The sequence below is a fragment of the Capricornis sumatraensis genome, chromosome 9, assembly GCF_032405125.1.
Source record: "Capricornis sumatraensis isolate serow.1 chromosome 9, serow.2, whole genome shotgun sequence".
NCBI lineage: Eukaryota > Metazoa > Chordata > Mammalia > Artiodactyla > Bovidae > Capricornis > Capricornis sumatraensis.
Window position 1 is genome coordinate 8,004,222 of NC_091077.1, and position 59,398 is coordinate 8,063,619.

The window sequence follows — 59,398 nt, forward strand, 5'->3', positions numbered from 1 at the left end:
GGCCAAAGTATGTGAGCGTGTGTGCCAAGGCGCTTCAGTCGTGTCTGGTTCTTTGTGTCCCCATGGCCTGTAGCCTACCAGGCTCCTTTCTGTCCGTGGGATTTCCCAGGCAAGAACACTCGAGTGGGTTACCGAGCCCTCCTCCAGGGGATCTTCCCGAGCCAGGGATCAAACCTGCATCTCTTAGGTCTCCTGCACTGGCAGGCGGGTTCTTTACTAGTGCCACCTGGGAAGCCTGGCCAAAGTGTCTGATTCCACTTATCTGAAGCCCTTAGTGCCACATTCATAGAGACAGACAGAAGTCAAATAGTTGGGTGCCAGGGCTGGGAGAGGGTGGATGGGGAGTGATTGTGTAATCGAAGACAGAATTTCAGTTTGGGAAGATGAGAAAATTCTGGAGATGGATGGTGGGCACGGCTATACAGCCACGTGGATGTACTTTCTTCCCTCCCTCCCTCGGTTCCTTTCTTCCTTGCCAAGCCACAGGGCTTACAGGATCTTAGTTCCCCAGCCAGGGATCAAAACTGCACCCTTAGTGAAAGGGTGGCGTCCTAACCACTGGACTCCAGGGAATTCCCAGTGTGTGTAGACTTTTCACTGAACTGTACACTTAAAATGGTCATGATAAACATCGTGCCACATGTATTTTACCACAATTTAAAACAGGGAGAAAAATAGCAAAGACCTAAGCCAGCAGCTAGTCCTGGGATTCCTTGCCCTTCAGCCCCACCTCCCCTCAGCAGAAGGGGTCGTGGGGATGTTTCGGGGACGCAGGGGTGGTGGACAGGTGAGTGAGAGGAAGGGTGGGGCGGGGGGAAGCTGGGGTAGAAGCAGGGAGGGTGGCTTTGAAGGGCCTGAGCAGGGGGAGGCCTGCAGCCCCTCCCACCTGGGGCTTCTTCCGACTTGGCGTCCCAAGTGGGTGGGTGGGTGCAGAAGGCTCGCAGCCAACACTGCAGTCTTCAAATTATGTTCTGCAGGTACAACACTCAGAAGAAACACCATTCCTACCATGTGAAAACTGAGTTGGGAATGACTGTTTTAGAAAACACTTCGCAGACAGGGCTACACCCTAAGGGACACACCTTGCTGGGCAGGGGCAGGCACGCCGTGGGGGGTGGGGAGGGGGTCTTCCCCATCAAGGTTTGAGAATTCTGAGGCACACGCCCTGTGGTCAGATCAGCTCCCCTGGCAGCAAGAGGTCACCCCAAGATCTGCTCACAGGAAATGACTGACTGAACCTCACAGCTTTAGGTATTTAATTTTTAACTTTAATGTGCAAATAAATAGAAAAGGAAAACTACATTCAAAACAGCTGCAAAGGAAGTACACGCCCCAGAACAGAAATTTCTCCAAAAACGGAAGAGATGCTCCCTAGAAGCATGCAGGGTGGGGGCTCGGTGGGGTCTGGCCTGCACCCCAGGCCTGGGCGCAGCCACAGGTGGGGGGCTGCGGGCTCCTGAGGAGGACGGCTGCTGGGAGGGTCTGGGTCAGGAATTCTGGTGGGTGTCCTTCTTATAAAACAAGGATGCGTACAAAGTGCGTGAATTACACTTGAGAAAACACGGGCGAGGAGACACCCGGGCAGGACAGGTTGGCCTGGAAATTGCCCGGGCCTGGAGTCTAAGGCTTCGCAAACCTAGAGTTCCACAGGTAACTTCTAGAATTTCCGGAACCTTGGGTCTGGCACAGCTCAGCTGCAGGAAGGCGAGCGCTGCAGCTGGAGGCGGCGGCTGCACAGGGGCACTACCAGGCTCGTGTGTCAGGGGAGCCCACCGCGTCTGATGGTGCCAGGGGCCTGGCCAGAGCCATCTCATGGTTCAAAGGGCTGGTCCCTGGCCCAAACTACTTGGCACTCTTGGCACATAAAGCCCTCCGCCCCTCACACCCGTGCCCACTCCGGGGTGGCGGCTGCAGGAATGGAGGCGCTGGGGTGGGTGGGCAGAATTCCACAAGGAAGGCAGTTACCCCCAGAGAAGCTGTGGCACTTGGCCGCTGCAGAAGTTACAACCACTATGAGCAGAGAGGAATAAATAGGTGTGTGCATATATATACTTCTAGAATGTCCATCTTAGGTACACAAGTGCACCCCAGGCCCTCCCAGGGATGGGGTACTCGAGCTCAGCGGATGCGCCAGGAGGGCCCCTCCCCTCAGGGCACAGAGCACAGCTGTTGGATCAACACAGGGTTTGAGCCTCTCTTTCCCAGAGCAGGGTCTTCTGGGCAGTCCAGGTGCCGCCCACCCAACTCCACATCTGGACATCCAAGGCGGACCCCAAGAGCTGAGAGGGCTTGTCTCATTTTCAAAGTGGTGGAGTAGGCCCAGCGCCGGCTGGGCCAAGCTGTCAGTGCAGGCGTCCAGCTCGGGGAATGTTTCTAGAAGCTCTCACAGCCCCTCGGGATGGACACGCTTTTCAAGCAAGTCCACCCAGGCCCGACTCCTCAGGTGCCCAGGGGTTCGCAAAGGCTGCTCCCCGTCAAACGTGAGACCCGGGGCGGCTCTTGCCAACTTTCACCATGTGCAGAAAAGGACTGCGGCCCCAGGCCTGGGGGCTTGGCACGCATGACACGAGTGGCCCTGCAGGCGTGTGAGCGTGCTCACTTGTGCCTTGGCCAACGCACTGATCCTCCCCGCGCCAGTGGGGACCAAACCCCTAGAGTTCAAGTGCGAGGGGGGTCAGGTTTGGCACAGGACGGGCCCAAAGGAAGTGGGGAAGCCAAGAGGGATGACAGCGTGGGGCCGAGAGCCGCCGCCACCCGCCCTTCTCTGGGGCTCAGCCCATAGCAGCAAGGCTGGGGGTCGCTCTGCGCCCCTCACGTTGTTCATGAAAACGCCCGACGGGCGCACAGGCCGAGGAAGCGCGCACTCTGCGGTGCGCTGTGGAGTGCCCGCGCGGGGGCGTCAGGGCGAGGCCGGGCGGCGGCTGTACTGCACGCGGTAGCGGTTCACGGGCAGGCCGTGCACACGCACTGTCTCGCAGAGCGTCTTGCAGGGCACCATGTCCTCTTCATCCTCCCCCATCAGCCAGTCCTGCACCAGACTGGCTGCCTCCACCGTCACGTTGTCCTCCAGCCAGCGGCTGTGCCACTCCGCAAAGTGCTGGTGGTGGCGCAGAAGGACCAGGGGCTGCACCTGCCGGGGTGGGGGAGCAGCGATGAGGACGGCCCAGGTGCCCCAGGGCCAAGCACACCCCCCAGAGGGCCATGGTCAGACCTCAGGGGCCCACACCCCCCAGAGGGTCATGATCAGACCTCAGGGGCCCAGACACCCCAGAGGGCCATGGGTCAGCCTCAGGGGCCCACACCCCCCAGAGGGCCATGATCAGACCTCAGGGGCCCACACCCCCCAGAGAGCCATGATCAGACCTCAGGGGCCCACACCCCCCAGAGGGCCCACACCCCCCAGAGGGCCATGGTCAGACCTCAGGGGCCCACACCCCCCAGAGGGCCACCATGATCAGACCTCAGGGGCCCAGACACCCCAGAGGGTCATGGGTCAGCCTCAGGGGCCCACACCCCCTAGAGGGCCATGGGTCAGCCTCAGGGGCCCACACCCCCCAGAGGGCCATGGGTCAGCCTCAGGGGCCCACACCCCCAAGGGCCATGATCAGACCTCAGCAGCCCACACTCCCCCAGAGGTCCATGGTCAGACCTCAGGGGCCCACACACCCCAGAGGGCCATGGCTTAGACCTCAGGGGCCCACACCCCCCAGAGGGCCATGGGTTAGACCTCAGGGGCCCACATACCCCAGAGGGCCATGGCTTAGACCTCAGGGGCCCACACCCCCCAGAGGGCCATGGGTCAGACCTCAGGGGCCCACACACCCCAGAGGGCCATGGGTCAGACCTCAGGGGCCCAGGCACCCCAAAGGGCCATGGGCTGGATCTCAGGGGCCCAGATACCCCCAAACAGCTGTGGGCTGGCCCACAGTTCGGGCAGGGAAGGACACCTGCTTGGCCCGGCAGAGTGTCCCTCGGCGGTACATGTAGTCCTCGGAGTTCACGATGAACAGCATCTTGTGGGTGCTGAGCTTGAAGCGGCAGTCCACGTTGCAGGCACTTTCCACCCCGACCAGCCGCCTCCAGGAGCTCTTGGCCTCGCCACGGAGTGCGCGTACCTGCTCACACTGCCAGCGGCGGAACTTCTTGAGGTTCCTGGGGGTAAGAGGAGGATCCGCAGGCTAGGAGGTCCCCACAGCCCAGAGGCAGTGGGAGGACGCCTGACCTCCAGAGTTGGAGAAATGCAAACCGGGGCCACAGAAACCACCGACCCCTTGGCTCCCGTGTGAATTCAAACCCAGGCCCGCTGGGCGCTGGTGACAGTGGGAGAGGCCCCCCGGGGCCCAGGGCCCTCTCACCTCTGCAGGAACACGGGCTTCAGGAGGAAGCCGTCGGTGGGCGAGCTGGAGGCGCCCTCTGTTCCCACGTACTGCTCCACGTACCGAGCCAGGTGCTGGGGGGACAGAGGGAGAGAGGGCCCATGGTGTCAAGTGGCTCCAGGAGCCTTCATCTGCATCCTTCCCGAAGCTCCAGGCGGACCCAGATGTGTGCTGGAGGCCAGCAGATGGCAGCGCCCAGGGCTCAGCTGGGGTGGGGCAGGCACACCCAGGCCGAGGCTCAGGTGGTTCTGGAGCTTCCTTGCTGTGTGACTGCTTCACTGCATCCGCCGTGTGATAAGCTCACACGGGGAACGGGAGGCCCCCGCCATGGAGAGAGCGGGGCCCGGGGGATGGGTGGACGGGAGGGGAGACTGGGACACAAGCGGCAGGTAGAAGAGGGAGAGACAGGGAGGAGTTGGGGGTGAGCGGATGGCAGGGCTCAGGGGGGCCACCAGGTCCAGGACGGGCACAGCCTGCAGCGTCCAAGGGACGCTTCCTCTGCTCACCACCCTGTTAGAGCAGGAGGCTCTTCCAGACTCAAGCTTAACGAACACACATTTGCTGGAAACGTCTGGAAGGGACAGAGTGTGCAGGCCCTCACTCTTGCTTGTTACGGAAAGTGAGTGCTGTGAAGGACACTGTGAGGGGCACTTGGGTGGCTGTGGGGGGCGGCGTCCCCAGCTCTGTGAAGGCAGCTGGAGGCTTCCAGGCCCTGCTTCCTGGCTCAAGGGCCCCAAGGGGAAGGTGCATGTCCGTGTGGGCCAGGAGCGTGCTCGGCTGGTGATGCGCGACGCCCAGAGCTCTGAGCCTTAGGCACCAGGTGCGCAGCGGCCATACACCATGGGGTCTGAGTGACCAGGCTGACACGGGTACCGTGGAGATGGCCCGGCACCAGCCGGAGGCGGAAGGAGCCAGGGTTTGGGTAGGGGCCAGACTGGCTCCCACGTGGCCCTCCTGCCCTGGGACACAGCCCTGGTCTCTGAGGGAACACCTAGAGAGCCCGCCGCCTCTTGGGGCTCCGTGGCCAGTGTTCAGCCAGCAGAGGCTCCCTCGTGGACGTTCGTGCATGGCCCGTGTGCGCACAGGCTGCTGGGGTGGGAGCCACACGACGGGTGCTGCCTGCAGCTGCCCTTGGCCCCAAGGTGTGCACGGGGCTGCGAGTGCGGTCCCCAGTCCTCACCTGAACCTCCACAGGGTCCTCGGTCTGGGCTTCCTCGGTGTCCAGGAGCTCAATGGTCATGATCACTTGCCCTTTGCGCTGGAGGAACATCACCTGGGGGAGGGCGGCGGACAAACAGCCTGAAGCTGCGAGAACAGCCCAGGCTGGCACAGGATGAGGTCGAAAGGTCATCAATGCCCCTCGCTTCCCCAGCCTCCAAGCCTCAACCTTCCCTGAGGGACCACTGCTGGGTGCCCATCTCACCAGCCCGGTGGTGCCTCTGGGGCTGGGGCCACATCCAGAGGTCCCGGGAAAGCCGTGCAGGGCACTGGGCTCCTGTGGTGGGCAGCCCCCTCCCCCGGCCGGCCTCGTGCGGGGCTGAGCCAGGCTGGCCCCTCACCTTGAAGCAGTTCTCGTCGGCCATGCACCGCTCAGCCTTCCACTGGTAGCTGGTCTCCCGGGCGGCCCGGGCACAGCGGGAGGACAGGCTCCCGCCCGCGGCGCCCCGCCTCTTCTCGCTCAGGTAGAGCTCCACCACCTTCAGACAGACGTCGTCGCTCACGAGGTGGTGCAGCTGCGGGCAGAAGAGCTGGCTGGTGCCGGGCACGAGCCCCCCAGGAGCAGGGAGGCACAGCCCCCACCGCGCCCACAGGGGTCGTGGCCAAGTCCACGAGCGAGGGGGTGAAGGTCACTGTCCAACAGGCTGTGCAGGGCGACCTCCAGGCTGGGTGCGGACCAGACTAAACGAGCCCAGGCTACACAAACCAGACCAGACCAGAGCAAACCAAGTCAGAGCAAGCCAGACGAGACCAGGGCAAGCCAGACCAGAGAATAGCAAAGCTAACCAAAGCAGACCAGGTCACAGCAGACCAGCAAACTCTGCCTGGGTATGAGACATGTACAGCAAAAACGTGCCCAAATGGGTGTGGTCATCATTGAAAATCACCGTGACGACAAATGATTCTCTTTCCCCAACATTCAGTTACAGGGCTTCCCTGGCGGCTCAGTGCCAAAGAGGCCGCCTGCCAACGCAGGAGACGCAGGCTTGATGCCTGGGTCGGAAGGATCACCTGGAGGAGATGGCAACCCACTCCAGCACTCTTGTCTGGGAAATCCCATGGACAGAGGAGCCTGGCAGGCTACAGCCCACGGGGTCACAGAGAGTTGAACACGACTTAGCGACTAAACAACAGCAACAGTGTTCAGTTACAAACATAATTCCTTTAAAACCTACAAACATACTTAAAACCTTTAAGTTTATGAAGAGTCAAGTACTGGCAACAGCCGAGGCTGAAAGGTCAGACTGGCCTGCAGGGTCAGGCGGAGCTGAGCCGTCTCTCTGTGCACTGAGCTGCAGCCCAGACAGGCCAAAGACATTAACACACCCTTTGCGATTCAAATGTTACTGCCTGGAAAAGTTCCGTATCTCTTACATAGCAGACTGCCAGCCACAGGTGTTGATCCTGCAAAAATCCCCTGGTCAATAACGAGTTAAAAACGTTTCTAGCGACTGCATCTGAGTGGAGGAAGAATGCCATGATTCCTTCCTCCACTTCTTTCCTACTTTACAATGAACAGCCTCACTTGACAACCAGGAAACCACAGTCACGGGAAACAAGAGTGCTCCCCAAGCAGGACCCACGGTCCAGGAGCACACTGGACTCGCCTGGGCTTTGCTGTTTATATTACGTGACCAATTTCCTCTTGCTGACGTTCAGCTGTGGGCGATGCTGAGGCACATCATGGCCAGGCCCCTAAGAAGTGAGCTAAGGCTCTTTACAGGTTGCTAAACTCCCCTCACGGAAGGTTTGTCAACAGGAGCACTGACATCTCCTAGCACACATGCCTGTCCACGGCAGCACTGGTCGCCACCACCAAAAGGTAGACGCCACCCGAGTGTCCACCGATGGACGAATGGAAGCACAGAATGCACTCCATCCACACTATGAAATGCCCTTTGGGCATAAAAACAAAGCGCGCACTGGGACCTCCCTGGCGGCCCAGTGGTTAGCAACCTGCCTTGCAATGCAGGGGACGTGGGTTTGATCCCTTGTCAGGGAACTAAGATCACACGTGCCTCAGAGCAACTGAGCCCACGCACCACAACTCGGGAGACCAGGAGGCCCAGTGAAGACCCTGTGTGCCACAACTACAACCCGAAGCAGCCAAGGTAATGAACATTCAAAACAAAGGACTGCCATGTGCTGCAACGTGGATGGACCTGAAAACACAACGCTGAGAGTGAGCAGCTAGACGCCAAAGGCCACCGTGGTGCCTGAGTCCGTCTGTGTGAAATGTCCGAACAGGCACATCCGCAGAGACAGAAAAGGGCTGGGAGAGGAAGGACGGGGACTGACTGCTTGTGGGGAGGGATTTCCTTGGGGGGTGACGGGAATGTTCTAGAATTAGGCAGATAACAATTGCACATTATAAATGTACTAAGTTCTATTGAAAGAGTCACTTAAGAATGGTGAATTTTACATTACACGAATTCTACCTCAACTGAAAATGAAGAAAGGCTGCCAACCACAGGGCCAACCACAGCACAGGAGGGAAGGGAAGGGCCAGCGGGGCGGAGCCGCCCGCTCACCTGCCGGGCGATGCTCTGCACCAGCTTGTCCATGGTGAAGCCCACGTAGGCGTGGATGGTGAACATCTCGCGCAGCGTGTCCTCATACTGCGTGGGGTCGATGCTGCCCTCCAGCAGGCTCCGCACCATGTCCAGGAAGGCGGGGTAGTACTCTTCCAGCTCCACTTCACCTGCGGGCGGCACCCCGTCACTCGGGTGCGGCTCACACAGCTGCCGCGGGGAAGGCCGTGGGGTGTACACGCGTGGCTCCCGCTCCCCACCTCCCGCCCCAGGCTTCAGCAGGGCGCCTCCCCTCCTGGCGCCCAGAGGGCAGGCCCTGGGGCTCACTCGGCTGCTTCAGCCGCAGCTCCATGGCGGGGTCGTTGCCCTTCTCACGGCGGCCCTCGCACAGCAGCTTCTCCCTCTCCTTCTCCGTGCGGTACTCCAGGAGCTGCTTCTGCGCCTGGCGGTAGATCTTCAGCAGCCTGGAGCACAGGGTCTGATGGAGGCGCAGGAAGAAGTACCAGTTGTTGTTGGCAAAGAAGAGGCTGTAGACGTCGTCTAGGGGCTTGTGCTGCGGCGGCTGCGGCTCCGGGGCCGGCGCCTCGCCCGCGGCCCCCTTCTCCTCTGGGGGGCTGCTCTGCGGCCCGGGCGCTGGCTTCTTCCGGTCGCCGCCAGGGTCTGCAGCCTGCCCCTGGGGGCTGGCCCGGCCCTCGTCGGCAGAGTCCTCGGATGCGCCCAGGTCCAGCTGCTGGGAGAAGAAGAGGCTGGGCACGAACTGGTGCACCAGCTGGTGGATGGTGCCCTGGTCCTCCTTCTGGATGGCTGGCTGTCGCTTCACGTAGTAGCTGATGAGGGCAGCCGCGTCCTCCAGGATCTGCCTGTCCTCGTACACGAAGATGAGGTGCGGCTCGCTGGAGGGGGCGCTGCGGCCCTCTGAGTGCTGCTCCTGGTGCTGGGGAGACAGGGCAGTCACTGGAACAGGAGTGATCCACGTGGAGAAGCCCCGTCGGGGACCAGAAGGAGGCCAATCTCCTTCCACCAAGGCCTCCAATGGTGCTGAGAGACCGGGGGCATGAGGGCAGCACTATCTGGTGACTCAGTTCCGGCTGCCCCAGGCTGCCCCGGGGGTGAGGGAGGCTCAGTGCAGCACAGGCCTCTGCCACTGACATTCACTCACACTCAGCCAGACCCTGCAAGGCCTGCGACTGCTCCCGCTCCAGTTCCGCCCCCTCCAGCCTTGCCCGCCTGGCTGACACCACCCTCACGTCTCCCGCGGCCGTCCATTCCCCACCTGCCACGAGCCCTCCACGGTGCTCCCGTTACCTGGCGCCAGCACAGGCCACCCACCTGCTTGTCCCCGTCTACCAGCCCACTCTACAACTCCCCACACGGAGTCTAGAGCCACACAGGAGCTCCATCAGCCCGAGTTGCCCCCTTCCCCGCCCTAGGCCCTCGCACATGACTCAGGAGAGGACCCTGGCCCTGGCACGCCACCCTGCACTCCTCTGATGCTGTGAGGGTGCTGAGCTTGTCCTACTGTGCACAAGACCTTCACACGCGCCTTGGCTCTTTCTCCCTGGAAAACCTCATCCTTGGGCTCACGCTTCGCTGCTATCTTTATCCAGTCAACAACTCTCCTCCCAGCAAGCCCAAACACAACCTCAGTACTGCACAGCCTTGCGCAGGCTGCCCCACATCCTACTCTCTCCTGGTGATGCTGGTCCCCTGCATGAGTCAACAGAGGCAGCACACCAGGTTCCGGGAAGAAGTGAGCGTGTGCACTGTCCCTGTGAGCGGGGAGCTCCCGAGGTCAGGACGAGCCCTCCCTGGCGCTCTCAACAGTGGCCCTGAGGGGTTCCCCAGACTCCCCTGGAACGAGGGCCCAAAGGGAAAGAGGGGCAGGGCCTCTCAGGCTGCCGCCTGGCCAGGGGCTTCACTTTCTGGGAGGGCAACTCGTGCGCTCCCGTACCCACTGTGGAATCGCAGCATCCACAGGCCTCCTTCCCTCCTCGCTGGCAGGACGGGCAGCGTCTGAGTGGGTCCCGGCAGGCAGAAGCGGGCTGCAGGCGCTGCAGCTCAGCCCTGCCCCTGGCTCTTTAGCGTGGCCTTCATCCTACTGCTTCCTGAGCCCCCACCTTGTGTATGTCACAAACGCCCTTCAGAATCTTCCGGGCAAGTTTTGGAGCTCGTGATGCAGACTGTCCTCTGTGAGCCACATGATGGGAGAAGGGTCTCCTGCCCTAAGCAGCAAGGCACAGCACAGGCAAGCGCACCAGGCCCCGGTCCTTCTCCCTCAGCCCCCAGGGAAGGCCTGCGGGTCTCCGCTGACGGCAGCAGGGCAGGAGCAGCTGCGCCTCCGATTCTGGGGTGGTGGGGGGAGTCTCAGGCCTCAAGCATCTGCAGCCTGAAGTGCAGAGGCCAGATCACAGGGTGGACCTTGGGGCTGAGCGGCGGGCGCTGAGCGGGGCAGGGAGGCAGGAGGGAAGGTGGTCTGGGCCAGCACCCTCGGTGGTCTCCACAGCCGTGTGGAGGAACATGAGGTCTGGGTAGGATGAGCCTCCCAGCGGGGCCACTCGAGAGCCTGGAGGTAAGACAAGCCCCACTGCTCGCTGCTTGGGACTATGTGGGGCAGAGAGGGGAGGAAGTGACCTGGCCGGGGGGGCACTCGGTCAGTGGCGCTGCTCCCTGACCCGGGCTCCGTCACCGAGCAGTGGCCCCCCTTCCCCGACAGCCAACGCCCAGTGAGCCGCCCCCCACCAGGATTCCTGCCTCGGGCTCCTGCTAGTAACTCTCTCCCCACAGGCAATGTTCAAAGCCCAGCTCCTCGAGCCCAGGGCCGGGCTGGCCTCACTTCAGGCCCCGTGAGCCGGACCACAGCGAAGCCGGGCAGGGCACTAAGAGGGCAGTGTGGTGGCAGCAGGTGGAGCCCTCGTCTGCTGCGGCCAGCCTGGGCAAGGGGCCAGCTCCAGTGCCTCAGCTTCCCCACTGCTAAACCTGGGACAATAACAGTACTATACAGTAAGACCTGCAAGTACGGGTTAGAAGGGACATTCCTCCCAAAGGCTGTAGCCCTCCGAGGCCCAGGGCGAGGAGCTGCAGAGGAAAGCTGCCAGCCCCAGTCACCTGAAGGAAGGTCCGGCGAGGCGCGGGGAACGGAGTCGTCAGCCCTCTGCTGACAACAGCAGGGTACCTTCCCGGGTTGGCCCGGAGCCGAGGGGACACCCCTCCCATCCCCACGTGCCCCGGAGAGGGCACCGGAGGCCGGGAGGGCCAGAGCCCGGCTGGGGGCCTCACCTCGTCGTAGACGCTCTCGATCTCGTTGAGCAGGCTCTTGGAGCGGAGCGCCTTCGTGTCGTTCTGCTTGAAGTTGACAGCCTGGTGGTCCAGGGATTTGAGGTACGCCTTCTCATACTGCTCCCGCCAGATCTTGTTGAAGCCCTGCTGGGCCTCCCGCCACTCCTCCTCCTTGGCCTTCAGCCTGTGGGAGCGAGCAGGCTCATTCCACCCCAGGCCCACGGACCCATTCCAGGCCCGGATGGCCTGCTGCAGGCACGGGGGTGTGCTCTGTGCTGGATGGAGGGTGGTGGGAGCGGCTGGGGGCCTCGCCGCAGCCGGCTTTACGGCTGCTCAAACGCCACTGTCCTGCAGCGCCCCCGTCCTGGCCTGCGGCACTGCCTGTGCTGCATGCAGCTGCTGGCTCAGCCGCTGCGCTCCCCGTGGATGGGACTGTCGGGCCGCTCACAACTGCGGCCCCAGCACTGGGTGTGCAACCAGCCCAGGGCAGCCACTTAACCAGTAACTGTTCACAGCACAGGGAGGGCCCCAAAATGTATGATTAAATAAAAGGCAAGCCATAATACAGCACAGTCCCGTTTGTGCTTTAAGATAATTACTCTTCACATTTAGGGATGATCACGTGCAGAGCGGAATGTTTGAGAAGGACACGAATAATCACTAACAGCTGTACTTTCCTCTTGGGGGTGGAACAGGGAGAGAAAGGAAGACCAAAAACCACAATCAACCAGCCTGAGTCCCCAAGGGCCCCCTCACGATTACACCTGGGACAAGCAGCAGTAATAAGCCCCTGGGCGGTGCGGTCAGAAGCGTGAGGGCACCTTTTCAGGACGACGGGGACGGCGGTGACGGGGTTCTTCTTGAGGCTCTCGATGATCTCTGGGGCTTTGTCGCCGTAAATGCGGTGGATGGCGCGGCGCTGAATCACTTCCGACGTGCCCCCCAGACAGTCGTCCAGCCGGAGCTCCTCCTGGGCTTCCGGCGCCATGCGGGACAGCTTCTTCTGGACGCTCTCCAGCACCCGGATTGTGGCCAGGTTGGTCTCCAGGACAACGTCTAACTATGGACAGGAAGGCAGAAAGAGGTCAGCGGGTCAGCTCATCCCCCAGGGATGAGCCCGGGGCAGCAGAAGGGATGCTGGGACAGAGGTGGGGAAGACGTGATGGACGCAGGCCCGGGGGACAAGCAAGGCTGGTTATACATCCGGGCCCTGGTGCTGCCTGGACCTCCCCACTGGTAGACCCATCTGAGGAGGGGGACAGACCCTGGCCTGGCCCTCTTGACAGGCGTCGAACGCACGTTACCCTCATCAGGGAGGAAGGGGTGCACAGTACACACAGCCGCAGGCGACTCCCCAGAACACGTGCGGGGGAGGGGAGCCAATCCCCACAGTTACGGCCGCGTGACTGCTTCCATTTAGGACAGAGTGAACCAGGTGGAGCACAGGCTGGCGGCTGCTGAGATTTGGAAGGGGCTATACAGGAACAGCGTGACAGATCCGACTGGTGGGGGACCTGTTTGGGGTCTTGGCTGGTGGTGGGTACACGGACCTCCACAGGGGAGAGAATCCACAGAGCTAGACACATGCACAAGACAAACACTTAGGCACAAGATCCTCCCCGCGCCCCCCCACCCCACATGCACATGGATACAACTGCAACTAGGCAGGTGCGAGTAAGATCATGGGCTGGGTCAAGGTCCACACCCCGGCTGTGACACCGCCTCAGAGATTTACAAGCCGCTCCCACTGGGGCAAAGGCACCTGGAGCACTCTGTTATTTTTTAAGCTGCATGTCAATCTACAAAGGTCTCAGTAAAAAATTTCTGTTACAAAAATTAACTTAAGTGACCCTAACTGTAGTTAATGAAATACACGCACACTTTGAAAAAAGGAAAATAAAGCAGCATCGCGGAGCCAGCCTGGAGGCCAGCAAGGCAGAGAAGGGAGGCTCTTGGGAGCTGCCCACTGCTGGAAGGCACTGGAATCGCCGACACCCCAGAGGAGACTGGATGGCTTCAGGAGCATCAGGATGCATCCCGTGGGGTGGAGGGCATACAGCGGGGGCCGGAGGGAAGGCAGGGCCGAGCAGGGGGGCCCCGGGGGCGGCCGAGCCGCACGCACCTCGAAGCGCTCGTCCTCACAGCGGTGCAGCTGCTCCTCATAGGGCGTCTTCTTGGAGCTGACGAAGGTGGAGTCCTCGGACCAGGAGGGGAAGGACACCCAGGTGTCATTCAGCACCTGTGCCAAGAGGAAACGCCATGACTGGAGAGACAGGGCCCCGTGGCCAGAGGGCTTTACTGTGTGGTCCAGTGCAGACGAGCCATGGATAAGGAACAATCCTGATTCTACAGGAAATTACGTTGATCCCTGGGCTGGGAAGATCCCCTGGGAAAGGGAAAGGCTACCCACTCCAGTATTCTGGCCTGGAGAATTCCATGCACTATATAGCCCATGGGATCGCAAAGAGTGGGACACGACTGAGCGACTTTCCCTTCACTTCAGTTCACTAATTTTGTTGCTGTTTTAGTTGCTAAGTTGTGTCTGACTCTTTTGTGACCCCACAGGCTGTAGCCCACCAGGACCCTCTCTGTCCATGGGATTTGCTGGGCAAGAATACTGGAGTGGACTTCCATTTCCTCCTCCAGGGGGTCTTCCTGGCCCAGGGATCAAACTCACGTCTCCTGCATTGGCAGGCGGATTCTTTACCATCAAGCCACCAGGAAGAGCAAATCATGCTAATGGTAACATAAATTTAAAAGTGGTTTTAAAAGAAAATGTGACTTTGATCACATGAACAGATCTTGCTACTTCGGGGCTGGGAAACTTTCTCTATAAAGAGCTAGGTAGCAAGTATTTCAGGTTGTGCAGGTCACTGGGTCTGCTGGGTCTACAGGGGAATAGCCTTTTATCATGCTTCACAGATGGCACCTTTTTTTAAAGACACCGTGAAGGTCGGACCCTGCCCCGAAGTGCGTCCATCAGGGCCACTTTCCAGAGTGTCTGCTCACTTTGTGTCCCCGTGCCACATCTTAGTAACTCGCACTGCACTGCAGACTTTTCTCATGGTTACTGCACTTGTCATAGGGGTCAGTGATCAGCAACTCACTGAAGGCTTGGAGGGTCAGCGTGTTTAGTGACATAAAGTATTTCAAATCAAGGTATATACTGTTGTTGTTTTTCTTTTTCAATATAACACTATGCTTTTGAACTGTGGTGTTGGAGAAGACTCTTGAGAGTCCCTTGGACTGCAAGGAGATCCAACCAGTCCATCCTAAAGGAGATCAGTCCTGGGTGTTCACTGGAAGGACTGATGCTAAAGCTGAAACTCCAATACTTTGGCCACCTAATGTGGAGGGCTGACTCATTTGAAAAGACCCTGACGCTGGGAAAGATTGAGGGCAGGAGGAGAAGGGGATGACAGAGGATGAGATGGCTGGATGGCATCACCGAGTCAATGGACATGAGTTTGGGCAAACTCCGGGAGTTGGTGATGGACAGGGAGGCCTGGTGTGCTGCGGTTCAGAGTCGGACACGGCTGAGCGACTGAACTGAACTGACAGCACGCTTAATGTTACAAACCGCAGTATAGCATAGGCATAGCTTCCACACGCGCTGGGAAACCAAAAAGCTTATGTGACTGGCTTTGTCGTGGTATTTGCTTTATTGCAGTGGTCTGGAACCAAACCCACAATATCTGCAAGGTAATGGGACTTCCCTGATGGCTCAGTGAATCTGCCTGCAAGGCAGGAGGTGTGTATTCAATCTTTGGGTCAGGAAGCTCCCTTGGAAAAGGAAACAGCAACCCTCTGCAGTACTCTTGCCTGGAAAATCCCATGGACAGAGGAGCCTGGCGGGCTACGGTCCACAGGGTCGCAGAGAGTCGGACACGACTGAGGGACTGAGCATACGTGTGTGTACCCACGCACGCCTGTACTCCACTCTGCCTGTGTTCCGGTCAAGCAGCTGCAGGCAGTATGTAAACACATGGGCCCATTTGCATGCCAATAAAGCTTTACTTACAAACACAGGCTGTGAACCAGATGTGGTTCATGGGCCATGCTCTGCTCAGACTACATATCCTGGAATCGAGCAGCCACTCTTGAATTCTAGAAATGCAGTAAGACTGTCTACTAACTTCAAAAAAAGCGTCCAGTGGTCAAGCTGAACAGAAACTTGCTGAGGGCAGTGAGCCTGGAACAGAGCGGACTCACGGCAGAGATGAATCTGTCTGAAGGATGGAGGAGGAAGCCAAAACCTGTGTGCTGGCAGAGTGTGCTCTGCGGCTTGCCAGAGCCACCAGCAGGGCAAGAAACCATCTTCTCTGCCTAGGCATTCCGTTTGGCTACATCCCAGGACCATCTAGCACCCAGTCCCCGGGGGGATCAACACCCTTCCATCCATCCGGAACAGGTGACAGGGGTTCTGTGGAGGGGTAGGGCACAGGCGCCACATAAGCTGATGGAGCCCCCGGGGACACTACCTCTTTGCAGATGGCTGTCCTCCCGCTGCACTTGGGCTGCTGGTAGGTTTTGGGGAGCGCACGGTAGCTGGATCCGATGCGCTTGCACGAGGCATAGTCGATTTCCCGGCTTATTCCGTCCCCGGATCTGTCATTCATGGGTGGGGCGAAGGACAGCTCTTTCACCCCCAGGAAGGACTTGAACTGTGCAAAGAGTTCTGGAAATTTCCTTCAGAAACAAAGACAAATGGGATCGGGGGAGGGAGGGATCAATCAGGAGTGTGGGATTAGCAGATACACACTGCTATACATCAAACAGATGGACGACACGGTCCTACTATACGGCACAGGGACCCACATTCAGTAATCTGTAATAATCTACGATAGAAAAGAATCTGAGAAAAAAATATAGATGTATAACTGAATCACTTTGCTGTACACCAGAAACTAACATAAGACTGTAAATCAACTTCACTTCAACTGAAAAAGAGTCTAAGGACTTTCCTGGTGGTCCCGCGGCTGGGGGTGCACCTGCCAAAGCAGGGCACGTGGGCTTGATCCCTGCTCCGGGAAGACCCCACACACTGCAGAGCAGCTGCTGAGCTCCTGAGCCCTAGATCCCGTGCCCCGCAGTAAGAGAAGCCCGAGCACCACAGCCAGAGGGGAGCCCCACTTGCTGCGACTAGAGAAAGCCTGTGCTCCGCAGCGAGGGCCCAGCACAGGCCCTAAAAACTAAGGAAAAAGAGACAAATGGAAAGCCAGCCTCCTGAGGCCTTTTGAGAATGATCCGGAGACAATGGCTTCGTGTTGATGCAGGTTGTTAACAACGGTCAGAATCGACTTCAGAAAGGAGGGGTGAGAGGCAGAACTAGCGTCCAACATGGTCAAGTCATCGTGTGTGTGACTGTCCCCCCACCATCCCTCTGTCACCAACCAGGCCCCCCCACTCGCGGGAGGCCCTTCAAACACCCAAGATAAGACTGACCCAGTCTGGCAGAAGCTGCAGTCGGCGATGTTCCTGGACCGGAAGGGGCTGAGCACCAGGCCAGGGGCTGGCACACTGGTCAACCTGCCAGGCCTATCTGTAGACAGTTTCACCAGTGGACAGCCACATCCATTCGCTGAGTATGTCCTTGTGCGTATTTGCTTCTGGATGATGGTGTCAGAAGCTGGGTGGCCGTGACCCTTGGTCCTTGCCAGAAAAAGTCTGCTTCCCCGCTCCCTCCTGAGAAAGACCCTCTCCCTGGCAAACTCTCAGGAATCCTAACAGAACGGTCGTGCATGTCGACAGGAAGATTTTAAGGCAACTGACCCCCAGCGTCATCTGGCTTGTTTCAATGAGTATCAAATTCTACAGAAAGGGTGCAGGCATGCTGACAGCCGGCGTGGTGACTCTGCCCCGTGACTAAGTCAGGCAGTCTCCCTTCCTTGGCTGTGTGCTCCGAGACGGCCATCTGCTGTAGCCCACCTTTAAGGACCGCCTCCCCAACCCTCAACTCGGCTCACAAGCAAAGCCCACAGGCCAGTGGAAGTGCAGGCAAGGAAACGACACGGGAGCACAGGATGTCCAAGGTGACGGCGGGGCAAACCACCCTGAAGGGCGGCGACCCTGCACCTCCAGCTGCAGCCCTACTCACTAGGGGGCAGCTCTCTGGACCGCTGCCCACGGCTGCCCGCGATGCGCAAACCCAGAGAGCAGCTCACACGTGCAGAGAGGCCGCCTGGGGGAGGGACGCAGCACAAGCAGCACCTCAGCTGGGCGCCAGATCCAGGTGGGCGAGCAGGGGGCCTCCTGGGTGGCTCAGTGTGTACAGACCTGCCTGCCAACGCAGGAGACATGGCTTCGGTCCCTGAAGCTAGGAAGAGCCCGCTGCGCGGAGCATGCCAGCCGTAACTGCTGTGGCCACGCACCGCAACGCCCGAAGCCTGCCAGCCCTAGAGCCTGTGCCCTGCAGGGAGAGCAGGCACTGTAACGAGAAGCTTCAGCACCACAACCGGAGAGCAGCCCTGTGCCCTGCAAGCAGAGAAAGGCCCGCCCGGCGACAAAGAGCCAGCACGGCCAGAAAGAGACGGGTAAAACTGGACCAGCACCCGAGAGGACCAGCCACACTTTAGCTGAGACTTCTGTGATGCGGCCATTCCGTTCTGGGCGGCTTTCCAGAGTGTTCACAGATCTTCAGCAGGCCCAGAAAGTTAACCCGACGGAAAGGACCAGCCTGATGTGTGCACTCTCAGAACCTCCAGAGAAGCACCTCCTGATGATTCGAACTAGACCTCTGAGTATCCCAGTCCCAGAGCGTGACCTCGGCACTGACCACAGGGAGAAACCGAGACAAATGCCCATCAAAACAGACCCTGCGGAGAAACTCACGATACATACAAGTGAAGGAACACTATGCAGTCACTAAAAATGATTGTGTGGGTCTAAGAATTGCTGAGTTTTCAAAAAGGAGAAGGCTGCAGCCCAGCCTGACAGTGTGGTGCCACTGACGTGAAACTCAGCAGCCACACTCAGGTCTAGAGAACAGAGGGTGAGTGACGGGCTGGCTGCCAGGTCTAGAGAACAGAGGGTGATGAGTGAAGGGCCGGCTTCCAGGTCTAGAGAACAGAGGGGGAGTGACGAGCTGGCTGCCAGGTCTAGAGAACAGAGGGTGATGAGTGAAGGGCCGGCTTCCAGGTCTAGAGAACAGAGGGTGATGAGTGAAGGGCCGGCTTCCAGGTCTAGAGAACAGAGGGTGAGTGAGGGGCTGGCTTCCAAGTCTAGAGAACAGAGGGGGAGTGACGGGCTGGCTTCCAAGTCTAGAGAACAGAGGGGGAGTGAAGGGCCGGCTTCCAGGCCTGATCCCCCTGAGCTCGCCCACCACCACACAGTGCCTCTTATGAGAGCTTGCCCCGGGGAAAGAGAGCTATCCATTCAGGCGTCAGTTTCCTCAGCTGTAAAATGTACTGAGACGCAGTGAATGCTCTTACATTCTTGAGTTCACAGAAGGCTGTAAAAAACTGCTCCCCTTTTCCGTTTCTAACTGGTCCTGATGCGAAAGGAAAGCAACTCATGACCCTGACACTCTAACAGATGTTGCTGATATGCTCTCTTCTGCAGCTTGCGGTGAGTGAATAAACCACAGGAGAGAGGAAACCTCTGCCTCCTGACGGACAGAGGGATGTGGGGGCCGTGAAGATGCATTTGGCAAAGTGCACCCATGCCACGGGGATGCCAGTGCAGACGTGGTAAAGAATAAACCCGGAGGGAGAACCCAGACGTGAAGAAAGGCCTATAGACAGACCAGAAACAAAACCCAGACCAGCTTCGTGTTCCGAGTCTGAGCCTGAGCTGTGTGTCTGGTGGTGTCGGCCTGGGTTGGCTGCATCGTAATCAGTGCAGAGAGGCGGCCACCCCTCAGCCGAGGGAGGGAGCATGACTGACATGGCGCGTGGAGGGCTCCTGGAGGTTGGCAAAGTTCCATTTGTGACGCTGGTTATGGGTACAAGGGAACTGGCCTAAAAATGATTTTACCAAGCCATTCTTCAGGTACGTAGTTTCCTGGACCTGGGTTCTATCTTACGTTGAAAACAAAAAAAGTTTAAAAAGCTTTTTAAATTATTAGGAAGGCTCAGGTAGCTGCCCCCAGAGCCCAGGGGCCCCTGCAGTTGTCTTGGGGCCTAAATAGGCAGGCTTCCCTGGTGATTCAGACGGTAAAGAATCCACCTGCAATGCAGGTGGTGACCTGGGTTCAATTCCTGGGTCGGGAAGATTCCCCTGGAGAAGGGAATGGCTACCCACTCCAGTACTCTTGCCTGGAGCATTCCATGGAGAGAGGAACCTAGTGGCTACAGTTCATGGGGTCACAAAGAGTCAGACACAACTTAGCGACTAACTCATACACATTGTGACAAAAGAAGCTCGTCATGTGTAGTGAGAACTCACCAGGTTTGAGATGTTGACAGTCTTCATGCAAAGCCCACTTGGAGCTTTTCGAAAAACTGCATAGGTGTATTTATAATCCCTTTGACAGCACAGAAACAGGCTCAGATGCGGCTCAGACCCAGGCTGGGCATGACCACGCCGGTGAGCAGGAAGCACAATGGCAGCCAACACACTCCCCTCCCCACACACGGCGCCCCCAGACCCGCGCCATCCCCTCAGAAGCTGCCGGGCCCTGGGGCGGCTCACGCAGGGCAGCGGCATGGGATGGAAGTGGGTCGTGATCTGCTAACAGCACTTCTCCTGGGGCACCAGGGATGCTGACCAGTCATTTCATCCTTCCTGGGAATTTCTGATAGAATTTTAAAGATCATAATGAATCTCTAGGGAATAATGCTCAGTGAAAAAAGTTGACCCTGAAAGGTTACACAACACAGTATGACTCTACGTGGTTCTCTCGCCACGTACGCGTTAGAGAAGAAGCGCCGGTTTGAGGGGTTGCCAGGGGCCTGGGGCACAGGAGGGATACGGATCTGCGTATCAGAGGCCAACACCAGCTTCCTTGTGGTTCTGAAGCTGCTCCGTAGCTGGGCAGTGGCAGTGGACACACCAGCCTTCACGGGTGATACGACTGTACATATACACACACATAACATGGGAACATGGAAAGATGGGTGGGTTGTCTGAAAGCCAGCCTCCTGGTTATGACACTGACTGTTCCCGTTGGGGAACACTCCCCAGAAGTTCCCTGTGTTCTTTCTTTACAACTGCTGGTGAATCTGTCGTGATGTCCGTAACAATTCCAACTTAAAACAATCGGAAAAAACCGGATATACCGTTTTCCAAATGCAACAGCCAAAAGATGGGTGAAAGGCATTTACAGAACAAAACGCAAGAGGGGAGCAGCGCCACTCACCCTAGGAACGGGCCGACCAGCTGGAGGAGCTCAGAGCCGGACACCAGCTCCTGGTTGAAGAGGGCGATGCAGCGGAGGAAGTTCTCGTAGACCTCCTGGCTCTTCAGCACCCGGCGCACCTGCAGCGAGAGGGGTCAGGGCCCCGCCGGCTGCACCCGCTCCCGAGCCCACCGGGCCTGACCCCACCAGGCGCACACGGAGCCACAAGCACAGGCCCTGGCGGGCGGCTGTGGCCTGCAGGGCACTGCTCTCCACTCAGACAGCACGTGCCCAGAGCCAGCTCCCTGGTCTGCCCACTGACTCTGGGCAGGAAGCCCCTGGACCGCCCCTGCTTCAGAGAAGCCATGCAGCTTCTGACCGGCAGACTGTCCCCAGATGCAGCACAGGCTCTGAGCTCAGGCTTTCCCGCGTGTTTCGCCACCTCCTGCCCCCTGCCCGCCACCGGCCCCCTGCCACCCCCTCCTCACTTTGACTGCTCAGATCTGAGCTGGGAGAGGCCAGCCCGGACCAGCAAAGCCCCAGAGGTCACTGGTCTCGCCGCTTACCTTGTCAAAGAAAGAGAACTCCTGCAGAGTCCCGTATTTGCCCACGGTGGCGATGGACAGGTCTTTGGTACCACGGAGTTTCATCTTCTTCTGCGGAGAGAGAGTCCGTGCCACGGACGCTCTGTGCATCTCACAGGTGGCCCGTGTCCATCTCTGTGAGAGTCACAACATCGCCAACACGGAGCTTTCCCGGCAGGAACCGTCATCAGGTGCTGGCTGGCGGTCTGCCCAGCACCCCCATGGAAGCACTTCTCAGGACCACCCACCTTGGCCTCCAGGACCAAGTGCAGAGTGGAAGTCACACAACCGCCCTGCCCACAATCTGGGATCTAAATCTCAGCGGTTGAGCGCTTTTGCTATCAGGCAGGGGCATCAGAGTAGGAATAGCAAGGGAGTCATGCCCTTAGATATAGCATCAGAAACGTCTTCTCCTGCCTGCTCCTCCCATGGGCTGTGACTGTGTCTGGGGGCGCGGGGGGATGGCGATGAGAAGATCCTGGGGAAATCTGGGTTTCAAATCGCTGTGAAGATCGTTCTCTTTAGGCTGGACTTGGACCTGAACTTGGCCACATTCCTGAGACATCGAGGATATTACCAAACCATCTCCCAAACGCCTGAAGAATGATAAGCATGTGTCAAAAGGACACAAGAGCCAACCTAAAGGGGCCCCACTGGCCAAATCTGAGGCAGTTTAGAGTCAAGACAGACAACGATAGTCACAGATCATACTGCGCCTCCACCGCAAGGGGCGTGGGCTCGACGTCCGGTCTGGCAACTAAGATTCTGCATGCTGCAAGGCGCAGCCCAGAAAAACAGAGCAAAACAAGACAGAAAAAAACCCAAAAGAACATGACAGTAACAGATTATAACCCGAGTCCATAAAGACACACATTAAATAAACGGAGATGGAGAAAAAGCTCTCCCTTCCAGTAGAAAGCCAACTAGCAGTTACACAAGGGATGATGGAGTAAGAAAATCACCATCACACATGAGGAGCACAACAGGAGAGGAACCTCAGAACCTCTCACCCCTTAGCAGGGCACCTTGTGCAGTGACCAACCTGCACAACTGGACATGGGCGTCCTGCCCATGAAAGAGCTGTGAAGGTGAAAAGCAGCAGGCTGAGCAGTGTATCCAGTTTACGTGGAAGATGACACCACATCTCGCACAATCTTGTAAGCCAAGGGGAACAGATGAACAGCCACCTTAGAGTTGAGCCGTCTTCCCACGCCCCCACAGACAGTGAATTTCACGCTGGACTAGGGCCTGGACTCAGCCTCCTGCCCGAAGCCTGTTGCTGAGGGCCTCCGCAGCTGCTCCCCAGGCCATCCACAGAGAAGGCCAGGCTGCGGAGTGTGCACACGTCCAGGCGCGGTGGGCGGTTACCTTTGCTGGTGCAGACACCGGGCGGAGGAGGGAGGGCCGGGAGCGCTTTTTGCTGTGCTCCAGATTCTTCTCATGCTCGCTCTTGTGAACACTGCTCATTTCACATGGCCCATTTCCTGTGAACTAAGGACACAAACACAGGAGGTGATCGGCGCTGAGACACAGCGGACCCATCAGGGCTGGTTCTCAATGTACCTGAGCACAGGGAACCACCTGCGACCCAGCTCGCGACCCCAGTGAGCACTGTCTGCCACGGGCCAGGGGCCTGGTCCTAATGCGAGCCGAACCTGGCTCTCAAGACGCTCGTGTTTACTGCAGGAAGACCAGTGTACCCAGCTCACCACAGCTGCATGTTGTGAGACTGGGAGAAGGCTCACGGAAGGCCTTGATGGATGAGGGTCCTGACAAGTGAGGGAGGGCTCAGCAGGCAGACACTGAACTGGGGCCTTGGTGCGGGACTCACCCAGCAGACCACTGACAGGGTGTCTGCCTGTGTGTCTGGGTGAACTGCAGAAGGAAAAGCATTTAGGTGAGATTAGTGTATGCAGAGCCCTTGCAGCAAGAGGAAGCTGCTGACAGCTGCCAGGTCACTTGGGGGCCTTCCAGCCAAGTCTGTGTTCTTTCCTATGAATGAGAAAATGCATCCTAGAGGCAATGTCATAATGGGCGGTGTGGGGGACGCTCACTGCTGGTTCTCTGCACCAAGCACTGATTAGCAGGTCAGGGTGCTGGCAATATTTATGAAGAATGGTTCTAGAAGAATCTAGTCAGTGTTTGTTATCTGTATGGAAGTCCAAGCAGGCAAGGGAGAAGGTGGACAGATGGTAGCTCTTTTGCGGGGCTGGGATGCAGAGGCCCAGGGCCTTCACCCCCGCCCCACCATGGGGCCTTTATGCAGAGACACCACACGAAGGGTGGGCTGGGTGGATAAATCGTGCTGCCTTCAAACAAAACAGAGGCAAACGTCAGCTATGAGTCAGCTCTGTGTTGCTGCTAGGGACAGGCATATCTGATACACTGTTATTCTAAACAGGAAAAAACCCTTAGGGGAATGCCCGAACAAACAGGATGCCATTTTTTTTTAAGGATAAACATTTGTTTGCACTCAGAGGTTTCTGGAAAGATATATAAGACATTTGTAAGTTTACCTCTGAGGGATGACTGGGAAACAGGCAAGAAGGAGGGAAATTTACTTTTCATAGCTGATGCTCTCATTAACGCTTTTTTTTCATGAGCATGCACTATTTTTATATAAATAATTACAATGATAAAGATCTATTACTTAACTATGGATATAGTCAAAGCTATAGTTTTTCCAGCAGTCATGTACAGATGTGAGAGTTAGATCATAAAGAAGGCTGAGCACTGAAGAATTGATGCTTTCGAACTGTGGTGCTGGAGAAGACTCTTGACAGTCCCTTGGACAGCAAGGAGATGAAACCAGTCAATCCTAAAGGAAATCAACTCTGAATACTCATTGGAAGGACTAATGCTAAAGCTGAATCTCGAGTACTCTGGCTGCCTGATGCAAAGAGCTGACTCACTGGAAAACTCCCTGATGCTGGGAAAGATTGAAAGCAAAAGGAGAAGGGGGCGGCAGAGGATGAGACGGTTGGAGGCATCACTGACTCAATGGACATGAATTTGAGCAAACTCTGGGATACAGTGGAGGACAGAGGTGCTATAGTCCATGGGGTCGCAAAGCCTGTCCCTGTCCAATAAAGTCTGTCCTTGTCCCTTAGGGGATTAAATTTCTTTGGAGGAGTAGTTATCCAAAGATTCAAGACTACTCCAAAGAACCTAAAGTAAAAAAATCCTCAACTGGTGTCTGCCGTAGACCCCAGAACTGGTGCAAACACTGCTTCTTAGAGGGGGGACAGAATGGCATGCTGAGTAGGACTTGGTGGCAGGGGTGGGTGCAATGGGGAGTGAGGGGGATACCCACTGCTCACCCAGCTAAGATCACCCAGCTGGAAAGCAAGCTCAGTATCACCAATCTTCCCCCAACAGTTCAGACAGTTCTTATGTTTCAGTTAAATGTCCCAATGTGCAAATGCCTGAGGCAGAAGGCCCCCAGAAACCATTTAGGCAGGGGCTGGCTCAGTTCCTGTTTGTCCATAAAGTTTTACTGGCACACAGCCACACCCACTAACCGATGGAAGGCCTGTGGTTGCTTTCCCGCCACCACAGCAGAGCTGCGCCTTTGCCACAGAGACTGTGCGGTCTGCAAATCCTAAGACACTCACTGTCTGGCTCCTAACAGAAAAACTGCTAAGCCCTGATCTAGGCCAAATAGTCGAGTTTAATTAGGACAATATCCAATTTTACTTTTGATTTCTTTCTCTTGCTGTTTTAGTGGAAACATAGATGTAAGCTCACTTTATAAGATGAATTATATATACGTACGAGTATTTTAATAATTTTTAAAAGTTGATGATATCTTTTAAAAAGCACTAACAGCTCTAATAGTCCAATGTACACACTGCTGGATTGATAACAAATATCATTTAAAGAAACTGAGTAGGTGCTTTTCTGAGGGAGATGCTTTTCTTTCCAGCGTGGGCTTTGTCCGAGTCCAGCTCGGTAAATGCCAAGTTGTGTCCGCCAGGGGGTGCTGTGACCAAAGTCTTGAGAGAACAAGGGGCTCTACTCACCCCTCACAGAGAGACACAACATGATAACTCAGGAACCAAGGCCTGCAGACTTCATGCGAGCTGCGGAGACGGCCAGTGTAACCAGTCACCAAGCATCTGCTGTGCACCGTCCCCACAACTCCAGTAGACAGGGCTCCCCACCCACCCCTGAAGCAGGTCTCATGGCCGCTCCACCAAGGCAGGACCCTGCTTTGCAGCCCTGGGCTCACCAGGGCCAGACACTTTGCTTAGGAAGCTTCCAACTGGCCTAGGGACAGACATTCTCAGCACATTTAGATGAGGGAGCTGAGGGAGGAGGAGGTGACCTGCCAGGCTCCTGCAGAGAGGAGGGGACAAAGCGAGACATGGGCCACGTACGTAACTCAGAGCCCTACTCTAGGTGCTGCACCCCCCACCTCCTCTCTAAGTGGGGGCTACGCTCTCGAGGCTCCCTGAGCAGGGCATGTCCTCCAGAATGGTGAGAGACGGCCAGGGACTCAGGTAGGCCTTTGCTTCCTGAAGCCGCAGGGTGCGCTGCCCCTGGACCACACGGCGCTGACAGCGATGGCTCTGGGAAGGCCGCTGGAGGGTGCCACCGGGCACACATCCCTGCAGGAACGGCTCAGGAAGAGAACTGCCAACACCAGGCTCAGAGCTCAGATTCCAGACCCAGGTCCAAGAGGATCAGACCCAAAGACTACGCACCAAGTGTACAAGGGAGCAGCAAAGGCTTCAAAGCAGGGGACACGATGCAGCTCGAGTTCCTGGGACACAGGCCCAAGTGCCCACAACCTTGGGCTGAGCCAACAGAAGAAGGGTACGCAGTGGGAAGGAGGTGCCGAGATCCCTCTGCTCCTCGGCCACGTGGCTCTGGGAGCCAGTTAGGAGGGTCGGTCATGAGCCATTTAGGGAGGTCTCTGATGAGCAGGAGCATGCACAGAGAAGGAAGATGGCAATGAAGCTGCGACGGCGAAGGGCATTATTTGGGAACATGGAGAAAAAAACAAGTCGGGATTCTGAAGTTCAGCGAGATACATGCGGCAGACAGTGGGCTTAAAGACAAATCAGACTCGAGGGTAGGGCCGTAAAGAGGCAGCCGGGCTGAGAGGCCCAGTGTACATGTGACTTCTCCGTCCCTGGACCCAGACAGGGGTTTTATTTCCCCCACCCGCCCAGGCATTCCCCAAGGGCTTCCAGCAGGCCAGGCAGCAGGCTGGTGCAGGAGATGGGACGACCAGCCTGGATTCTAGGCTGGATTTTCCAGCACAACCATAGCGGCTCTTTCCAAAGCACTGAGTATAAGCTGGGTCCTGCAAGAAGCACTTGAAGGACAATACTTCAGTCCCGGCCTAAGCAGGAGGGGTAGTCAGTTCCACATAAGAGAGAAGGCAATGAAGCCTGGGAGGTGACATGGCCAGCTCAAGGCCCCCTGCAGCACCCAGAGCCCAAGGAGGTCCGGGCGCGTGCTCCCTGGGCTCAGTCCAGCCCCCCAGGACACCCGAGACTCCAAGAGGGTGGGCAGGACTGGCCACAGCTCCCGGACTTGACGTCAGCCCCACCGACGGGCACAGAACTCTCCGTACCACAGAGCCAGCTTCTCCGGCTCAGTCAGGAAGTGTTTCTGCGTGGAAACTCTACCCTTAGGGATGGTGCCCTGTGTCCTGGAGACAGTAACATGGGGATGGGCCCCAGGTTGCACACCCGAAGGCCACCTCATCAACCAAGAGTCTTGCATGGCATCCAAACTCAGACTGCTGTTGCCTGTGAGGCCCTTCCTGAGAGACCTGCTGCCCTGCAGCCCCGTGCCCCACCGCACCCTCCCTCTAGAAGCAGACCCGGGAGAGGTGGTGGTGACGCAGGAGGGTGGCAGGGGGACGCTGGTGTGCTCACCCCCAAGGTGCTGTTCAAGGGCAAAGAGAAAGCGAAGAGAGGAAATGGAACGCGCATCAGCCTTTGAATAGAGGGGGCTTCCTCAACCTCAGGCTGCTTACGAAGAGCCCCCAGCTCACATCAATCACACTCGTGAAAGACCGAAGCTTCTCCTCTAAGATCAGGAGTGAGACATAGACACCTGCGCTCACCACTTCTAACCCACACAATACGGGAAGTTCTGTCAGAGCAACTGGGCCAAAAAAGGAAACAAAAGGCACACAAACTGGAAAAACTATATTGTTAGCAAATCCTAGGGAATCCACGAAAACTACCAAAGCAAACAAACGGGTTCAGCAAAGTTGCAGCACACAGAATCAATACAAAAGAGTAGTGCTGTCTCTACGTATGAGCAATGAATAATCCAGAAGCAAAATTAAGAGAGCAACTGCAGGACTTCCCTGATCCGGGAAGACCCAACATGCCTCGGAGCAGCTCTGGCCATGCACCACCACTACTAAGCCTGTGCTCTGGAGCCAGGAAGTCCAAACTACGGCGGCCACACGCCGTAACTACCGAGGCCGGTATGCCTAAGCCTGTGCTCCACAGGGGAAGCCACCACCACGAGAAGCCCTGCACCACAACCAGAGCTGCCCCCACTCTCCACATCTAGAGAAAAGCCCGAGCAGCGAGAGGACCCGGCACAGACAAAATCAATCAATCAATCAATCAAGTTACATACAGAAAAAATTCCATGACAACAAAAAGGATAAAGTGTCTGGAAATAAATTTAATCAAAGGGGTCAAGACTTACACAGTGGAAAAAAAACTATGAAACACTGCGGAGAGAAATTAAACATTTAAATAAAGGGAGAAATGCCGCCTATTTGTTAGGTAGAGGACTTAATCTTGTTAGGATGGCAATACTCCCCCAAACAGTTGGAAGATTCAATGCCATCACTTTCAAACTCCCAATGGTCTTTTTTGCTAGAAGGGAAAATCCAATCTTTAAATTCATATAGAACTGCAATGGGCCCTGACTTGTCAAAACAATCCTGAAAAAGAACCAAATCGGGGGACTCACACTTCCTGATTTTAAACTTACTACAAAGCTACGGTAACCAAGATGATGTGGTGCTGGCCAAGACAGACGAGGAGATCAACGGATGAGAACTCAGAGTCCAGAAATAAACCCGTAATGCTGGCCATCTGATTTCTGACGAGAGTGCCAAGACTCTACAATGGAAGGAGAACAATTCCCTCGACAAACCAGACTGGACCCCTACCTCACACCATATACAAACGTTAACTCAAACTGGATTGTCGACCCGATCCAGTATAGAGCCAAAACTATACGAGTATTAGAAGGAAACTTACAAGGTAAACCTTCATGACCTCAGAATTAGCAACAGATTCTTAGATTTGACAGTGAAAGCATGGGCGACAAAAGGGAAAAAATAGGTAACAGGACTTGACCAAAGGACACTAACAGCGTGAAAAGACAGCCTACAGAATAGAGAGAAAATATTTGGTAACGGCCTGATGATAGGAGTATATAAAGAACCCTTAAAACCCAACAACCAGGAGACAAACGGAAGACTGCAAAATACTTGAAAAGACAGTTCTCCAAAGGTAAACAGATGGCCAGTAAGCACATGAAATGCTCAGTATCATGAGTCAGCAGCCAAACACAAATCACAATTATAACGAGATACCATTTCATGCCAACTCAAAGAGTTTTTTTTTTTTTAAAAAAGGGAAATCTTGAGCATTGGTGATAATGTGGAAACTGAAACCCGAGTATACTGTCAGTGAGAACGGAAAATGGTCCAGCCACTGTGGAAAGCAATCTGGCAGTTTCTCAAAAGTTAAACATACCGTATGACTCAGCAGTTTCACTCCTAGGTACAGACAATGGCACCCCACGCCAGTGCTCTTGCCTGGAGAATCCCATGGACAGAGGAGCCTGATGGGCTGCAGTCCTTGGGGTCGCGAAGAGTCGGACACGACTGAGCGACTTCACTATCACTTTTCACTTTCATGCATTGGAGAAGGAAATCGCAACCCGCTCCAGTGTTCTTGCCTGGAGAATCCCATGGACGGGGGAGCCTGGTGGGCTGCCGTCTATGGGGTCGCACAGAGTCGGACACGACTGAAGCGACTCAGCAGCAGCAGCGGCAGGTATAGACAAAGAACCAAATACATGTGTTCAAGCAAAACCTTGTGTTCACAGCAGCACTATTCACAGTGACCAAAAGGTGGCAACAACTCCAGTGTCCATCAACGGGTGACAGATAAACAAACTGTGATCCACCCACACAATGGAATTATTATTCGGCCATAGAAGCGATGAAGTTCTGACACATCACGGATGAAGCCCAAAATCATGATGCTAAGTGGAAAGAAGCCACGTGCCAACCAAAGGCCCCGTGTCGTATGAGCCCACCTATCAATACATGAAATGTCCAGAACAGGCGAATCCACACAGACAGAAAGCAGACTGGTGGCTGCCAGAGTCTCAGGAGGAGAGGATGGGGAGCGACTGTTGACGGGGACCACGTTTCCCTCTGGGAAGCTGGGAATGTTCTGCAACCAGGCACAGGTGATGGCTGCACAACACCACGAATACCCTGAACACTACTGAATCGTACATTTTAAAATGGTGAACGTTACGTTACGTGAACTTTCCTTCAATTTTTTCCTGAAAGCTCTTACGTTCGCAAGAAAAGAAAAGAGGAGGAGGAAATGGAAAAGGCAGCCTGGCAGGCCTCAGGCCACAACAGAGAGAGAAAGGCTGACAGCGCAGTCTGCGCTCCCCAACTCCCCGTCCCAGGCCCCTCTTCCGCTCCCAGGTCTATGGCCCGCCCCAGGCACTGCTGAGCCTCAGCCCACGTCCCCTGTCCCTCCACACAGGCAGGCAGTGAGCCTGACCCCTCCTGCACCACAGGCCCCGGTTATGGGCAGGTCTCCATTGGAAGACGCTCTGCCCCCCAAACCACCCTCAGCACCCGCTGCTCTCGGTCCAGAGAAGCCCTCTGGAGGACCTGCTCCAGGTCAGTGAGGGTGGGAAGCCTGCACTCAGGGCCCATGGGTGGCTGCACTGGGTGTGGCTTCGGGGGAAAGCCAGTGTCTCTGGGGAGTGGATAAACCTGGCCTGGCCTGAAGGCTGTGCTGAGGTGTGGGGTTCTGGCTGATAACGTGGCCCCAGACTGGGGTGGGTGCTCTGTACTCACCAGGGACCGCTTGGCTTCAGGCAGGAACTGTCCAAACTCGGAGAGCAGGTCCTCCTGGCCGCGGAAGAGGTTGGCCACCTCGGTAAACACCTCCTCTTCAGACATGCCTCGGAAGGGACGGCCCTTCGTGCTTAGCTGCTCCTTCTGTCGATTTTCAGGAAAAGGAAAACAAGTGGTCAGCCAAGGAACCCGGAGACACCCTAGGCTGGGACGTTCAGGCATCCTGCTGTGGAGGAGAGAGGGACGATTCACAAAAGCAGAGCCCCTGACTGCTGCCACCAGGAGAGAGGGGCCCAGCCCGCTGCTCAGCTGACACCTTGGGTCACCCTCCAACCACTCCCCTCCCACTGGCTCTGGAGAACAGCCCCGTGTGCTTGCATCTTGACCCTGCTGCACAACCTGGCCTGAGCCCCAGCCATGGATGGGGTCAGAGCTGGGAGCGTGGAGGCAATGTGGGAGAGGCAAGGCCAGGGAAAGACCCTGCCCCAGCCCTCGAGCAGCACTGCTGAGCAGAGGCTGGGGAAAGGCAAGGTCAACGGCGAACCCACGGTGCTCCCAAGAGCAAGGGGACTTGTCCTGCTGGACAGGGGAAATGAGCTAGCGCTGCGTCTGGAAGGGGCAGAGGGTGAAGGACAGGAAGGGCCTGCACGTTAAGGGACTTGCTCTCCCAGGGTCACCAAGGCCCCAGAAGGGAGATGGCTTGACCTGGAGCTTAAGACAACAAGATGAAGACCAGAGGGGTCGCAGGTTGGGAGGGCAGGAGGAGGTGAGGAGAACACAAATCGGCCGTCAGAAGTCAGTCCTTGGACTTCCCTGCTGGCGCTGTGGAAAGAACCTGCCTGCCACCGCAGGAGCCGGCTTCGATCCCGGACCTGGAAGACCCTACATGAGGTCTGTGCGCCACACCACTGAAGCTGGAACTATGCTCCGGAACAAGAGGAGCCACCACGATGAGAAGCCAGCCACCGCCTTTAGAGAGCAGCCTCCGCTCACACAACTGGAGAAAGCCTGGGCACAGCATCGAAAACCCGGATGGGAGAGCGGGTCACGAGGGAGGGGAGGGGATGTATATATACCTATGGCTGACTCGTGTTGACACTCGGCAGAAAACAACAAAATTCTGTAAAGCGATTATCCTTCAGTTAAAGCAAAAACTAAAAAAACAAAAAAAACCCAGTAGCCAGAAAAAACAGGAAGAGTGAATTAAAAAAAAAGTTAGTCCCTATCACCTTTCAGCCGGAACATGATGGAGCAAGCAGCGCGCCAAGGCGTCGACGTCCCCCCACCCCCGGAGCTGCAAAGGGGAGGGACAAGGAATGGGAGCCCCCGGCCCGGCTGCCCCTCTCGGCCCAGCTGCCCCTCTCGGCCCGGCTGCCCCTCTCGGCCCGCCTCACCCCGCCCCTCTCGGCCCGCCTCACCCCTCGAGCAGAGGCACTTTCCAAATCCTGGCACACAGAGCACCTAGTTAGGAGGGAGAAAAAACTGCCTCCACCCTACCCTGCCCCAAGTTCCCGGGACACTTGAAGACCAAATGAAAAAACAGGCAAAGATCACTCAGCTCAGAGAACAAATAAAAATTATTCCTATGCAGATAAAACAGTGATCAGACTAAGTGATGTCTGACAATTTAAAACAGCATCACAGCAGGCGGCTCCATGGTAAAGAACCTGCCTGCTAATGCTGGAGACTCAAGAGGCTAGGGTTCAACACCTGGGTGGGGAAGATTCCCTGGAGGAGGAAATGGCAACCCAACCTCAGTATTCCTGCCTGGAGAATTCTACGGACAGAGGCGCCTGGTGGGCTACAGTCCATGGGGTCACCAAGAGTCGGACACGACTGAGCGCCCACAACACGGTGACCGCATTTTTGCTCATCAGATTGGGCAAGTGATGGTGATCTCTGTGCAGGCTGTGGGGAGCTGGGTGCTCTCATTACAAGGCGGAAAGAAAGCCCAGTGCCCCTGGCAGAAGAAAGCCTGGCACCATCTACAATCATGTGACAGGGGCACAATCTCTCGCAGGGATGCACCTCCTGCAAATTTTCTCACAGAAAGAGTCAGCTATGCTCCAAGGCCTGTTTTAAACAGACATCTGTTTGGGACAAATACTGAAGAATGATCTGAGCGTGGTGTGGACTCTGCACTTGCTAATAAGACAGGATTTTGTCCAGGAGTAACAAGGGGTGAATGTGGAGAAGTATACCAGCTGAGCCAGGCCACGTGGGACACGACACCCAACGCGCACACACCCTCCCTCAACTGTCAGGAGCCACCCTTCCAATCTGGGGCGACATCCTCCCATCGCATTTTAGGGAACCTCCTCCTGGTACCTCACAGTGACCTGCAGGCTGCAACCTTCCCCACCCACGTCCACAGGTGAACCTCAGGTCTTCTCCAAGGTCAAGTGTTGCGATATTCACCTCATGCTTAGCCACCTGATGAGTGCACAGTGGTGCTACCGGCTTCTAGTGGGTGCCTGTCTATGCACGTTTTGGGCTGTGGTCTCCGTAGCTGCGCACAGGCTTTCTCTAGCTTCTGCGGGCAGGGCCCCTCTTGGGCTTTCTCTAGCTTCTGTGGGCAGGGCCCCTCTTGGGCTTTCTCTAGCTTCTGCGGGCAGGGCCCCTCTTGGGCTTTCTCTAGCTTCTGTGGGCAGGGCCCCTCTTGGGCTTTCTCTAGCTTCTGTGGGCAGGGCCCCTCTTGGGCTTTCTCTAGCTTCTGTGGGCAGGGCCCCTCTCCAGTCGCGGTGCTCGGGCTTTCCTTGGCAGTGGCTTCCCTTGCTGTGGACCACGCAGCCTTCTAAGGCGTGTGGGCTCAGCAGGTGTGGCACCCGGGCTTATCTGCCCTGAGGCCTGTGAGATCTTCCTGGACCAGGGGTTGAGCCTGTGCCCCCTGCATTGGCAGGCAGACGCTCAACCCCGGGACCACCAGAAAAGGCCCAGTACCTTTTTTTTTGTTAGTGTGTGGCTGACACAGTGTTTGAGTGTCGTGCCCTGACCTCATTTCCCCACATGCCCTGTGGCTGGGGCGTATGTGCAGAGTGTGGTCACTCGGGACGTCAGGGCAGAGCTGGCTGTGCCTGTCCAGGCACACGACACACGTACGAAGCTGTGTAAGGAAACCCACTCCCCTGCACTGACCTGAGGCAAGCGCTGTGCTACAATCAGTGACCTCAGTGAACCACGTTTAATTGGGTCGGCACCACCAGCTTTATAGCCATTTTAGGGATTAGAACCCCAAGGTTCAGGGTGGTGAGCCAAAGGGCTCTGAAGGGAAGGGGTCACAGCTAAGGTCTGAATCAAAGCTCAACAGATTAAAAAAAAAAAAAAGTAACGTGGCTAAATTTACTCTAGAGCCACTTTGGCCTCACAATGTCTTAAAAAAATTCAAACCCAGACTTCCCTGGCGGTCCAGTGGTTAAGAATCTGCGTCCCAATACAGGGAGCACAGGTCCAACCCCTGGCCCAGGAAGATCCCACATGCCGCGGGGCAACGAAGCCCGCGGGTCACAGCTACTGAGGCCCCAGTGCCCTGAAGCCCGTGCTCCGCAATGAGAGAGGCCACTGCAATGAGAAGCCCCTGCACCATAACCAAGAGCAGCTCCCGCTCACTGCAACTCAAGAAAGCCCGAATAGCAACGAGGAGCCGGGGCGGCCAAAAATAAATTAAATAAATTAAAAAAATCTGAGCCAATGTTCTAAAATCAGAATAACTCACACAGAAATTCACACTGCCAGCTCCTCTTGAAGAAATGGATGGTCCCTGTTGCCAGGGTGCTCGCTGGGAAAGCCGGTGCCAGGCAGAACCTGGAGTGGAGGCCCAGGCGGCTGCATTTCCAACTGACTCCTGAGCTGTGGCTGGAGAAGGCTGAGCTGTACCTCCCCACTCACGCGTTCTCCAAATCAACCTGCAGCCCTTCGCTATGACCTCGGTTAAGTTCGTCTAACGTCTCTGCTCAATTCCCATCAACACAACAGATACCACCTGGCCTTCCCTCTAATGATCTTTCTTGCCCCTGACATGTTTGGACCCCACGGAACCTGTGAAAGACCCACAAACCCCCATGGCTGCAAACAGACTGGTGTTCAGAGCTGCCACGTGGAACCACTTCTCTGTGAGAAGCAGGAAGTTCCTGATGCTGCACAAGGCCCGTGCAGACAATGGGCGTTGAGGCCAACAGGGCCACGCACGACGTCAGCACCAGTGCCCACCAATGCTTAGGCCATCGAAATAGCTCCACCGGGTTTACAGGAAGCAAATGCTGTTCATCTCATCATCGACATTTACGCTAAAAGGAATCTCACTTCTTTGTTTCTCTTATTAAGGTTGTGCACAAGATTTCACTTTTAAAAGTGGGTCCTCGGGACTTCCCTGCTGGTCCAATTGCTAAGACTCTGTGCTCCTAAGGCGGGGGGCCGGGGTTCAATCCCTGGTCGGGGAACTAGATCCCACAAACCGCAACTAAAAAGTCTGTGCTGCAACTACATGCTACAGTAAAGATCTACAGGGCACAGCCAAATAAATAAATGAAAATAAACTTTTTTTTTTAATGGGTTCTGTTGGTTAGAAAAACAAAAAGCAGCAGAGACTCCATGTCTGGGCACAGATGATGTCTGAACTCCTTGCACGACACCAATGCCCCTTGCCACTGGCCTGCCTGTACTCCCTGCCAATTTCCCTGCAGGCGCTGGCCCCTGGGCCTTTGCACAGGCCATGCCCAGCACCGAGAGACTCCATCTTTCACCTGAGGCTTCTGACTGATTTGTTAAGATTCAAACTGAGGGGCTTCCCTGGTGGTCCAGTGGTTAAGAATCCCCCTTGTGATGCGGGGGACGCAGGTCTGACCCCTCGTCTGGGAACTAAGATCCCACCTGCCGCAGAGTTAACCAAGCCCGTGCGCCACAGCTGGAGTCTGTGCGGCAGTGATAGACCCTACTGAAGACCGAGTTCCACGATCAAGTCCAGTGCACACAAAGCAACTAACCAAGTATTAAAACCTGAGTAGCCTCTCCCTCACCCCTCACGGGGTCAGCAACCTTCAGCGCTGACACACCTCTCCTTCGCACAGCCCTAAGCTGAACTCCGAGGCAACAGCAACCATTCATCTCTGTTGACCCAGTTCCTGGCGCAAGGCCCAGTTGTAATCAGCATAAATAAAGGGTAGTTCTATTGTCTAAATAACAACTAAGCCATTTTATAAAAGGAAAACTGTCTTCTTGGGGGGGCGGTTCTTTAATCCTCTAGTGTGTGTTTCCCAAAGAGGGTGCAGAGGTGCCTCAGGGACAAATTAAAAGCCGACCTACACAGAACACCAACAGGTACACGCCTGTCACGGCAGCGTTACTCACAGTGGCCGTAAGGTGGAAGCAACCCAAGTGTCTGCTGATGGATGAACGGAGAAAGAAAACGAGGCCAAGCCATACAATGCAATAACATTCCGCCTCAAAAAGAAGGCCATTCTGACACAGGGTACAGCAGGGACAGACCTTCATTCAGGGCGTGACGCTGAATGAAACAAGCCAGTCAAGAGGCCAAATACGAAGCCACTCACAGGAGGCCCCTAGCAGAGCCAGATTCAGAGACAGGAAGCAGAAGGGTGGGTGCCAGGGGCTGCGGGAGGGAGCAAGAGGGAGTTATAAGAGTTTAATGGGGACACAGTTTCAATTCAGGAAGATGAAAAAGTTCTGGAAGTGCATGACGGTGATGGCTGCACAACAGTGTGACTGTACAGTACTTAATACCACTGAATTGTACGCTTAAAAATGGTTAAGTTTTACATATATACTCTACCACAGTAGAAAATAAAATTAACGCAGAAAAGAAAAAAGCTAATCAGAATTTTACAGGAGGTCCTGAGGAAAACCCGAATGCTTCCGACGCTCCTGACACTGAGTGGTGCCGCCCACGCCCGCAGAGAAGTGTGGCCCAAGTCTTCCTACCTGGTAAGTGTGCAGTATCTCCAGGAAAGACCTGTAGATTTCCGGGTGGTCCAGAAAGCGGGTCTTAATTTTGTTCACGTAGCTGATGGCATTGTTGAACTCCACGGAATCGGACTCCAAGGGCACCTGGGGCTTGTCCTCCTTGTGCAGCACCTGCTGCTTCACGCTCTCTGCACAGTCGCTGTGGCTGTGCGAATTCTCCTGCCAACGGGACGGCAGGGATGAGTGTCGGGCCCGACACGGGGAGCAGGCTGTGGGGACCACCAGACGGGCCACCGTGCGCGAGAGCAGGCAGAACTCAGCACAGGGCCGAGTCTTCTCCTTCATACACAACAAGTTTACTTCTGGGGGCCTGGAGAGGGAAGCAGAGACGGGGCACGCAGACACGGAGCCACGGAGCCCTGCCTCAGCCTTCCAAGCGCCCACGCATCCCTGGGAGCCTCAGCAACTCACCTCTGCCTGACCCTTCTCACAAAGACCATGAAACCACGATGCACACTCCACACTGTGAAAAATTAGCATTCACGCAATCCTTTCCGGAGCAGAATTCTGGGCCGTTTGTAACAGTCTTCCCCGCCTCTGGCCAGTCCATTTCAGCAAGACTGTTTCAAGGTGTGAAAGCTACTTGCTGTCAACAGGCAGGAGACTGGGACCCCGCAGGTGAGGGAGGGCCCCTGTCCAGGGCTGTGGGACTTCTGGTGCTAAGCCCGGGGCAAGTCACATGAGAGAAGACTGATGGGCCCTGAGCAGCCGTCACGCATGCTCTCCACTCACATGCTTTTCTGTTAACATAAATACAGATGAAAAACAGACACACGTCTCTCTCTCCTAGAAGCTGGAATCCTAACTCACAGTGGGACAAGACCACCCCACGAAGGAGGCGACGTTTCCGCCTTTAGACTGGAACTTCACGTGTGGTCCTGAGGATGTCAGGACTGCAGGCAAAAGAAGAAGAGGGCAGCACAGGATGAGACGGTTGGACGGCATCACCAACTCAACGGACAGGAACCCGAGCAAACTCCAGGGAATAGTGGAGGACACAAAAGCCTGGTGTGCTGCAGTCCGTGGAGTTGAAAAGAGTCGTACACGACTTAGCGACTGAACAACAACCTGCGGATGGCCTCACTCTGTCACTGACCACAGCTGGGCTGTCAGGACTGACCCTCGGCTTTCTGCGGGTCCCCACCTGGGTCTCGGGCAGGTCAGGATCCCTCTGGTTCGGCTTTAGGTCTTTGCGTACACAACCCCTTTCAGGGACTCTTCCAGACCTCATCTCCTAGCACTTTGAGCCCCTTTCTCGCTCTCTTTTTCTCCACGGCACATACCACTTTCCTACAGGTGACACATTTTACTTATTTAACTGTCTGTCCAGCCCTGAGCTGCAGGGAGACTCCAGGGGAGCAGGGATTCTATTTTGGACATGGCTGTCTCCCCAGTGCCTGGAGCAGTGCTTAGAAGAGAGTGGGCTTCATCCACGGTTGGGGATGACCAGGCGAAATCCCCTGGCACCTGCAGCTGACCCTGGACTCCAGGGAGCTCCAGGCACACCGCCACCGCCTCCACCAGGCGCATCCACCAGCACCCGAGTGGGTCCACTAGTGCGGCAGGGTTGCCATGACAAATACCAGAGGCTGGGCAGCGTCAACAGACGCTATCTCCCCACAGCTCTGGAGGCTGGAGGGCCAAGCTCAAGGGGTCAGCAGGGCTGGAGCCTCCCAAGGCCTCCTGGCTGGACACCTGCCCTCCTTCCTGCTGCACCCTCACAGGGCTGTCCCTCTGCGCGCACAGACCCCTGAGGGCGCTCCCTGTGTCCACATTTCTCCCTTGAAGGACCGGTCAGCCTGCATCAAGGCTCATCCTAATGGCCCCATTTTACCCAATCATCTCTGTAAAGATCCCATCTCCAGATACAGTCATATTCTGAGATACTGAGGGTCAGAACTCTTGAGATAAAAATCTGGGGTTCGGGTGGGGGTGAATTTGGGGTTGAGGTGGGTGCAGAGGCAACTCTAGGAAGCCAGGAAAACAGACACACAAGAGACCCAGAGCAGCCACAACTGAAGAACTGTTTCTCTGGAATTGGTTCTGAATCACTCCGGGGATGCTCCTCCTGATCACCTTTCCCTTAAACTAACAGAGATCTGATCCTGCGTTCCTCCGTGGTATACAGGCTGTCGGTGGGAACAGCTGAGCAGGGGCAGAGGGAGGGAGCAGCCGTGGAGCCCAGGATGGTTTCAGAGGAGGCTGTGTGTTCACTGGGGGCTCCTTTCCCACCGATATAAGGGGGCATTTTTAAGCACCACGTGCCTCCTCCAATTCTCTGAAGTGAGTTACTGTGACAAGACGGAGAACCACCCCTGCAGACCAGGGCTCCACAAAAAAGGTCAGACGGTAATGGTCCAACCACTGTGGCAAACAGCCCAGTGATTCTTCAGTAAGTTAAACATGGTCACCAGGTGACTGAGCAATTCCACTCCTACGTATCCACCCAAAGAACCAAACACAAGTGGTCAAGCGAATCGTTATATGTGTTTGCTCACAGCAGCGCTGTGCACAACTGTCAAAGGTGGAAACAACCCTAGTGTCCACCAAGTGATGAAGGAATGAACAAAAGGAGCTCCATTTTTGCAGTGGAGTATTATTCAGCCTTAAGAAGGAAAGGAGAGCTGCTACAACATGTTGCTGTGCTGGGAGCTGCTAAAGTCGTGTCCGACTCTCTGTGACCCCATGGACTGTAGCCTGCCAGGCTCCTCTGTCCATGGAATTCTCTGGGCAAGAACACTGCAGTGGGTTGCCATTCCCTTCGCCAGGGTATCTTCCTGACTCAGGGATCGAACTGCATTCCAGGTGGATTCTTTACCGCTGGGCCACTGGGGAAGCCCCAACACAACACGGATGACCTTTAAAAACACAACGCTGAGAGAAGGAAGCCCAGACACAGAAAGGCATACAGTGCATGACTGCACTGATATGAAGTATTCAGAACAGGAAAACCTACAGAGACAGAAAGCAGACTAGTGGCTGCCAGGGGCTGGGTGCTGTGAAGGATGGGGCTGAGGAGGTACATGTTCCTTTCTGGGGTAATAAAAATGTTCTGGAATTAGTGGTGGCTGCACAGTATTGTAAATGTACTAAAAAGCCACTAAATTGGACACATTAAAATGGTTATAATGACGAATTTTATGTTATGTAAACATTACCACAATTAAAAAAAATTTTTTTTACTGTAATCTGAAAAATGTAAAAGCTACCAGCCATATAAACATAAGCTGGCTTGTTCCATGGGCCACAGTTTGCCAACCCCTGGTCTAAACTTTCTGGAACAATCCAGGCTTTTGTGTGCTCTGCCTGCTGTGGGTGGCCTTGACCAGGCACAGTAGAAACGCCTCCTGGACACTAAGGAACTGCCGTGCGCGGCCAACTGGTCCATCTGAGCATGCACACACAGCTCTACCTGGTACTGAAGGGACCCCTCAAGGGTCATCCCCAACGGGACAGCGGCCCCTCCGGCCCCTGCCCCACTGCTCATCTCAGCAGGCGCTGCATCCACCCAGAGCCACAGGCTTCCTGCCATCACCCGGATTGCTCGCTTTCACCGACACCTCGCCCCTGGTCCACAACACCCTCCACTCCATGTGGCTCACACCAGGCCCCCCTCTAGCCTCCCAGATCTTCTCTTGCCCCCCAAGTCCACTTCTGGCATGGCAGCTGGAGGGGCCTTTCCAGAACTCTCCCCTGGCTTCTCACGCTCCTGGCTCTCTCCCCTACAGCCTCTGCTTCAGGTCCCGACCCCACCGGCATCCTGGCTTTCTCCGGCACACCCACTCATTCCCACCTCAGGCCTTCATGCCCCTACCACGGAGTCTCCCCCAGAGGACACAGGCGTGGCCCCTGCTCCCCCACCTCTGCCCACCGCACCTCTCCAGGCCTGGCTTCTGCTATCTTTCACTCATGGTGCTGAACTCCCTCACGTCTCACATCCATCCATACGAGTCTCGCAGGAGCCACCACCTCAACCATACAAGGGCCCGGAGAGCCAGGAATCTGAACAAACCCCAGTGCCTGGCACGGAGGAGGTGGCCTACCTCTGCTCCATGGATGACTAAGACATAAAGCCAAGAGGTGGCCTCCCGGGGACTGAACGGACTCTGCATGACCCTTCCCAGAGGGAAGGCAGCCGGCTCCCTTTGATGTAAAGGGGACATGAACTACAAACTGCACCTCGAGGTTTATCTCTTAAGTTCATCTAAGAGCCGTGATCTTGGGCAAGTACAGAGGAGCCGCCCCGAGAGGCAGGGTCTATCCTGAACAGAACTGGCAGCCGATATTCACCACTCTCGCCCGGGGCCTCGCCCTTCAGGTGTCCCGGAACAGGGACAGTCATGAACAAGACAGGCCTGATCTGGAGGACCCCACCTGCCAGGGAAGGCAAACCCACAGGAAATAGCGCATTTTTATTTCTTAGCTCTCCTACGCTATTTTGAAATGTGTAAAACGGGATGCTGTGAAAATGACTTGGGGATGGGAATTGGGAGGGCTCTCTGAGCAGGTGACGTTATAACTAAAGTCAACCAGATCCAAAAAGATGTTGATTCCAAAGGCCGCAGCCAGGGGATGGTCTTCCTGCTGTGGTCCCTGGCCCCTCCCTGGGCAGGCTGCCCACATCATGGCACATGTCTGTTTATCTTTTCCTTGGCCCAGTGTCTCAACCGGGGAGATTCTGTTCCCAACCCAGGGGACACTTGGCAACGTCAAGAGACATTTAAGGCTGTCATACTTGGTGGGGGGTGGGGGTGCTACTGGCATCAGGTGGGTGTAGCCCAGTGATGCTGACACACACACACAGACACACACACACAGACACACACACACAGACACACAGACACACACACACACACACACACACACACACACACACACACACACACACACACACACACACACACACACACACACACACACACACACACACACACACACACACACACACACACACACACACACACACACACACACACACACACACACACACACGCTCCTTCAATACAGTGAAGGGAGCCCTAGAAAGTTGACAACAGCGGGTGACCGGAGGGGATGAAGGGCACGGACCTCTCGGGCTGGGGGAGCAGCCCCACACATGGCGGCTCCTAGGCTGCAGCAAGACCAACAAGCCCTGGTAGGCAGCTATCAAGGGAGCGTTCTCATCAAACTCCTCTTCAGAGTTAATAGGCCTGCAGTCACGAAGTCCACCCTGGGGGCAGATAAGACTGGTCTGTTCTCCTTATCTCTCCAACAGGTCTCGAAGTCACTTGGGGAACAGCAGGAGCCCCGCGGCTGTTTAAGAGGAGGGGAGGCTCTCGTGAAGATCCGGCCTTGGGAGCAGTTACTCCCACGGGGCTAGAGAAAGGCAAATTCCGCATGGGGAGTGCAATTTAGGGCTTGGTCACCGGTTCTTTCTTCAACACCCAGTGTTTACACAGCGCCTCGGATTCAGCCAAGTGCCCCTGCGCACATAGCTGCGAAGAGCTCGCTTTTCTCCCCCAGCCGGGGCTGTTCTGAAGGTTAATCCCTGCTAAGGCTTCTATCATCTGGAGGCACGAGCTCTACCTCTGGATCCCGGGGCTTCATTTGCAAACATGAAATAGAAGCTTTTATGGCCCCAGGCCTCCAAGTACCTTTTCAAAAGAGAGGCGCACTCCTCAGCTTTAATGAGATGACTTGCTGATGGTGCTGACGTGCTGACAAGACTGCCTTGCGCAGAGAAAAGGCAGAATGTGTGCTAGCCCCCCTTGGAGAGGGACCTGCCCCTGCCAAGTCGCTTTGCACTGCTCTCTTTTCAAATCCTGACTCCCTAATTGATAGGAAACTGCAATCTCCTTCAACAGCGGAGAAACCTACAAAATGCTTCACAGTAGATTTTTAGCTTCCCTGCAAAAACCCCTCGGGCAGAGATGGAGGAGGAGGTGGCTGAAAGAGCTGGTTCAGTCACACCAGGGCTTCTCAATGCTGTGATTTTGCTCCCAGGAGACATGTGGCTCTGTCTGGAGATCTGTTTTTGGCTGTCTCGACTGGGTGAGGGCCTACGGGTGGAGGCCAGGGATGCCGCTGAACACCCACAACGCCCTGGCCAGCAAAGCCACCAGCAATGTGTTATGCCCTAAATGGCAGTGGGACCGAGGAGAGAAAAAGACAATGGCTACCTTACAAAAGTAAAGCTCAAACAGTCTTTTTCTCAGGGGGTCTGGTGAGCTCAAACAAGAAGTGACTGCAGAGACAGAAGAGGCTGCCACCTGTCACTTAAGACAGAAGGGACCGCAAGCCTGAGCTGAGTCCCTGGTCCTGCCAGCAGGGAAATGAAGGACATCCACAACAAAGACGGCCGGTCACACACGCGTCTCCACCACTTCATTCTGTGCGCTGCCAAGGGTGCTCAGAGGGATCACGGGCCCGAGTACAAGTGTGGGCTGCCTAGCGCTCCGAGGGGGAGCCTCAAACCCAGACCTTGGTGGCTGTGACTGCCATTATCTTTTTTTAATCAGAATACAGTTGCTTTAACAATGTTAAGTTTCTGCTGTACAACCAAGTGAATCAGCCACACACACCCCCTCCCTCTTAGACCTCCCTCCTACTCCAACCCCATCCCATCCCTCTAGTCATCACAGAGCACTGAGCTGAGCTCCCAGCGCTACACACCGAAGGTCCCAGTAGCTAAGTATTTTACACATGGTAGTGTATTTATGCCAAACCTAATCTCCCAATTCACCCCACCTTCCCCTCCCCCACTGTGCCCACACGTCCGTCTTCTATGTCTGAGTCTCCATTCCTGGCCTGGAACTAAGTTCCTCTGTCCTATTTTTCTAGATTCCACATGTTAATACATGCGCTAATATACAATACTGGTTTTCGTCTTTCTGACTTACTTCACTCTGTATGACAGACTCTAGGTCCATCCACATCTCTGACTGTGACTGGACATAAAACTACGTTCAGAGAATGCCTCCTTGACACATACAGACACACCCACTCTTGATTTAAATCTGCCAAGTGGATCAATCTGGGATGCAGAGGCTGCTGGGGAAGGCGTTTCGATTTATTTCGATTTGTGCTAGAAGCATTTCAAGAAGATCGGCCCTTCACCTGCTTCCCTGCCAATGAAACACACGAGATATACTGCCTGGCCTGAGTACCCCAGGGCCAGGGTGGGCGGTGCTGAGGCCAGGTCACTCACACCACTGCATACCTGGCTCGACAGAGGCGACTGTATGTTTAACTTGCCGTTCTTGGGAATGTCTATTCTGTAGCCGAGAGGAAGGAAAGCGTTGAATCCAACAATGAGGTCAGGGTGTTCGTGGAAGAGCTGCGACACTCGTCGGATGACACCAGGAGTATCAATGCTGGAACAAAGAAGACCAGGAGTGGGCAGGAGGGTCTTGGGGGGCAAACTGGGAACCGAGCTGACTTCTGACTCTCTTAACCGTCCCAGGACACAGGCTGCTCAACAGCCAACGACGCACCCTAAACTGAGTTCTGTGTGACTCTGCAGACGGTGGTCCACCACCAAGGCAGCCAGGCCTGGGCTCCCTGTATCTTCCTGCCAAAACCCCACACAACAGGCACACAGTACAGCTCCCAAAAAACCGCAAGCACGTGTGCTAGGTTCTGGGAACGTCAGGAGAGCCAGCTGCACATCCTGAGCTCCAAGAAGTGACAGGAAGCCAAGTCCTCTAAACAGGGAGATAAATTCACTTCATACGAATCAGCGATCTGCTGTTCCCAGGAGTTGTTCCCAGCAACTGACGCTAATGCATAAATGTCAAAGGCCCTGCACGTATGGAAACTGCATAACAGCTCAAGGAGAGAGGAGATAGGGTTCTCCCTCGGGGCTGCAGTCAGGGCCAAGGTAGCATCGGGCTTGGGAAGGAAACCAGGTGAGCCCTGCCGTTATTACTTCCTCTGTGGGGAAAGCACCACAGTGTGGATCTGGTACAAATCTAAATCAGAAGGGATGGAGTCCTGGTCCCGCCTCTGCTTCTAACGTGAACCTGGGTGAACCCCTGGCCCACTCTAAGTCTCAGCAAGACCCCTGTCAAACAAGACAGGGGATAGAGAGGTCCCCGATACATCTCTCACCCCCTTGATCCTGTGCCTATGAAAACAGCTAATGTGTTTTAAATGCCTTCTAAGTGCCAGGTTCCTTATTAAGCATTTTATGTGCGTTATTTCCCAAGCAGGCCTGGGATGAGGGCGAGGCAAGTAAGGCACTCACCTTGGGGATTAAGATTTGAGGGGGAGAAAGTGCCAAAACATTCCTTAATCTGGATAAGTAACATTTTCATGTAGTGCTTGGGGGGATGGGGGCGGAGATCTAAATTTTTAAAAAATCCCGGACGAACAAAATTTATCTTAAAAAAACCCGACATTCTGAGTAAAGACAGGATCCCACCCTGTGCTTGCTTGACTGTCTCACTCGCCTCACCCCATCCCTGCCCTCCTTCCAGGAATCCCCACAATAGCTCCACAAGGAGGGTACCCTTCCGTCCCGTTTTTTGGAAGAAGGACTGAGGCTCCGAGAAGTCACAACCTGCGCAAGGTCACCCTGTTGAGGGTCAGCGGGGGCTGGTGGCTCCCACACCGCTCAGGCCCACGGCGGCCCAGGGCGTGCCCTGGGGCGTCCCCCTGGACAGGGGCCCTGCAGGTACCTCTGGCTCTTGAACTCCTTCATGATTTCCAGGAAGCCGTTGTAAGTGGCAGGATCGCTGCCGAAGCGGATCTTCACCTGGTCCAGGTAGGTGAGGGCGTCTTCCACCTGCGGGGAGGGGGAGGGTCCTGGTGGGCCGCAGTCGGCGCAGAAGGGGACCGGGCCGGGGGTCCCTGGCGGGAGGGGTACAGGCCGGGCTCCGAGGGGTGGAGGCAGGGAGTCGCGGGTCCAGGGCCCAGCGGAGCGGAGGCCGACGCAGGGCCAGGGTCGGGCGGGGCCCTGGCAGGGGGCGCCAACCTCCGGGGACTGGACGGCCGGGTTCCCCAGGGAGGGCTGGGGTACCACTCACGTGCACCGGCAGTTTCTCGTGGCCCCCGGAGCCCGAGCGACCCCAGCGGGCGCCGCTCAGCCCCCGGCCCGCAGGGCCGACGCCGCCGCCGCCGCCAGCGTGCGCCATGTTGGAACTCGGAGCCGCGGCCCGCCCCGCCCCCCGCCCGAGGGTCGGCCGCGCATGCGCTGGCTCCGCCCCGGAGGGCGTGGCCTGGCGGCGGCTGGGACGGCAAAGCTCCTGGAGGGACTAGCTGTAGGATCTTACCCATAAAACTGAAAGGCTGCTAACGCTGGCCTCTTCTTTTGTCCGGCCCCACAAGTAAACTGAGAATGCTTTTCACAATTTTAAAAGTTGGAAAAACTCCGGTAGTGCAGATTATTCCGTGCCATGTGAAAATTCTATGAAATTCAAGTTTCAGTGTCTGTAAAATTAAGGTTTACTGGAACACTGGAATGCCCACTCGTTTACTGGGCACCTCTGGCTATTTTTGCGCTTTGACAGCGGAGTAAATAGCTTCTACAGATGCTAAGATCTACACAGCCTGATATATTTACTGAAATAGGGTTCTGGACCCCTGCTTTCTAGGGTTGATGTAACAACTGGGGGTATGGACACACAGCACCCCAATACAAGGCCCTGCATTGAAGTGTTGCCAAAATGCTTTTTTAAAGATGTTTATTAATTTATTTGGCTGCACTAAGTCTTGACTGCAGCATGTGGGATCTTAGTTGTGGCATGCAAACTCTTAGCTGTGGCATGTGGGATCTAACTCCCTGACCAGGGTTTGAACTCGTGCCCACTGTGTTGCGAATGCAGAGTGTTAGCCATTGAAACACCAGGGAAGTCCCTGCTAAATTGCTCTTGACTTAGTCCTGATCCTCCTCTCCTCACTTCTCTAGTCCTGTTCCCATTGCTTCCCCACTGGACCAGTTTGGGAGCCTCTTAACCAGTTTTTCCAGTCCCAGTGCTATCAGGAACTGAGATCATTCCACAACTGCTTCCAAATCTCCAAGGTCTTCTTATTTCTTATGAGTTAAATCTAAGCACCCGTATGCAGCATTGAAGGCAATAAATTGTGAACCTAAATTGTGAACCTTTTCTTGCAGAATTTTCCACCCAAGTAAGCTGCCTTCTATCTGTGCAGAAACTCCTGTCAATGCCTACTTAGCCTGGCTGCTCCCTGACCCCATGCATCAGCCGGAAGCCCTATTAATCTCTATTACACAAAAAGCACCCTATATATCCTGCAAAATACAACCCAAATATCCTCTCTCTCAAGAAACTACCCAACTTCTCCTCTGCCATCCCACAGTCTCTTGTACATCATCTTCATTTGGTATCTCTACTTGTGAAGAGGTGCACGAAAGCTGAGAAGTTATTGGCAACGGATGCATCATTTGCCAGGGGTCAGGAGTAAAATTGGGACTTGCCTGGTGGCTCAGACAGTAAAGCATCTGCCTACAAAGAAGGAGACCCAGGTTCGATCCCAGGGTGAGGAAGATCCCCTGGAGGAGGGCATGGCCACCCACTCCAGTATTCTTGCCTGGAGAATCCCATGGGCAGAGCAGACTGGCAGGCTATAGTCCATAGGGTCACAAAGAGTCAGACACGACCATAGGGACTTCCAGCAGCAGGAGTAGAATGGTGAGCAAAACTAACAAGGCTTTTACCCCCACAGAGTCATCAGTCTTTCAAGAAGGATAAAAATCAATCACATACAGAGATGTAAAGTTTCAACTGTGACAGATACTTCAAAGGGAAGTTACAAGTGTAACAGTTACTCTGTTCCAGTTACTCTACCATCTCCAGATTTAGAGGTTTACAACCATAAGAACATTCATTTTGTTCTCCAACCTCCAGGCTTGGAAGGCTGGCCCCTCTGTGTCAGCTGGGTGTTTGGAAGGCTGAGGCTGGAATCCTCTGAAGCTTTACTCACTCACATGTCTCTCAGCTGCTTCTGGCTGTAGGTTGAGGCCAGTGGCTATTGCCAGGATGACCCACATGTGGCTGCCTCATGTAGCCTGAGCTTCCTCACAGTATGGCAGCTAGGTTCCTAGCCCAATCACACAGAGAGGAACAACTGAGCCAGGTGGAAGCCTTGTAGCCTTTTCTGATCTACCTTTGCAAGTCACACAGAATCAAAAGTCCCTCCCAAATTCAAGTGGAGAGCCAACAGACTCCAGAACCTGGGGAGTGGCCAGGTTCTGAGATAGCATGCATGATGCCTGTGTGCTCAATCGTGTCCGATCTTTGCAATCCCATGGACTGTAGCCCGCCAGGCTCCTCCGTCCGTGGAATTCTCCAGGCAAGAATACCAGAGTGTGTTGTCATTTCCTTCTCCAGAGGATCTTTCCAACTCAGGAATCGAACCTGGATCTCCTGCATTGGCAGGGAGATTCTTTACCACTGAGCCACCTGGGAAGCCCCAGGAATAGGATGGAGAGATAGGAATTATTGCCATGACCATTTATTGGAAAATATCTTCTGCCACCAGACAGACTTAACCCAGTCAGGGGATGAGAAAGGCCTCCCAGAGGTAGTGATATTCTATCTGTGTTCTAACTGATATGTAGGTGTTCACTGTGAAAATCAGAAGGAATGGCTGTGCAAAGGCCCTGTGGTGGGAATGAGTGTGGCATATTTAAAGAACTTAAAGAAACCAGTGTTCTTGGATTTCAGAGGAATGGGAGGGAGAGAGAAAGAGAGAGAGCAGGATAAGAGTAGGGGGAACAGAGAAGGCAGGCCACTCTTTCTTATGAAATGAGTTAAGGCTTTTGGACTTGGCATTTGGTGCTGGTAGAAATTGCGTATGGGTTCTACGCAAGGAACTGTTTCAGAAGCTTGGAGGTTGGAAGCAAATACTCTGACTGTTCTGCAGGGAAGTGATTGGAGGGGAGCCAGGGAGGGAGCATGGAGGCTGTTTCATCGTTTAGACAGGCAAAGGATGATGGTGGTTTTGACCAGGGTAGGAGAAGGGGAGGTGGAGAGAAGGTGGTGAAAGGGAGTGATATTTAGAAGGTAAAGCAGAGAGGACGAGGCACAGGATGGACGTGGGGGTGAGGAGAAAGGAAGTGTGAGGACTCATAGCTCCTAGCCCACAAAGGTATTCTGCTCAGTTTCATTGCATTTCTGCCTGAACACAAGCTAAGGCCGACTGAACTGCATTTTGAGGCTACCAGTCCTATCCACAGTAGCCCCTCCCGGGGGCAGTCCCTCCCCTAAGAATCAATGGCACACATGGGCTTCTCATAAGCCCCAGAGACCTACATTGCTCGCCCTCCCACAAGGATCACTTTAAGTTTTCTATTCTTTTAGTAGGTCTCTTAGGGTCAGAGGAAGCCCTCACTCAACTGGAGAACATGCAACCACAAGTCAGTGCCACCTTGGGCATGTGTGTGGGTTCTGAAGGATGCATGAATATATGCACGTGTGTGTGTGTGTTCAATATGTAGGCAACAGGACATGTACATCTTTTCATTCTTATTTTTATAAAGCATACAAAGTTGCTAAGCTAATTTTTTTCTTTACTATTCTCATCTACACAGATTAAGTTGAAAACCTTTTAGATAAACAACAAGGGCCTACTGTATAGCCCCTACTGTATTTCCCTACAGGGAAATATATTCAATATATTATACAAACCTATAATGGAAAAGAATCTGAAAAAGAATATAATACATATATATATATACATGTATATACACATGAATCAATTTGCTGTATACACCTAAAACTAGCACAACATTTTAAATTGACTGTACATCAATATAAAAAGTTAAAATGATTTCATATGAAAATAAAAAGTAGTTTTTAAAAAATTAGAAAAAATGGAAAACCTCAGAGATGACAGTTTGGACAGACAGCTTAGATAAATTTGGGACACAAATTTCCTTATCATTTGTCTAATTTAATGACATTAAAGTAACTTTCTTAGGTAGGTCTTTTGTTGGACAGTATTTTGGCAAAATTAAGAAGATCAAAAATCCTGTATATTTTGAACTAGCTAAGTCTTCTCAGGTGGCAAACATTAGGCTCAAACTTGCTGAAGTTGGGAATCACAGTTTGCAGCAGAATTTTACAAGCTGCCAGAGGTCCTCATGCCCTGGTGGGCACGCCCTGCCTTGTCTTCCTTCCTGGCGTATAGGCGGTCCTGGGAACATCATGCATGTCACACCTACAGTATGTCTATGTCTACACGGCAAAGGTGAAGGGAATTCTCAGGAGTATTTAAGATTCCAAATGAAGTTGATTTTGAATTCATCAGAAAGCAGATTGTATAGGTAGACCTGACCTAATCAAGGGTACCCTTTATTTTTTAATTAAAAAAATTTTTTTAAGAATTTTAAAATATTTGGGCCATTTTAAAAGTCTTGATTGAATTTTTTACAATATTGCTTCTATTATTTTATGATGTGGTTTTTTTTTTTTTTTGGTTGCAGGGCACGTAGGATCTTAGTTTCCTGAATCCAGGGATCACCCCCCTGCAATGGAAAGAGAAATCTTTTTCTTGTTGTTGTTTTTAGTTTATCTATTTATTTTAATTGGAGGATAATTACTTTACAATATTGTGATGGTTTTTGCCATACATCAGTATGAATCAGCCATAGACATATATGTGTCCCCTCCGTCTTGAAGCCCCCTCCCACCTCCCTCCCCACCCCATCTCTCCAGGTTATCACAGAGCACCGCCTTTGGGTGCCCTGTGTCGTGCGTGAAACTCACACTGGTTATCTGTTTTACATATGGTAATGTGTATGTTTCAGTGCTATTCTCTCAAATCATCTCACCCTCTTCTACTCCCACTGAGTCCAAAAGTCTGTTCTTTACATCTGAGTCTTGGAAGGAGAAGTCTTAACTGCTGAACCACCAGGGAAGTCCCAGGGGCACTCTTTAGAAGAGTCTGGAAGTCAGTCTTGAAGCAGCAGAGATGTGTGATGCTGTTGGCCTTGAAGGAGGAACCAGCCACGTCATGATCTGCCTATGGAAAGAGGCGGCCTCTGGGAGCAAGAGCCACAGGCCTACAGCTGCAAAGAGCTCAGCTCGAAAGGAGCACGGATCAGGGCTCCGAGCCTGTCCCTGAGATCCCAGCCCCAGTGACGACTTGCAGGACCCTGCACGGAGAACCCAGCCACATCATGCCTAGATTCCTGACCCACAGACACTGTGAGAGAATAAAAGGCTGTTCTTTTCAGCAGCTAAGTTTGTGGTGATTTGTTACTCAGTGAGAGCTCACTAATACCCTATGAAGTGGTCTTCTCAAAACCGCTTACCATATAATGATGAGGTTTCAGTGTAGGTTCTTCAAGTGTGACAAATGGACTGCTTTGGTGGGGATGTTGATAATGGAGGAAATGATACGTGTGGGTGGAGGGGGGATATGAGAAATCGCTGTGCCTTCCACTCAATTTTGCTGTGAACCTAAAAGTCCGTTTAAGAAAATGTCTGCTCTAAATCTAATCAAGTCATTTAAGGCCAGGGTTGGCGGATTGTAAATATTTTATGTGTATATATTTGAAATTTGTTTGTTTGGCTGTGCCAGGTCTTAGTTGTGGCATGTGGGATCTTTGAGCTTTGTTGCAGCATGCAAACTGTTTAGTTGCTGCAGATGGGATCTAGCTCCCTGACCAGGGATCAAACCCAGGCCCTCTGCATTGGGAACATGGAGCCTTGGCGACTGGATCACCACGGAAGTCCCAATACTTTATATTTTAAACAAATAGCTATATAATAAAAGTATTATAAATGTTATATACAATATAAATATGTATGTTTATTGTATGTCTGTATAATACACGCAGTATTAAAGTATGCAGTATAACTAAGTACAAAGAGCCAGACTGTATTTTTCACTTTGGGTTCATACATTCTCTGTCACTGTAGCGTGAAAATAGCCATAGATAATATGCAGATGAACAGGCATGGCTGTGTTTCAATAAAACTTTATTTACAAAAACAAACATGTAGACTGTGGCTTGCTGACTCCTGCTCTACAATATGAGACTAGAGACAAAGCAAACGAATGCAGTGCAATGGGTGAACAAATCTTGATTGCATCCTAGTTTGAAGAAATAGCTAATTAGGAATGCTTTAGGACTAATTAGAGAACTTAGGAATGCCTATTGTACATCATGAGAAACGCCGGGCTGGAAGAAGCACAAGCTAGAATCAAGATTGCCGCGAGAAATATCAATAGCTTCAGATATGCAGATGACACCACCCTTATGGCAGAAAGTGAAGAGGAGCTAAAAAGTCTCTTGATGAAAGTGAAAGAGGAGAGTGAAAAAGTTGGCTTAAAGCTCAACATTCAGAAAACGAAGATCATGGCATCTGGTCCCATCACTTCATGGGAAATAGATGGGGAAACAGTGGAAACAGTGTCAGACTTTATTTTTTGGGGGTCCAAAATCACTGCAGATGGTGATTGCAGCCATGAAATTAAAAGACGCTTACTCCTTGGAAGAAAGTTATGACCAACCTAGACAGCATATCGGAGAAGGCAGTGGCACCCCACTCCAGTACTCTTGCCTGGAAAATCCCATGGATGGAGGAGCCTGGTAGGCTGCAGTCCAAGGAGTCGCTAAGAGTCAGACATGACTGGGCGACTTCACTTTGACTTTTCACTTTCATGCATTGGAGAGGGAAATGGCAACCCACTCCAGTGTTCTTGCCTGGAGAATCCCAGGGACGGGGGAGCCTGGTGGGCTGCCGTCTATGGGGTCGCACAGAGTCGGACACGACTGAAGTGACTTAGCAGCAGATAGCATATTGAAAAGCAGAGACATTACATTGCCAACAAAGGTCCGCCTAGTCAAGGCTATGGTTTTTCCAGTGGTCATGTATGGATGTGAGAGTTGGACTGTGAAGAAGGCTGAGAGCTGAAGAATTGATGCTTTTGAACTGTGCTGTTGGAGAAGACTCTTAAAGTCCCTTGGACTGCAAGGACATCCAACCAGTCCATTCTGAAGGAGATCAGCCCTGGGATTTCTTTGGAAGGAATGATGCTAAAGCTGAAACCCCAGTACTTTGGCCACCTCATGCGAAGAGTTGACTCATTGGAAAAGACTCTGATGCTGGGAGGGGTTGGGGTCAGGAGGAGTAGGGGACGACAGAGGATGAGATGGCTGGATGGCATCACCAACTCGATGGACGTGAGTCTGAGTGAACTCTGGGAGATGGTGATGGACAGGGAGGCCTGGCCTGCTGTGATTCATGGGGTCGCAAAGAGTCGGACACAACTGAGCAACTGAAATAAACTGAACTGAACTGATAGTTTGGGCAGGTGTGTGCAGTTATGTAGGAGAATGACCTTATTCCTTAAAGATGCCTCTTTACATAAGCACTGAAGTGTCTTGATATCACCAGGGCCAGAATTAGCGTGAGGAGTCTGTGCAAATACAGGATCAGAATCCAGTTTTATTGAAAATGTTGGCATTTTGTTCAATATGCATTTTCATTCATTTTGATTTAAATGTTGTGGTAACCCAACGTCTGTTTTGATGGTTGACTATTTTCGGTGCCTCTTTAACTTTGTGTCTGAGTGCTCCCTCCACTCTTCTCAGCCTAGCCACAGTGTCACTTTGAATTGGTTTAGCAGGAGATTCACAGCAGTAGGGCAATCGGGGAATCTCATAAATACATGTTCATTGTCCTCAATATTGCAACTTTGCTGTGGGTTTGAATGTTTTCACAGAGTTTAGCAAAAACAAATCTCTAGACTTTAAAGTTAAAATTTTTAAATTAACTAAACCCTGCCAGGGACTTCCCTGGAAGTTCAGTGGCTAAGATTCGGCCACTCAATGAAGAGGGCCCAGGTTCAATCCATGGTCAGGGAATTAGATCCCACATGCTGGAACCAAGAGTTCTCATGCCGTAACTAAAGATCCTGCATGTCACAAGTAAGACCTGGCATAGCCCAGTAAATAAATATTTTAAAAATAAATTTAAAAAATACCGCCTCTCAAACTTATAGATACAGAAAGCAGATTGGGGGCTGCCAAAGGCAGGAGGTAGGGTTTGGTGAAATGGGTGAAGTTGGTCAAAACGTATGGCTCTAGGGGGCAGGAATTGGGGGATTAAGAGCTGTTCCAGTTCAGTTCAGTTCAGTTCAGTTGCTCTTTGCGACCCCGTGAATCGCAGCACGCCAGGCCTCCCTGTCTATCACCAACTCCTGGAGTTCACTCAGACTCATGTTCATCAAGTCCGTGATGCCGTCCAGCCATCTCATCCTGGGTCGTCCCCTTTTCCTCCTGCCCCCAATCCCTCCCAGGATCAGAGTCTTTTCCAATGAGTCAACTCTTCACATAAGGTGGCCAAAGTACTGGGGTTTCAGCTTTAGCATCATTCCTTCCAAAGAAATCCCAGGGCTGATCTGGGAATGGACTGGTTGGATCTCCTTGCAGTCCAAGGGACTCTCAGGAGTCTTCTCCAACACCACAGTTCAAAAGCATCAGTTCATCTGTGCTCAGCTTTCTTCACAGTCCAACTCTCACATCCATATGTGACCACTGGAAAAACCATAGCCTTGACTAGACGGACCGTTGTTGGCAAAGTAATGTCTCTGCTTTTGAATATGCTATCTAGGTTGGTCATAACTTTTCTTCCAAGGAGTAAGCGTCTTTTAATTTCATGGCTGCAGTCACCATCTGCAGTGATTTGGAGCCCCCCCCAAAATAAAGTCTGACACTGTTTCCACTGTTTCCCCATCTATTTCCCATGAAGTGATGGGACCAGATGCCATGATCTTCGTTTTCTGAATGTTGAGCTTTAAGCCAACTTTTTCACCCTCCTCTTTCACTTTCATCAAGAGGCTTTTTAGTTCCTCTTCACTTTCTGCCATAAGGGTGGTGTCATCTGCATATCTGAGGTTATTGATATTTCTCCTGGCAATCTTGATTCCACCTTGTGCTTCTTCCAGCCCAGCGTTTCTCATGATGTACTCTGCATAGAAGTTAAATAAGCAGGGTGACAATATACAGCCTTGACGTACTCCTTTCCCTATTTGGAACCAGTCTGTTGTTCCATGTCTAGTTCTAACTGTTGCTTCCTGACCTGCATATAGGTTTCTCAGGAGGCGGGTCAGGAGGTCTGGTATTCCCATCTCCTTCAGAATTTTCCACAGTTTATTGTGATCCACACAGTCATGTGGTCCACTGGAGAAGGGAATGGCAAACCACTTCAGTGTTCTTGCCTTGAGAACCCCATGAACAGTATGAAAAGGTAAAATGATAGGATACTGAAAGAGGAACTCCCCAGGTCAGTAGGTGCCCAATATGCTACTGGAGATCAGTGGAGAAATAACTCCAGAAAGAATGAAGGGATGGAGCCAAAGCAAAAACAATACCCAGGTGTGGATGTGACTGGTGATAGAAGCAAGGTCCGATGCTGTAAAGAGCAATATTGCATATGTTAGGTCCATGAAACAAGGCAAGTTGGAAGTGGTCAAACAGGAGATGGCAAGAGTGAACGTCAACATTCTAGGAATCAGTGAACTAAAATGGACTGGAATGGGTGAATTTAACTCAGATGACCATTATATCTATTACTGCAGGCAGGAATCCCTTAGAAGAAATGGAGTAGCCATCATGGTCAACAAAACAGTCCGAAATGCAGTACTTGGATGCAATCTCAAAACTGACAGAATGATCTCTGTTTGTTTCCAAGGCAAACCATTCAATATCACAGTAATCCAAGTCTATGCCCCAACCAGTAACGCTGAAGAAGCTGAAGTTGAACGGTTCTATGAAGACCTACAAGACCTTTTAGAACTAACACCCAAAAAAGATGTCCTTTTCATTATAGGGGACTGGAATGCAAAAGTAGGAAGTCAAGAAACACCTGGAGTAACTGGCAAATTTGGCCTTGGAATACGGAATGAAGCAGGGCAAAGGCTAATAAAGTTTTGCCAAGAGAACGCACTGGTCATAACAAACACCCTCTTCCAACAACACAAGAGAAGACTCTACACATGGACATCACCAGATGGTCAACACTGAAATCAGATTGATTATTTTCTTTGCAGCCAAGGATGGAGAAGCTCTATACAGTCAGCGAAAACAAAACTGGGAGCTGACTGTGGCTCAGATCATGAGCTCCTTATTACCAAATTCAGACTCAAATTGAAGAAAGTAGGGAAAACCACTAGACCATTCAGGTATGACCTAAATCAAATCCCTTATGATTATACAATGAAAGTGAGAAAGAGATTTAAGGGACTAGATCTGATAGATAGAGTGCCTGATGAACTATGGACTGAGGTTCATAATATTGTACAGGAGACAGGGATCAAGACCATCCCCATGGAAAAGAAATGCAAAAAAGCAAAATGGCTATCTGGGGAGGCCTTACATATAGCTGTGAAGAGAAGAGAAGCAAAAAGCAAAGGAGAAAAGGAAAGATATAAGCATCTGATTGCATAGTTCCAAAGAGCTGTTTAGGTGACCAGATATCCTGATTTGCCAGTGCCTGAAGAGTTATCATAACATGGAGCTTTTGCTTTTAAGTGGCATCAGTTCAGTTCAGTTGCTCAGTCATGTCTGACTCTTTGCGACCCCATGGACTGCAGCATGCCTGGCCTCCCAGCCAGCCCATGGCCAGCTCCTGGAGTTTACTCAAACTCATGTCCATTGAGTCGGTGATCCCATCCAGCCATCTCATCCTCTGTCATCCCCTTCTCCTCTTGCTTTCAATCTTTCCCAGCATCAGGGTCTTTTCCAAGGAGTCAGTTCTTCGCATCAGGTGGCCAAAGTATTGGAGTTTCAGCTTCAACATTAGTCCCTCCATTGAACACCCAGCACTGATCTCCTTTAGGATGGACGGGTTGGATCTCCTTGCAGTCCAAGGGACCCTCAAGAGTCTTCTGCAACACCATGGTTCAAAAGCATCAATTCTTCGGCACTCAGCTTTCTTTATAGTTCAACTCTCACATCCACACATGACTACTGGAAAGTCTTGTATACCAAGTCACCCTGATCACCCTACTTCTGATTTTTACCTTATAGCCTCTGTTCTGTTTGATTCTTGCTGTGATAATGCATTATTATTTGTGTAACCATCTAATAAGGAAGCTGACTTCTCACCAAAAATAACTTATGATAAATAAGTCCTGGAAGTGTCATGTACAATCTGGTGACTATAGTTAATAATACTGTATTGTATATTTGCTGGAATCAGAATTGCCAAGAGAAATATCAATAACCTCAGATATGCAGATGACACCACGCTTATGGCAGAAAGCAAAGAAGAACTAAAGAGCCTCTTGATGAAAGTGAAAGTGGAGAGTGAAAAAGTTGGCTTAAAACTCAACATGCAGAAAACGAAAATCATGGCATCTGGTCCCATCATTTCATGGGAAATAGATGGGGAAACAGTGGAAACAGTGTCAGACTTTATTTTGGGGGGCTCCAAAATCACTGCAGATGGTGACTGCAGCCATGAAATTCAAATGCTTGCTCCTTGGAAGAAAAGTTATGACCTCCCTAGACAGCATAGTAAAAAGCAGAGACATTACTTTGCCAACAAAGGTCTGTCTAGTCAAAGCTATGGTTTTTCCAGTGGTCATGTATGGGTGTGAGAGTTGAACTATAAAGAAAGCTGAGTGCCGAAGAATTGATGCTTTTGAACTGTGATGTTGGAGAAGACTCTTGAGAGTCCCTTGGACAGCAAGGAGATCCAACCAGTCCATCCTCAAGAAAATCAATCTGAATTTCACTGGAAGGACTGAGGCTGAAGCTGAAACTCCAATACTTTGGCCACCTGATGTGAAGAACTGACTCATTTGAAAAGACCCTGATGATGGGAAAGATTGAAGGCAGGAGGAGAAGGGGATGACAGAGAATGAGATGGTTGGATGGCATCACCAACTCAACAGACATGAGTGTGAGTAAACTCCCGGAGTTGGTGTTGGACAGGGAATCCTGGCATGCTGCAGTCCATGGGGTTGCAGAGAGTTGGACACGACCGAGCGACTGGACTGAACTGAGCTGAATTGTATATTTGAAAGTTGCTAGGACAATAAGTCTTAAAAGTTCTTACCAAGAAAAGAATGAAAATAATGTCATTTGCAGCAACGTAGATGAACCTAGAGATTATCATACTAAGTGAAGTAAGCCAGACAGAAAAAAGACAAATATATGATATTGCTTACATGGGAAACCTAAAAAAAAGATACCAATGATTTATATACAAAACAGGAATTCGTCTACAGTTTGGCATTAACATATACATGCTACTATTAATATATATAAAATAGATAACCAAGAAGGACCCACTGTATAGCACAGGGAACTAAACTCAATATTTTATAATATTCTGTAAGGGAAACAAATCTGAAGAAGAATACACACACACACATATATGTAGCGGGTTGACCAAAAGGTTCATTCGGATTTTCCCATAACATCCCAAATGAACCTTTTGGCCAACCCACTATATATAACTGAGTCACTTTGCTGTACACCTGAAATAAAGACATTGTTGTAAATCAACTGTGTGTGTGTGTGTGTGTGTGTGTGTGTGTGTGTGTGTGACTCAGTCGTGTCTGACTCTCTGCCATTCCATGGACTGTAGCCCACCAGGTTCCTCTGTCCTTGGTGTTTTCCCAGGCAAGAATACTGGAATCGGTTGCCATTTCCTCCCCTGGGGATCTTCCCGACCCAGAGATCACACCTCCTGCGTCTCCTGCATTGACGGGTGGATTCTTTACCACTGATCCACCTGGGAAGCCCAGTGTTGAATATTAACTACACTTCTTGTGATCATTTCATAATGTATACAAATATCAAATCATTATATTGTACACCTGAAACTAATACAATGTTATATGTCACGTTTCATTTTTAAAAGGACTCTCTAGAATTTAATATAAATTAACCCCTGCTATAGCTAGAGGAGCTGTATATTCCAATTGTCCTGGGAGAGCCAGCTTATTGTAGTTGTCCTGGAGTAATTGTTTGGATCACTCCCTTTCACTGTCAAAAAGTGTTTCAGTTTGGATAGTATGTTAATACAGTCCTGTTGGCACAATAACCATGCTCTCACCCTGGCTCCACCACAGCTGGGGAACCTCAAGCAAGTCACTCCGCTACAAAGCACTGTGCTTGTCAAACATTCATAGCAACCGAACACTTTCTTAAATGAAGACTCTCTACAGAAATACCATGGTAAGGAACAATTCAAAGTAGCATTTTATTAGTAAAAAAAAAATTCTTTCCTATAGTCAAGTTAGTGTTTACATATGAAGCAACTGATTCTCACTGAGGCTGCTGAGCTGGACACTCATATTTTAAACCAGAAGTTGTAGCTAAATCTTATTTGTGCATTGGGTAAACCCCTGATTCACAGAGACATGGTGCAAAGAGTAGCTTTTATTTTTTTTCAAGGGCTCCCCTCCCCTCTAAGTTAAATGGAGATGGCAGGAGAATCCTATGTTAGTTATTTCCAACACCTTAAAAACTGCTACCCAATGTATATTTTAAAATTACAGTTATAAAACATTTTTAAATGGAATTTGATGCTAAATAACATGTGCAGAACTGTCAAAGCCCTCCTTGGAACCCTAGTTTTAAAATGAGACTATTGGTCAGGTCACATCCAGCTCAAAGGCCTCTATTTCTAAGGCTGTTTTTTTCTGTCTGGAATTCAGCTGGAGGTGGCGGGGGAGGAGAGGATGGAATAGCACCTTGAAGGTTTGGACTCTGCTATCCTTACAGCAGAAGCCCCAGAAGCAAGTGGGGGCTTTTAGAAGGCTGCAGGCAAAAGAGAAAAAGCCATTTAAGTGGAGCAGAAACTCAGACTTTTCAACTTGCACAAGGCAAAGACAGTCCAAAAGCATGGTAGGAAGATGTTGGCAGCTTTATCCATCTGCTTCCAAGAGTCTCCAGTTTTTAAGATAAAAAGCGTCTCTGGCCTCATAGTTTGAGAGCCAAGGAGCATAGATGGAAGAATGATAACAAGTTTACTGTTTTAATGCCAAATTGGGTCACAATGAAGTAGAGACATGAGCCAAGTGTGCCTATAAGTGCAAATTTGAACCAACTGCCAACTTGGCTAAAATGAGGACATTTCTCATTAAAA

General features: G+C 53.1%; 1 protein-coding gene across 1 annotated transcript; it reads right to left on the minus strand.

Moving 5' to 3' along the window:
- Positions 1-1,333: 1,333 nt before the first annotated feature.
- On the minus strand, positions 1,334-45,454 carry SIN3B (SIN3 transcription regulator family member B). The gene is made up of 19 exons (XM_068979752.1): positions 45,347-45,454; positions 44,999-45,105; positions 43,540-43,693; positions 36,300-36,500; positions 30,366-30,509; positions 22,631-22,753; positions 21,245-21,334; positions 20,700-20,818; positions 15,883-16,090; positions 13,524-13,640; positions 12,223-12,461; positions 11,402-11,585; positions 8,453-9,059; positions 8,126-8,295; positions 5,936-6,109; positions 5,557-5,649; positions 4,356-4,450; positions 3,948-4,152; positions 1,334-3,130 (listed from the first exon to the last, which is right to left on the minus strand). The coding sequence occupies exons 1-19, from the start codon at positions 45,452-45,454 to the stop codon at positions 2,900-2,902; spliced, it is 3,369 nt and encodes a 1,122-aa protein (XP_068835853.1). The 3' UTR covers positions 1,334-2,899.
- Between the last annotated feature and the right edge of the window lie 13,944 nt (positions 45,455-59,398).

Excerpts from the sequence above, each read along its gene's own strand:
- SIN3B (XM_068979752.1), bottom strand. The coding sequence starts at position 45,454 with ATGGCGCACGCTGGCGGCGGCGGCGGCGTCGGCCCTGCGGGCCGGGGG. Across the intron at positions 12,462-13,523 it reads GTGAGGACGAGCGCTTCGAG|TTAGACGTTGTCCTGGAGAC; the intron begins GTGCGTGCGGCT and ends TCCTGTCCATAG. Across the intron at positions 4,153-4,355 it reads AAGCCCGTGTTCCTGCAGAG|GAACCTCAAGAAGTTCCGCC; the intron begins GTGAGAGGGCCC and ends TCTTACCCCCAG.